At 39.9% G+C, this 72,089-nt stretch overlaps 2 protein-coding genes across 2 annotated transcripts; one reads left to right on the forward strand and one right to left on the reverse strand.

The window, feature by feature from the left end:
• Positions 1-8,192: 8,192 nt before the first annotated feature.
• On the reverse strand, positions 8,193-11,956 carry RPL6 (ribosomal protein L6). Its single transcript, XM_075178497.1, has 6 exons — positions 11,784-11,956; positions 11,588-11,683; positions 10,645-10,788; positions 9,412-9,460; positions 8,957-9,141; positions 8,193-8,385 (listed from the first exon to the last, which is right to left on the reverse strand). The coding sequence occupies exons 1-6, from the start codon at positions 11,931-11,933 to the stop codon at positions 8,233-8,235; spliced, it is 777 nt and encodes a 258-aa protein (XP_075034598.1). The 5' UTR covers positions 11,934-11,956; the 3' UTR covers positions 8,193-8,232.
• A 957-nt stretch (positions 11,957-12,913) lies between these two features.
• PTPN11 (protein tyrosine phosphatase non-receptor type 11) lies at positions 12,914-53,478 on the forward strand. Its single transcript, XM_075178496.1, has 16 exons — positions 12,914-13,450; positions 24,693-24,815; positions 25,792-25,986; positions 26,414-26,606; positions 27,827-27,943; positions 28,032-28,145; positions 34,181-34,277; positions 34,948-35,027; positions 35,132-35,290; positions 35,988-36,119; positions 36,610-36,764; positions 37,188-37,255; positions 40,278-40,429; positions 41,530-41,654; positions 45,674-45,775; positions 46,295-53,478. The coding sequence occupies exons 1-15, from the start codon at positions 13,437-13,439 to the stop codon at positions 45,741-45,743; spliced, it is 1,794 nt and encodes a 597-aa protein (XP_075034597.1). The 5' UTR covers positions 12,914-13,436; the 3' UTR covers positions 45,744-45,775; positions 46,295-53,478.
• Positions 53,479-72,089: the final 18,611 nt, after the last annotated feature.

The raw sequence follows: 72,089 nt of genomic DNA on the forward strand, positions 1-72,089 counted from the left end.
CCCCAATGGAGTAAGAGAAATCGATTTTACAGTGAGTAAAAATCTTCTTTTCTCTTTGCTACCATTGGAGGACATTGCGAGACATTGAGACATACCAAAGCTGTCCTCTAAGGGAGGGATTGCTCCGCAAGATCCTGCGCCCAAAGCACGCATCAGCTGATGCTAAACCATGTAACCAAGAAACTCTGCAGTAGATGTGGGCATTGCCACCCTGCACAACTGCTTTACTGAAACACTTAGACGTGCCGTCCAAGAAACGCCAATCGACCTGGGAAGTGAGCTCTAAGGTCCACAGAACCAGAGAAGGGGCGCAAACATCCCACCAAATAGTAGAAGGAATGTAAAGGACATGAGACTGTCGAAAAAACAAAGTCTCACAAATAGAGACCCCACTGTCAATCTGGCCCCGAATATCATGTACCACATCCAGCTAAGGAAGAGTGTCACACGAAAAGGAAGAACAGAATGGTTGACCACAAGATCCTGAGTTAAGTGTAATGTAGATACTATCCTCTGAGCCAATATTGGCTGGAGCGACGTACCTCTCTATCCTGCTGGAAAGGTAAAATGTGGGAGTGCAATCCACACTACTGCCTGTGAACAGGGGAGATATGCAAGGGAACAGCACTACCCTGGAATTAATATTTTACCAGGGTCAGCAAGTCAAAAGTGGCCAAAGCAAGCGCTCTGATTACCCAACTAGAATTCATGGCTTTACCTGCCCAACCAAGCGGAAGGGACCCCTCGAAGAAAAGACTGAAAATGCAGTGATCCTATAAACAGACACTGAAATTGATGTAGAGCACCGGGAGCTGCACCTTAGCGGAATTCTATCTCAGAGCCAGCTTGCGAAAGAAAGCGACTTAAGGAGCCAGCACTGGGACGTGTAAAAGCCCTGGGACTCACATAAAGCGCTGTACTGTTACAGACAAAGGAGGCCCTAAGGATAGGGCCTCCAAAGCCACAGCGGTGTTGCCACCAGCCGCCAATGTTTGAGAACCGTGCTCTGCGTGGTAAATGAAGGCCCCCAGGATAGCTGCAAGCCACACTCCTAGAAAACTCTTTACCCGTGAGAACATGGGACGTGGAAGCAACATGTACAGCAGACTGAAGTTCCAGGGAACATCCTGGCATTGGAAAATTCCACTTATGGGTCTCTAGATTATGAGCGATAAAGGGGGGACCTGAGAAAGTATGGACGCCCTGGGGACTAAGTCCAGAATTCCCCCAAGACTCCACGAGGAGGACGTTCCCGTAGAGAGACTATTCCCCCTGGTTAATTGACTGCCTGCTGAGACTCTTATCCTCAGTCTTATTCCTGTTGGTATAATGGTCAAAAGTAAGGAATATGACACGCTCCTCAGGCCATAACATGGACGTCTCACACTGCTCTCAGGTCACATGTTCCCCCGTGATGCTATACAAATGCAACAGGAGTGGCACTATCTGACTGTCTAGAGGTTTCCTGATCAGGCCCGACGCCAGATCCTGTGCACCTTTAACACCAGATTTGAAAGTACAGTCTATTTCGGCATGACCCAAAAGACTCCGAAACGCTAAGGATCCTATTAATTCGCCTATATCCGACAGACTGTAGCCTGTCCAGACCAGGGTCCAAGACCTGGAGAACGACTGACCTAACTCCTAACTGTCTGGCTAACAACTGAGTGGGATTGACGTGTGGTTTTAGACAGAGTGATTATCTGCAAGTCCGATAACCTGGGAACCATCCCCCTTCTGGGGAATTTCCCTCTGGAGATAGAGAGAGGAGCATGGAACATTATTGCCTTGAATATTGGTAGTTTTCCAGAAGCCTTGAGCAACCAAGAACAGAAAATTTCTTTCTGCACTAGGGGCATCCCTTTTCCTACGGTGGGAAGACCCTGTGGGACCCAGCAAAGATGAGGTCTAAGAAACGTATTTGCTGTGGCAGTGAGTGTATGTAGTTTCTGCACACAGATGTGCGCTTACAAGAACCGAATGGAGATTAGCTTGTGAGAGAAATATGACGGAGCCCTCGGAAGGAGGTCGTCCGGACAGAGTGCCATCGTGAATCGCCGGGTGCGCCGTAGCCGTCATTACTGCCATAACCTTCGGAAACCCACAAGGCGCAATGTGCCGAATAAAAACAGCAGGATCCTGATCCGGAACTGAAGTCTCTGTACCGCCAAAGTGAAAGACACCGATGCCCCCTTTCCGACTGATCCATGTAAGACGACCTCCATAATGTATATTGAGGCCAGGAACTGTTTCTGTTCACTGCCTGCAATGACCATGCATAGTAACTACATTCGAAATAAGAGGATGCAGGCCTGCCTCTTGAACTACCAGCTTAAATAGAACAAAAGGATTAGTTTCTGAGCCAGGAAGAGGTTGGAATAAAATACCAACTCTTTGGAATAACACCAGGTATATAGGTTTCTCACTTAACTGCACCTGTGCAGGCACTTTATGTGCTTATTGGAGCCAAGTGAGTACGCGATAGGGTGCTTCACCCTCAGAGAAAAAATAAAAATAAAAGAAAGAATTAAGTCCGCCCTTGACGAGGCCTAATGGATCTGGCGGGAAGAAATGTACTCTTGCCTCCAGTGGTCCCTGGAGACTACACTAACTCTGCAAAAATGAGAACGTCCAATCTTGGAACGTACTCCAGAATCCCACTGGCTAACTGCTCCGACCATGGCTGAATGGGCTTTTTCAAAACCCAGCTATGACCCTGTTGGGTGTAAACATACTGCCAGTCACTTGAGCTGAGTGGAGGCTAGATTACTTTCTGTCAGAGTAAAACCGTCACTGGGCACCTGCCCTGTGTAGAATAGCAAAATAAGTGAATAGACTAGTCACAGGGTTGTCAACCCCAGGGGTACCTTTCCCATATAACCATTTTCTCTGCCAGGAGAGGTAAAAGATGAGAATCTGCCCAGTCTAACAATTGCTTTTGGCACATGTGCACGACAGCACAGATGTACCTGAGGATCCCCCATTTCTGGACATTTCCTCTTTTGAACATATTTTGGATTGTACATGAAACAAGAATCACAATAGAAAAAAAATACACTAATTTTATTTATTTTATAGAAGTCTGAATATAAATATCCATGTATATATCTATACAATCTCAGTATAGTAGGCGTTTACAAAGTCTATATAGTAGGTAATCCTAACATTAGCCATCAGTCCCCAGACTTAGATAAAATAGCTGTAGTCCTGTGTATCTAACAGAACAGGCTACCATTCATTGCAAATAGAGAAGTATTGAAAACACAATATCAGGCTAATAGCTGAGGAGACAGAGCAGGGAAACAGCATTCACTCAATGTGTATGTGTCCCAGTTCCAAAGATGGCCACCGTTTACGTCAGGAAGCTGATCACTTCTATATCCCCCTTTACACTCTCGGACCACCATCTCCTCTCATTCTCTCTCTCCTCCTGCACCCCTCCCCCCACCCAAATCTACCCGGTCCAGGCGTGATCTCGACACCCTTGATCCTGCTATTCTATCCTCTTCTCTCGAAACTCTCCTCTCTCCCCTTTCCACCCTGTCCTGCCCTAATCAGGCGGCCTCCCTCAATAACCAAACCCTCTCCTCCGCCCTTGATGCGGTTGCCCCTGCCCAGCCCATCCACCTTCGCTGCTCCAATCCCCAACCCTGGCACTCCAAACTTACCCGTTTCCTCCAAAAATGCTCTCGTACTGCCGAACGCCACTGGAGAAAATCTCGCTCCCTGGCTGATTTCCTCCACTTCAAGTTTATCCTCTCCTCCTACAGCTCTGCCCTCTCACTAAGCAATCCTTCTTTAAATTCCTCAACTCCTACCAGTCCTCCAACCCCCGCCGCCTCTTCGCTACCTTTAACACTCTCCTGTCTACCCCCCCTCCTTATCTGCCACTGACTTCACCTCCTTTTTCTCCTCTAAAATCACGGCCATCAGACTTGAAATCTCCTCCTCCACCCACTCTTCCACCACCCCCCCTTTTGCCCTTCCTCCCCCCCAGCCACCAACTCCTTCTCTCCTTCCGCCCCACCTCGGGCGAGGAAGTCCACTCTCTCATTTCTTCTTCCCCCCCCCTTCTACCTGCCCCCAGGACCCCATCCCTTCTCACCTTCTTCGCTCCCTTTCCGCCTCCACCTGCTCCCACCTCGCTCACCTCTTTAATCTGTCCCTCTCCACCGGCATCTTCCCCTCCGCCTTTAAACATGCTCTCGTCTCACCCATTCTCAAGAAACCCAACCTTGACCCCACCTCACTCTCTAATTACCGCCCCATTTCCCTTCTCCCATTTGCCTCCAAAATACTCGAGAGACTTGTCTGCAACCGTCTCTCCACCTACCTCTCTGAACACTCCCTCCTTGACCCTCTCCAATCAGGCTTCCGCCCCCTCCATTCCACTGAAGCTGCCCTGGCTCAAGTTATGAACGATCTCCTCTTGGCTAAAGCCATGGGCCACTACTCCCTCCTGATTCTCCTCGACCTCTCAGCGGCCTTTGACACCGTTGACCACCCCCTTCAGTCCATTGGCCTCTCCGGTACCGTCCTCTCCTGGTTCACCTCTTACCTTGCCGACCGTTCCTTCTGTTTCCACCTGATTCTCTCTCCCCCTCTTCCTCCCTTCCAGTCGGGGTCCCTCAGGGCTCTGTCCTTGGACCCTTACTATTCTCACTATACACCTCTTCTCTGGGTGCACTCATCAGCTCCTTCGGCCTCAAGTACCACCTTTATGCTGATGACACTCAACTCTACCTTTCCTCTCCTGATCTCTCTCCCTCCCTTCTCTCCAGGGTATCCGCATGTCTCTCTGCCATCTCCTCCTGGATGTCCTCTAGATTTCTTAAACTCAATCTTACTAAAACTGAACTCATTGTCTTTCCTCCCTCTCGTACCTCCTTCCCCTCTGACCTCTCCATCACTGTTGACAACTCATCTATCTCCCTTGTTCCCCAACTCCGCTGCCTAGGTATCATCCTCGACTCCTCTCTCTCCTTTGCCCCTCACATTCACTCTCTCGCCAAATCCTGCCATTTCCAGCTTCGCAACATTGCCCGCATTCGGCCCTTCCTCTCCTAGGATGCCACCAAATCTCTCGTCCACTCTGATTATCTCCCGCTTGGACTACTGCAACCTTCTCCTTATCGGCCTCCCCCTCTCTCATCTCGCTCCCCTTAGATCTGTACTTAACGCTGCTGCTAGGCTTATTTTCCTCTCTCGCCGTTCCACCTCTGTATCCCCACTCTACCAAGCCCTTCACTGGCTCCCCTTCCCCTACAGAATCCTTTAAGCTCCTCACTCTGACTTACAAGGCCCTCGCCAACTCCACTGCTCCCTACATCTCTATTCACACTCCCTCCCGCTCACTGCGATTGTCGCCTCTCTTCCCATCTGATTACCTCCTCTCATGCACGTATCCAAGACTTCTCCCGCGCCGCTCCCCTTCATTGGAACAAGCTCCCCAGCTCCATCAGAACTTCCCCTAATCTGTCCTCTTTCAAACGAACATTAAAAACCCACCTTTTCCTTAAAGAATTCCAGTCTCATGCCTAAACTCCCACCGGTCGGCTACCTTTCTCATCCCTTCTCCCCCTTCCTCGACTCAGTTTCTCCCGTCTCATCCATGTGTCTGTCTGTCTTCCCCTCCCTTTAGATTGTACGCTCCTTTGAGCAGGGCTCTCCTACCTTCTGTTTCCATCACTTTTAACTGCGCTCTCCAGCTACTCAGCTCACCTCCTCTCAGTCCCTCTGCCCTGTCTCCTCTCGCTTCTCTCCGCTCCCCTCAGTGACTCTCAACCTGTCATCCGTGCCCACCCTCTTGGGCCATAGTTACCTGCCTGTATTCACTTTTCCCCTCCCTCCCTTTCATGCTGTGCCTGAGCCCCCAGAGTTATAGTGCTTACTGTTACTTGTACTGTGCTGTGCTGTTTCACCTGTACTGTGTCATTGTTTGTCCTTGTACGGCGCTACGGATACTTTGTGGCGCCCTATAAATAAAAATTAATAATAATAATAATAATAGGTGAAGAAATGACCCTTGCAGATCCTCCCCTATTATAGCTGTCTCCATGTATCGCCGATCAGCTCATTAACATATGGCTGTCTGCTCTGAGTCCCCACGCATGTGTTAGCTGCCCCGGCTGCGTGCACTCTTCTCAACGGCATTGCCTCCTACTGAGAGGCAATCGTCGTCTCCGTTCCCTCGCTGCTCGTGTCTAGGGGCGGGGTTAATTTACAGGCATGTCGGGCAGGAGAGACTGTTACAGCTTCAGTCCCGGCCGCCCTTAAAGTAATGTGGCCACGGCCGTCTATCTGGCGGATGTAATATAAATAATTTGGTGCCCATAATATCTGCTGCCTAATGGCAGACTTAAAAGTATGGCCCCTCTGCTCGTTTCCAGGGGAGACTGCCGGCAGAAGTGCATGGAAGGAGAGACAAGGCTGCTGCTTACCTGCGCTGGGACCCAGAGTGAACAGAGCTGCAGTCTTATTAACTCCTCTGGGTCTTCGGATCGAGTCCCGCACTGCACCTGAAAGGGAATTAAAATAAAAACTAATACAATTATAGGCAGGAGCCTATACCGAAGTGACCAATCTCCTAGGTACTTAGAAAAAACTGATGTTTGAGCTGGAGAGGAGGGGCATAGTAGGGGACTGTGAGGAACAAACAAGTTTAGAAATGCCTAAACTGCTTGTACCACCTACTATACCCAATGTCTTGCAGTGTCCCCCAATGGTAGGAAAAAGAAAGCATCCAATTGTCAAATTTAAAAAACAATTTGAAAATAAAGATTGGTGAGAATTTTGTATCATTTGGTACGAATCTGCACTCCCAGTACATCTTTATTTAAACTTTGCAGCAAGGGGTTCTTAGCAATGTTTAGGTTGGTAAAGGACAACCTTGTATAATGCCACTTCCCAACAGGTACACAGACTAGCTCAGACAATATTTAAAAGTACAGATGAGATCACAATATAGAATTTAGACTAAAAAATTGCCATGAAATCCACATATCTTGAGTGTAGAACACAGGAAAATCAAGCTTTTTCTGCATCTAGCACCAACAGTAACTTAATTTTGTAGAAAATATAAATATATATATAGTTAGTCCTGGTATTATCCAAGGCTTGCCCAATGGGGTACATGGCCTACAGTTCATTTCTATAGCGCCACTGATTCTGCAGCGCTGTACAGAGAACTCACTCACATCAGTCCTTGTCCCATTGCAGCTTAAAGTCTAAATTCCCTAACACACACAAACAGATACTAGGGTCAATTTTTGATAGCAGCCAGTTAATCTACTAGTATGTTTTTGGAGTGTGGGAGGAAACCCACAAACACGGGGAGAACATACAAACTTTACACAGATAAGGCCATGGTCGGGAATTGAACTCATGACCCCAGCACTGTGAGGCAAAAGTTCTAGCCACTTACTCTATATGTAGTATTTGTTAGGTTAAAGGATCACAATAGTCAAACAGGTCATATCAGAATTAAATTTACCTGCAGTAATTTTATCATAAATAGCATAGTACTATCCTGGTCTTTATACTCATGGAGGCCGTCACGTTGACAATACACTTTTTTATTTATATAGTATGAACTTTCTTAAACCCATAAACTATCATAAGTACTTCTTAGCCTTTCAGAAGCATCGCACTATAGTGTATGGGCTACAATTGTTCTGTTTGCTGGACCCAGTTATCTGTATCTTGAATTGTTCTACATTTTAACTACTAGTCTCTGCACAGCATCTTTAATAGAACTGGTGCTATATAAATGACATGTACACATCATTCTACATGAGAAGTCAGTGTCCAATACTAGATCTGTCCTTTACTTGTTTCTCCCAAAAAGTCTGCTTGCATTAACCTCAGTCCTGTTGAAAAAATAAACGTGTTTTGCAAGTTTTACCCAATTATCATGTGTTAAAGTGTATATATTGATACACACTAAAACATCTTTAATTAACAGATCACGTCTTAAGAGGTGGAGCGTTAGATGAAAAAATTGCAATGCTATAAAAATGTAACATGACTGGGCTGTAGTTTAAAGTTTGAACCTTGCAGTGTCACTGGCTTATCAATAAATAAAAATTAAAGCTCTTTAGACTGTTCAAAGACCACAAAACCAGAACATTTCTTAGCATTCTAATAAATTACACCAGAATAAGAACTTTCTTAAATACCACAACACTCTGCAGTAAATTTACGTAATCTTTTAATAACTCTTTGTGAAACGTCTTAGAAAACCAATTTGTGTGGATACATTCCATTTGACAATGAAAATGTTGAGTGCAGGTATCCACGAAGCTGGGGCTCTTTTTTGAGGAGAGGCAGGAGCTGCGAGTCGACAAACTTCTGATCTGCTTTGCGCTGCTGAGTGACTGCATATTTCTAGGAAACAATATAATCATGAGTTATTTTGAAAGCAATATTCCCATTAATTTAAAATTAACAAAAACAAACATTGAAATATATTTGTAAAAGTTCCTATACTGGGAGATGTAACATTTTGAACTGTATGGATAATTGCTATGTAGCAGCAAGCAATATAACTTGTTCATTTTTCCAGGCACTGACATACATGGGCGATCTAGAGGTTGGGAAACATCTACCTATGCAATTCAGTTCTAATCACAAGCTGTTAGTGTGTTACTAGATCTTCTATTGAATGACAGATCTTACTCAGCACTGTACAAGTTTGTTCAAGAAATGTGAACTACATGACAAACATGTCAGTGGTACAAATAACAAGAACAAATTATTTCAGTAAAGTCAGCAGCTTATACAACTAGAAGTTTAGAAAATGTCCAGGCCATTCCAAATAAAAGAATATTTTTAAAGCATCTACATCTGAAAGCTGCTTTTATGTGTGCCAGTCAGTAACATTCATAATAACAGCAAGCAGAACAACTGTGTTCCAGAGAAGTCATAGTAACTGAACTACCCATAGGCAATTACTTACTTCCTTCTCGGTGTCAAAGATTTCCCCCTCCTGGTGCTTGGGTTTACGCAGCTTCTTCTTCTTGAAGTAAGAATCAGTTAAGTGTTTTGGGATCTTGACAGTGGATATATCAATTTTAGTAGATGTGGCAATGACAAATTTCTGGTGAGCTCTCCTCAGGGGAATTCTATTGACAGCCAGAGGACCTAGTTCATAAAGGGGGAAAAAAAAAACGTATCAAAAAGGCCACCACAAAGTAAGCCAGCCATAATATACAATGCAACGATGAGTTTTCTTTAAACGTCGTTCTTTGGATAACAAAAGGTGATAAAGGTAAGCTGAAGCAGAGAATGTTTTACAGGTCTTAAAGCAAAACCCAAACAATTTTAAAAAATAACTTATATTTTTTTTTAAGGAAAGCAATGCTTTTGCAGGGAAAGAAAACAAATCTGGTACATGCATATTCTGAAGTTTACCTGTTACTAACAGGAGACCAGTTTGCAGTTGCTTCAGGAAAACAACACGCTGTAAAACAAACAAATTTATTTAGTATGAAGTTAGAATATAGTTAAGTATAGCTATTCAAAAACCATAAAGGCTAGTAGGTAACCTGCAGTATCAACACCCACATTTCAGAGACCTTTGAAATAGCCAAATGCACATCAATGAAATCAGACCTATATCAAAACAGATTCTCAAACGATCTACATTTTATAGAAACGACAGCTTTACATAAACACTCCAATTAGTAATTTTATGCTGTGGAAGTTCCTGCCCAACTGTTCCTTTAAATTTGGATTCTGGCAACTTCAGAAGGAATTATCCTCTGGCAACCAGAGAATGCCATAATCAGATGTGTCACAATCACATTTTAAGCAAGTCATTCCGTTAGATAGTTTAACATCTAAGGTTTTCCCTAATTTTACTTAAATGTATACATCTTTGAAATTTACACAACTGTTATGATATTTAACTACCAATTAAAATGCACATACTTGAAGTGTATAACAGACAATGGTAAACGGAGAATTCATTATCCTATATTTTAGTACAAGACTTCCTTTAGGAAGTCTTTTAGGAAATGCTATTTGCTGATAATAAATTGACATTAAAAACTTAAACTCTTGATGAAAACACCAATTGCACAGGTGACCCTGTTTGAACAAATTACAATTAAAGACTGTCCAATTTTGGATAAACTTTTGGTTTCAGCAATAATGTTGCAGAAATCTTTAAAACGTTGTTTTGCTACCTTTTCCAACTTGCTCCTGTACACCAGAAAAAGTCAGTGGACAACGCCTAACACAACAGTGTGACCCTCTATCCAACATTTGTAGATGTTTAGTTAATTTAAAGGCAGACATGTTCAATGGAGAGTGCCACATATACACACACTACAGTTTCACACGCAGCTTTCAAATTACGCTTAGCTGAATTCAGAGATTTCAGCAGAATAGTATTACTACAGCAAAGGCTGTCAGAAGCATGCATTAAATTTTCTTCACTATCATACCATGTTGGCGAGTAACTGAGATACTTATATAGACCAATTCAAAGAGCCTGGCTTTTGTGGCCACCAAGGCCTAAACTTAAAAAACCTTAGTAACATCTTATACTGGGGGTTAGTAGGCCAAAGACCATTTATATTTAGCATTTCTTAAAAACTCTAGGATGTAACCGGAAGCGATAAGGCCAAGAAGTGCATTTACCTTCCCCCTGTGACGCCCGTTAAGGAGGATCAGCACAGTCCCAGGAGTGATACTGGCACGGAGATTACGCTTGTGTTTGCTGAAAGGCTTCTTGCCGTGACTCAAAAGCTTGCGGGGAACATCTTCAGTGGGATAATAACGTGGCTGGAGTGAGAAAACAAGATAAAGTCTTAATTGCAAAAATGTGTTTCTTACAATTCTTAAATTGTAGAAAACCCATCCATAGCTTATCCAGGTTACAGTGGAGTTCTGATTGATAGATATTGTATATAGTCCAAAATACATAAAGCACAATGCCATCATTCAAAACCAAAAATGCTGCAGGTCTAATCTTAAAGCTACAGTACTAAAGAAAATACATTAATTCCACTGTATAATACCTTTGCAAACCACCAGGAACATACATGAAATGTATTGGTTCCATTTAATTTCATCTCCTTTTTACTCCAGTTAACATCAGTTTCAACCTGTGTCTTAATCCGGCAATAAACACAGTATTTTAACACAATTAAGAGACATCCATTTATAATCAAAGAAGCAATCAATTTACTACAAGGTGTTTTCTCTGCAGGAAAGTATATGCATTACCTCTCTTAGTTAGCATCTGCTTTATACAGCAATTCTTACTACAATTACATTTTTGGCTACCATTTTCTGATACAATTAAGTGGGGCAAAACCAAAGCAGTAAAGGCAAGCTAACATTTTATTAGATGAAGCCATAAATAATATCAGAACTGGAAATATACAAATTAAGCATCCAAACTCTGTACTGTTTTAAAGATAGTGATAAAGTTAAGTCATTTGCACACTTTACACTAAACATTTGTCTTTGGCGCATTGTGTTAAAATGTCTAGTGCAATAGCCAAATGAAGATAATTACATACTGACCACGGGTTTAGAAATCAGTTATATTTTTGTTGCATCTAAAACACACACTTACCATCTTACGGAGCTTAACCACACGTGTGCCACCATTCTTGTCTCCACCAACTGTCTTGGTCACTGTAGCCAAGGGCTTCGCTCTCTTCTTTTCAATCTACAGTAAACAATGTATAAGTTTTATAAAAAAAATTAACACAAAAACCCCATACATTTTAGGTAAATGAAAATGTAGTATGTACAGAATAATGTATTACCTTTGTCTCAGGGGCCTTATATTTGCGCTTGTATAATGCTTTCCTGGCAAACATTGCAGATCGGGAATATTTCCCAATCCCACGTGCCAACACTGGGTTGCGACTGGCATGATGCCTCTTAACCTTCTTCACAGGTTGCTCTCCTGCCATCTGCAATAACAAATATATGAGTAACAGCAAACTACAGCAGAAGTCACAACTTTAAAGACGCACAACAGAATTGGCAGCTACACTTAAATGCATTCTTAAAGTTACAATTAACCAGCATACCACTGGTAACATAAATATCTGTTTTAATAAAACGTGTACCTACACTTAAAACCAGGTGACAATGTACACACACTGGCATGATTTAAAGTCCCACTTTTAAAGTACACAGCATAAACACGTCAGGGATGAATACAAGGCTAAAACACTAAACAGTGCTTCCACCTACACATTGTGCACACTAGACATACTGACTTGCCTGTACACAACGAGGCAGACATCACATAACTGGTGTACAGCATAGGTCTAGCGCTGATAATTGAGTAGTGTGTTTATAATGGAGTTCGTATCCATTACTATTGCAGTATAAGTTAGAACTGTAGAACATGCACCCAACGTTATTTGAGGTCAGGCGCCGGTAACCCTGGAAGTTGCTAAAATAACTGCCGCAGCTTCATTAGTATCACAACATAAATACACAGCTACTGTGATATGTAATGAATTACACTATGTATAAACCCTTGGGACAGTAAACTATAGCTAAACAAATAGGGAATAATTTAATACAAGAACGTGTACGTCATGTAAGAGACACCAGCGCAGCGGCCCGGACATATCAAACACACACAAGAGATGGGCAGCAGTCTCCTCAATATCGATTGTGCAACACCATCCACATCGTCCCCAACAACCCGCCGTGCTCCCGGGGAGTACGGGCGACCCGCCGGGACAGGATTACATTGGATTAGACAATCATAGCAGTCGGCCTACTAGACGAGATCCGCCATTCCTACCTTGGCTGAAAGGAAAAAGGATCTATTTCCGGGCAAAGCTACTATAAGAACCCGATGTATTGCGTCACTTCCGCCGCATTGTCTTCTGGGAGATGTAGTTCCGACTGGTCGAGTTTAAGATAGGCAGATTGCCGCCCGTATTTGACGTCACGTCACCGCGACGGCGCCGGTACGGTTGTCTAATTCCATTGAGCTGTAAGTGTTCCGGTGGAACTAGAGCCGGCATCTCAATGCGGAAGTACCAAGTCAAGCGGATGTTCTCTTCTTGGTTTTACCGTTGCTGACGGTACACACCGATTGCACCCGTTGAAACGTTTAGAGCTACGGTAATTTCTCCACAAATTCCGCTGTCCTGTCAAGTGCTCACTATAATCCGATGAGATTATAAAAAAAAAAAAAAAAAAAAGCTTTGACCGTCGTGGCGTCGTCTGATGACGTCATTGGTGGCCGCCCGGGTGGTGCTGCTGATACTGCTGGAGGCCTTCATCTGGATTACACCCGAGCGATATCCCCGTAGGAGCAGAGACCCCGGGCGGAGAGCGGGCTGTGAGTGGTAGCTGGTGACTGCTAGAGGCCCCGGGGCTCAGTTGCAGGCGGCCGGGAGAGAGACAAGGAGAGGGGGTCAGGCAGATCCTGGAGCTGAGCTCATACAATGACATCCAGGAGGTGAGACTGTCACTGATGTAACCCTGCGCGTCCTGCACAGCTAACTTCACTCTTATTATGTTTCTTTCTGCATTGTCTGTTTGGGGTTGTGGAGTCCGACAAACTGCACCTTGTTCAACCAGTTACCCCGTATTTACAATCTAAGGCACTCTGTAATCGTCCAAACAATAACTCCCCATTCATCTGCATATAGTATTACTTTATTGGGTATTGGGATGTTTATTTCCAAGTGTTGAAGTGTATATTTATGCTATTTAGTTCCCAAAATGAGACTGTTAAGATGCAGCCTTTACTTGCATGACTAAATTTGAGGTCGCAAAGAATCTAGCAAATACTTATTTATGTGGAATTTTTTTATTACTACATAAGCTTGAACAGGCTTAACTATCAAAAGAATAATAGTGTGGATGAACTTACTAAATGATTATGCTGAAATCCATCAAGAAGTTAAAAATATAAATAGACTTTTTTAAACAGTATATTAACCAAACAGTTTAAAAATTCAAGCGTAAGCAAATAAATCCCATAATGTGATAGTCATATTGCATCCTTATAGTTTCATGGCAATTCGTGTGCTTTTTAACACCGTATAAGGTGCTTTTAAATATATGTATAAGCTTTTATAGTTTAGAAATGGGCATTTTGCCATAACATAGGAAATGGAATACATGGACATACTTTTTATACATTGACTACAGTATTCATGTCACGGCATCAATAGAGAGCAGGGGATAAATGTATCAAGCTGAGAGTTTTCAGGTGGGTTTGAAAAGTGGAGATGTTGCCTATAGCAACCTATCAGATTCTAGCTGTCATTTTGTAGAGTGTACTAAATAAATGATAGGTAGAATCTGATTGGTTTTTCAAACCCGCTGAAAAAAAACTCTCAGCTTGATGCATTTACCCCCAGATGTGCAAATGCAGTTTGTACTTTATTTACAGTATAGTCGCGTTCCTGTGTCTGAATATAAATCAAATTGTGTTTTTAGCTGGGGATCACTGAAAGCATTTTAAACAATTTACGTACTAAATATCAAAGTTTGGTATGTGTGTGTATGTATATATATATGTGTGTGTGTGTGTGTGTATATATATATATATATATATATATATATATATATATATATATATATATATATATATATATATATATATATATATAATGCTTGTATACCCGCCTGACGTTACAGTATTTGACAGTGAGTAGACATGTCCACACAGTCACATTTCACCATGTTCATTTACTTGCCAGTCTCTCAACCCACTATTGATCCCTTTGAAACTTAGGGGTGTATTTATTAAGCTGTGGGTTTAAAAAAGTGGATGTTGCCTATAGCATCCATCAAGTTCTAGCTGTCATTTTGTAGTATGTGCTAATTAAATGATAGCTAGAATCTGATTGGTTGCTATTGGCAACATCTCCACTTTTTCAAACCTGCAGTTTAGGAAATTTACCCGCTAGAGTCTGGCTGTTAATGGTACCTGGGTGTACACCCATTTTAAGCACAACAGCAGGTGAAGCACACAAAATAGAACATGTGTGAAAAAAATACAGCAAAATAGTTTGTTTTTTTTGTACTTTTAAAAGCTGATTTAAGGAATAAATAAACTTGTGTCCTTGCTCTTACTAGGGTTTTTGTTTATAGGAGGACAGGAGTGTTAAGAAGTGACTGAGTCCCCACTTTTTTTAAAGAGATGTACAAATTGATCCATGCGATTGCCAGTGTGTACTCTTAATCATTTTATTTGGTTGACTAATGTAGATATTGACTTTAGCCTGGCATGTGTAAGAGTAGAATTTTTGATAAATCTGTATAAAATAAAGTTTTAGAGGAGGTCGTATACACATCTATCAGAAACATTTCAACAGGGAGACAATTGTCTAGTACAATATTTATCATTTTTTGACTGGCTTAATCTTAGCTCAATGAATAATAGGCATATATTTATATAATTTGAGTTTGATTCCCGACCATGGTCTTATCTGTGTGGAGTTTGTATGTTCTCCCCGTGTTTGCGTGGGTTTCCGCTGGGTGCTTCGGTTTCCTTCCACTCTCTAAAAACATACTAGTAGGTTAATTAGCTATCAAATTGACCCGTGTGTGTATATATTAGGGAATTTAGACTGTAATCTATTGGGGCAGGGACTGATGTGAATAAGTTCTCTGTACAGCGCTGCGGAATTAGTGGCGCTATCTAAATAAATGATGATGAATGATGACATCTATGAAGACATGGCAGAGAGTCATTCTGTAACATGGGCCAACACAGATGATGAGAGAGACAGGGAAGATAGATAGATTTTGGTATCATTCACATAGAGATCATATTGAAACCCAAAAGTGCTTATTTGTTTTCCAAGAGAAATGGTATAGATAGAGAATAGTAGAGAGCCGATCACCAAACCTCATGGTACTCCAACTGATAGAGGAAGTAGAGATAAGGTGGATCCAGAGAAATGAACACTAGTATGTATGATGAGAACCAGGATAATATAGAGTATTAGAGACTAATGGATTTATGAGAAGAGTGGTCAACAAGGTAGCAGAGAGATCCAGGAGTATTAGAATCGAGTTATGACCTTTAGATTTAGCAGTGATCCAATCATTGACCCCATTTGTTAGTCTCTCGAGTGTTGGGATTAAAAATCTGCCTGAAGAGGGTCCAATAGGTTGTGTAAGGGAGGATGCATGTGAGGTGAGTGTATGCAAGAAGCTTGGAGGGGCATGAGAGATGGCATGGTAAGTCTTGAGAGGTTTAGTCAGAATCATTTTTTTTATTATCATTATTTTTCAGAATAAGCGTAATTACCACATGCTTGAATAATGAGGGAAGGATACAAGTGGAAAGAGAGAGATTACTGATGTTGATTAAGGCTGGGAGGCGTACAGAAGACCACAAAAAAAGATTTGTGAGAGGAACGGGTCAAGTAAAATGGTAGTATAGTGTGCGCGGAGCTGAAGAGAAATAGATACTTGGGGGTATATTTACTAAGCTGCGGGTTTGAAAAAGTGAGGATGTTGCCTATAGCATCCAATCATATTCTAGGTGTCATTTATTTAGTACCTTCTACAAAATGACAGCTAGAATCTGATTGGTTGCTATAGGCAACATCACCACTTTTTCAAACCCGCAGCTTAGTAAATCCAGCCCTTAGTCTTCATTTTCATACTTCTAAACAAACATTGAAGGTACTGTCCAAAATAATTGCAATCTTCATTGTAGACCTTTTGTGAGTGCAATTCTATTGTTATATAGGCTAAAGGAGTAGCATTAACGTTTTTCCCCCCAATTACCTCTTGTATAACAACGCCTAAATATCAACAACCAATGGTTAGCTCCATCTTTCTGTAGATGGTCTATTCCAAACACTGTAGTCTAATGCTTTAGATCTTTTGGTGCATTTCGAGAAAAAGGGAAACTACAAATCATTCAAATCTGGCGCATTGCTTTATAAAGACACAGTTTTCAGTTCTAAAATATCACACTAACATAGATAAAAAAAAATCCAATAACCATAAAATAAATTCCCCCCTCGTAGTTTTGCAAGTTTTCCTACCAGACATACTGAGGATACACGTGGTTAAAAAGCTCTTATACTAGTCTTGGGATGCCCCGACCACCAGTAATGGTGCACTGCTCTGAAATTTCGGAAAGAAGTTTGAAATCCTTGCTTTATTCCCCAGAAGTGCCTCCAATGCGTTTTTACTTCTTAGGGGTAGATTTATCAAACCTCCTAAAAAGGAAAAGTTTTACACATGGCAATCAAACAGATTCAAGCTATAATTTGGCTAGTACATTCTGGAAAATGATATCTAGAATCTGGTTGGTTGCTATAGGCAACACCACCACTTTTTCTGTTTAAAATGTTTAATAAATCTACCCCCTGGTCTTTTTCAAGGAGGTCTTGGCTAGTTAACTATTTACTCATTATTACTTACTAGTTATTATTAGAGCCATAGGGCATATTCAGTTGTTAGCGTTACTGGCAAAAGTAACGTGGCGCACGCACTATTACAGTCATTACGGTAATAGTGCGCGTAAATACCGTTATATGGTACCTTTCATGCTGAATTTCAGCTTGCGGCTCAGGGAGCTGCGAGCTGAAATCCGGCTTAGTATCGCCGTAATAACGGTAATACTTTTAACGCCGCGGGGAAATACAATAATTAAATATGCCCCATAGTGCTGCCACTATTGCAACTGCTTTTTTTTTTTTTTTTGAATGTAATAAAAATCATCCAGTTTCTCCCCTTTTATAACAATGCCAAAAATGGAATAAAGTTATGCATATTTGGTATCTCTTTACTCAGACTAAAATAGCTTATTAATGTTTTCTGGCCTATTTTAGCATAACTTTTTGTGGAATCCCAAAAAGGATTTTTGAGGGGGAGGGAGCAGTGGGGGCTTGCCTATTGCGCATTAAATATTACAATAAAATATATATTTATTCAGATATGCTACCAAAAAAAGCCACATTAGTCTGAAAAAAAATATAAAATTAGCTTGGATAGAATAAAAAAAAAAAGTAAAACATTATTACTAATCAACTTAACACTTTGCAAATATGTGAATACGGATCTGGTCTTTGCGGTATATAATGTGGTTGACTCTCGTTAAGAAGTTAAAGAAATCCTGCCGAACTTAAAATAACTAGCCACAAACTAGTAAAACAGTGGATTGTCTGATACTAGCTAAAATTGCCAGTTCTCCTGCTAGAAAATTCAGAAGACTTTTAAGTGCATGGCACCTTTAGTGCTCTCCTGAGTTTATGCTCGGCTGCAGTCCATCCATTGCCTTTGGTACAAGTGGTGTTAGAGTGCTACCTTCTTTGGCAGGAGAATTTTCCCTTAGAGAAGTGTCTGTGGGTTCACTATCAAGTGGACGTCAGGTTCGGGAGGGGAAGTTTTACTAATATAAGTAGAGTCGATGTAATGTTATCCAATCATCATCATCATCTATTTATATAGCGCCACTAATTCCGCAGCGCTGTACTCATTCACATCAGTCCCTGCCCAATTGGAGCTTACAGTCTAAATTCCTTAATATAGACACACACTCAGACACAGACAGACAGAGAGGTAGAGACTAGGGTCAATTTTTGATAGCAGCCAATTAACCTACCAGTATGTTTTTGGAGTGTGGGAGGAAACCGGAGGAAACCCACGCAAACACAGGGAGAACATACAAACTCCACACAGATAAGGCCATGGTCGGGAATCGAACTCATGACCCCAGTGCTGCGAAGCACAAGTGCTAACCACTAGGCCACTGTGCTGCCCACTCAGGAGGAAGCATTTTATTCAGCATGCTTTGCGTTATTCCAGTCCTTACCGTAAGAGCTGTGACATGTACTGTGTAGTGAAGCAAAACAATAATGTTGGATTACCTGTTGAAAGTATTTTTTCCACTTAATAGATTGTGCTATTTCATGAACAGTGAATGGGCAAGATCAATGTACAGAGAATGTCTCAGAATAATGGACATTAAACTCCTACATTTAAATTTTCAGATATGAACCATGAAGGAAAAATACATTGTTCAATGTTAACTTTACCTTTTAACAAAGTTAAAATGAAATATAAAGTATTACTTCCCCACTTCTTTAAATACAGTTAAATACCTCCCAAATTATTAGTATAGTGTCTTGATGGGATCAAGTGCATGTCAAAAAGCTGAGATTGAGTTGCTGAGATATCTCTGCCTCTGTGTATGTTTTTTTTTGCCACCAAGTACCCCTATGTGTCACTGATTAGTTAGAGAAGCTTCTCCCTGCTAACATGACAACCTGCTGCAGAGGGGTGAAAGAACACAGTGGGCATATTTAGTTGAGTATATGTAGTCCAGTTATTTCATATATATTTTTTAGCTCAATATAACACAGTCTTTGATTTCTTGTTCTTGTGATATAAAATGATTATCTGACAATATGTTGTTTTGTAATGTGGATTTTGCTATGTTTTTGACAGCAAGGCATGCTGGACATAGAAATATGATAAATTACATCAATAATATTTATTCTTTTTATTATGCCAATATAATATGATTTGTCAGTAGTAATAAAACCTGTTGCAAATCATGTTTCTAATATTATTATGCACATTACTATGATCAGTGAGTGTCACCAACAGATTTTTCTTCTAGTAAACTGTAAAACCAGACAGTGAGGTGGTATTCCTGACCTTTGGAACCCATTTCTGTACTATGGAATGAGAGTTCCACATTTTAGCCACAAGAGGGAACAAAACGTCTATACTGGTAGTTTTCAGCATGTTCCTTCTGTATCAAATGAGCAAACAGGTTTTACCAACCAAGAAGTGCATTGTTTTGCACCAGATGACAAAATTATAATTAAGTAATAGATTATTTTGCACAAAAAAAGTATATATTGAAAGTAAAGCTGTTGTTTGACATTATTTCATACACAGGGGTAAGGACGGTGATGTCACAGCTGTTCAAATTCATTTGATAAATCAATGTCTGCTGATAATTCCCTCTATGGGGTGCAAGGCAAAATCTGCAATGTTATATTTTCATTGAGTGTGATCTGGAGACACTGCTTGGCACACTGCACTGAATTAAATTGGCCCCTTATAATTAAGTCTGTTCTGAGTTTTAAGATATTGTTTGTTTTCTGATGTTCTTTAACTGAAAAATAGGAGATACAGTTGTACGCTGCTGTTTTACAAAAACAAAAGAATATGAACAGTGAGCATAAGGAGTCACTGTATGCGACACTCCCAGTCCCAGTAGATTATTTAGTGTCCGCAAGAGAAGTTAAAGGCGCATGGTCCTGTATTTAGTAGCTTTCACTACTTGATGCATCAGTCACATAGGGTCAAATGTGTATTTTATTTTCTTAGGTTTATCTGAAATCATGCAGGGGCGCTGTGTCAGCCTCCCACAGATTTTATAGGGTGATATCTCCTGATTTGTTCAGTCATCAAGGCGGGTTCTCTGAATCATACAGAGTATTTAATGTGCAGCTGAATCCACGAACATAGAAATGCTTATACCAAGAGCAAAGAAAACTGCAAAGACTGTTTTGAAGCTTAAACATCAGTTTATTGTTTGGTGATTTGGGATACTGGGGACACTTTATAATTGCTAGCAGTGGTGACTTGGGTGTTGTCCTTGTGGAAGTTATTAGAATAATAAGTCTTTATAATGTTCTCAGGTCTTGTATAGTTGACTCGTGTTAACAGCAGAGAGACTGTTATTGGGAAGGAGGGTTGGTATTTGTCAACTGCCCGGGTTCTCTTGAAGTCTGTGAATTGATCTGGGATTGTCTGTCTTGTGTTAGGATAGTTGTGTAATCTGTTGCATTACAGCCTTGTTTCTGTTTAGAACTGTAAATGGGTTTCTTCACTATTTTTATTTATTTTTAAATCTGCAAGCAGGGATGGTCCTCCATACTATGTGTTTTGTCTGTCCTTACCTTTCATCTTCTGGAAATCAGCACGTGAAATAAATGGTTTTGACAGGTTGCTTTGCACTGTCCATCAAAACAACATCTGAGCTGGCTCCATTTGATGGATCACTTATTAATCATAGTCTGATAGTCTTATTATATAGTCTTCAGAACATGCTGGGTCCTGTAGCATGTTCTGAACACCATAGATGGCCCATTCATTGCAGCTTCATGCCACAGCTCTCAGAGTGTATTCTTCTGCTGAACAATCTATTGTGTTGATTCCTTGGCACATATCAAGGTTTGCATTAGTTGTGCTCAATGGGCTTCCTGTAGTGTTGAGAACATGCTGGGGCTGAAAGTGCCAGTATCTTAAATAATAGTATCTTCTCCTATGTCATTGGTTAAAAATGATCTGTCATATGTAACATGCTGTTATTGGTCATTATGCAGGACAGTGTATAGCAGCTGTGAAACTGCTTTGCTTACATACCGTACTTTTTATCACCTATGTGCTGCTAAAGCGCTTTTCTTTCGCTAGCTAACTATTGAATTGTGCCTTAAAAATAGGATGATTGGTTTCTTGTAGGCGTACTCCCATCATTGTGATCTAAAATGTTAGTGCTGTGCTTAATGCAGAACACTCTATTTCTTATGCAGTAGAAGGGCAACACCTGGAAAATGTGTTTCAATAAGCATCACTTAAAATTGTATCCATTTTCCCAGTGCATATGTGTGAACAAGTCCTGAAAGTTCCACTCTATATAAAAAAGCTGCAGATAAAATTGAGCTATGTTGCAGGATTGATATTCAGTAACGTATATAGGTACTTGGAGTTTTGTGAAGGATGGGGAGCTGAGTGTCTTCTCCCTTTACACACACCTCCTATGACTCTCTAGTACCTACATGGTAGATTAGAGCTAAATGCAGCCCTCTGTCCTGCTCACATAAAATATAAAATGGCCTTTTTTCCATTTTTATATAGTCCAGCATATAATTGCTGGGATCTGTCAGAAGTCTGACAACTGAAGTTGTTACCTTTCATCATCTACTGAATCAATACCTCTCAATTCATTCCCTCTGATCGTTCAGGTGATCAGTCATGAAGAGGGTTGCTCCATTCTGTCTGCGGTATTGACTTCATGCAACTGGAAAACCTGCATTCATGTGTAAAACTAGGTCAATAGCCATGCTGCTTAATCTTGGTTTGAGAACATTCATTGTACTTTTGCAGTTTTCACTTTGAAGGACTCATAAGACTTAAATAAATTAACGTACATTAAAAAACAAAGCAAGATGCATAAACTAATAATTTAGGCTTAATTACATTTGAAATATACAGTATGCTTTTCTATTTGTTGTAAATATTAAAGGTATACTTGCAAAATCACCAAAATATTGCAGCAATTGGATTACCGGGTTTAGGGTCTTTGTTTGTTTTGAATTCTAATAAATGGGAACTAAATTCAAAATGAAAAGCACTGTAATAATAATGCAGTACTGTCACTGACCTTTTGCAAAATGTTACTAGTATCTGTGTCATTTTCTGTTTGGTTTTGTTAGCCTCCCCACAATCACTGTCAATTGTTCCCCTAGCCCACTAGAGTCAGTGACCATAGTGAGGTCTCAGAGGCAGACTTACTTAGATCTGCCTCTGATGTGTGGTGGTTTGCCTCTGATCTGGCACATGTAATTAGGTGTAGGAAAGGGGGACTGTCGCACCAGATTGTATAGATTAACTATGTTTATTGAACTAGAGGCTCCTATTCAAAATTATATGTTATACGTATTATTCATCATGTGTTCATAGAAGGTGCAACCATTCTACATAAATAAGCATGTGTCAAAAAGCAAAGAGAAAAGTATGTATACTATAAGGTGCACATATCTGGATTACCTTTTGGAAAAAAGTATGTATACTATAAGGTGCACATATCTGGATTACCTTTTGCCAAAAGGTATTCCAGATACGTGCACCTTATACATACTTTTCTCTTTGTTTTTTGACACATGTAATTAGGTGTAAGCACCTAAAAATCCCAGTAAGGCCTTGTTTACACTTCAGAGTCATGTGTTCACCTAACTAAGCACAGCATGGAAAGCCTTAGGTATAAATGGAGTTTTAAGAACATGAATGTATTTTAAGCCAGATAATAACCACAGGATTAAATGGGTCTAAGTAAAAGGAAACTTAACAGGTGAACAATGTGAGTTCTTTCATTGGCATGCAGGTTATTATAGTTTATTAGTATAGTGCCACCTTATCATGCAGCGCTCTGCAGGTAATAGTCACATCAGTCCCTGCACCTGGAACCCCACACAAACACTGGGAGATCGTACAGATTCAACACAGATAGTACCCTGGGCAGACTCAAACACATGGCTCCAGACTGTGCGGTAGGAAAACACAAGTCCAAATCCAAATGGTCTGTAATAGTTGAGACCAGTCCCAGGCTCCAGCTATTGTTATAAAGATAAGTTGACAGTTTTGTTAAGTTCCATCTCCTTATGTATGCAAGTTATTCCAATCAATTTCTCATGGATGCCAGTTTTCTGTTCAAATATATTTTTAATAACTTTTTTATGGAGATTTCTCTGTAGAAATCCTAGGGGACACGGTTATAAATAGGTAGGTAGATAAGTAAAGTAGCAGGGCTTACTATAATCCTATTACAGGTTCCTGGGTTCAGCTGTGTGTCTGGACACATAAGAATTACACAGGCTTTATGACTGCACTGCATTAAATGCACAGGCAACAATACATAATAGTAGCTTAATAAGTATGTGTGCTTTAAGCAATTTAGACTGTTAGCTCCTATGGGGCAGGGGTCAATGTGAATGATTTTCTGTACAGCACTATGTAATATGGTGGCGCTATATAAATAAGCAATTATAATAATTGAAGTGAAACTAATGCAGCATATGTGAGTTATGTGTCTGGATTTATTTGGCTAATTTGTTAACCCTAATAAGTCCCTGCTTTTCGCTTGGTAGATTGCATTGACATCTATAGCAAACCATGTGGCATAGTAAAGACCACTGAAAGGTCAGGAGGAGATCCGCACATGTCAGGACATTTAAAGAACATTTGCAAATTTCACTCCCTGGCAACAAGTTAAAACCACCACTTATTATTATTATTGTTGTTGTTGTTATTGTTATTATTATCATTAATTATTATTATGAAATAAAAGGCTAAGCTCATAAATATATGGACTATTTGTACATCACTAAATATGTCCACTATGCTTGTTTTCATCCCTCTGCAGCACGTTGCATGTTAAGAGGGATGTGCTTCTCCAACTAAATCGTCAGACAGCGACTAACCGCTTTTCAGACTTGCTGTGCTAAAATGTACTGTGGGGATTGGTGGAATTATACAAATGGGAGGAGATTCAAGTACATTAAGAGCTGCACTGGAATGTGAAGTGAACAGTGTATTCTACACTTATGGTTCTTATCTGACCATTTTAGTTTTGGAGTGTAGTGGTCCCCTAAGTAATATTCTTATAGAATTTTTAGGATCATAGTATATTTACGCTAGACATATTCTGTTAATTGCAGAAAGTGTTGCAAAACTACTACTTTGAACGTGGCCCACAGCAGAATAGTACACTTTAGAGTATTTTACATTATAAGATGATATATTTTGTTGTATTGTTAGGGCATCTCCCGAGGTTTGTCTGCTTATTTAATTTTGGAAAATTAGGAAATCGGTCATCAATTTTAATTTGTCACCAACTATGTTTTTTTTCCTCAGGCTATATTTTACACTGATTTGCTAAAAATAAACATTATGATCTCATGCTGTTAAATTCCCATTTGGTACAGATGGTTCCACCCGAATATCACAGGTGTTGAGGCAGAAAATCTTCTGTTGACCCGTGGTGTGGATGGTAGTTTCTTGGCTCGTCCCAGCAAGAGTAATCCAGGCGATTTCACGCTCTCCGTAAGGTAAGGAGGTTCATTTGTCCTTTTTTTACTGTGTTTCTTGTCTGACTGTGGAATCCTTAAAATAATGGTCTTATTACACACTTTCATCTGATCCAGCCTGATTGCTCACTTGCGTAATACAGGGCCGTCTCTTCCATAGGGCACGATGGGCAGGTGCCCAGGGGCCCTGCAGCCCAAGGGGCCCCGGTGCACTGCTTTGCCCGGGGGCCCCAAATGTTGTTAAGAGGGCCCTGGCGTAATAAGGAGCTGTTTTCTTCCCTTAATATTTTCTTTTTCATTCAACATTTGCATAAGTAACATTGTTAGTGAATAAGCAATATGCTTTCAAAACTGTATGACTGGTCACTTTTAATTTTTTAAGATTGTTCTGTAATTGGACACGATTATTAAAGCCTGTGAACTATGTAGAGGGCTCTTTGTTTCTATACTCTTACACAGCAGCTATTTCTTACTTGAGGATATCTCTTGCAACTCTGCTATGCAGGTAATGGTACTGCAACACTGTGAAAAGAGACAAGCCATAGAAACCGAAACCATGGACTTTTTCAAGTCTACAGTATAGACACATTTATTTCAGTATTAAAAATCAGGACATTTAGGCATGTTTTCCATGAACAAAATAGAGGACTTTTTTTCTCCTTTTAGGTTTACTTTTTACATAAGGAATGCAATTTTAATGACCGTATCTATTTAATATTGGTATGTTCCCAAATATGTCTTGTTTTGTATGTGTCACTAAACTGTTACCAAGGAACATTTACTTAAGCAGAAGCTAACATATATATGTGTTGGTAGTTGAATATCAAGTCATAATTTAATTGTTACTAATTGCTTTTTTTTTTTTTTTATAAATGTTTTTGTGACTTTCTTGTCTTTCATTTTTGTTATTTTAATAATTTCTAAAGTTTATTCATCTTTCATAAAAGTACAACTGTAGTTAAATTCCGATACATTGAAGGTTTTTTTCTCTGTTCAGGAGGAATGGGGCAGTAACACACATCAAGATCCAGAACACTGGAGATTACTATGATTTGTATGGAGGGGAGAAATTTGCTACACTGGCTGAACTGGTTCAGTATTACATGGAACATCATGGACAACTTAAGGAAAAAAATGGGGATGTTATTGAGCTGAAATACCCATTGAACTGTGCTGACCCCACTTCAGAAAGGTGAGCGGACCCTGTTTTGTTGTTTTAAATGAGCACATGATAAAGAGTTGTATTGCATTTTTTGGGCTGGCTTGTGTCGTATATATCATAATATACCATATGTATAATGTTTTACTAGTGTACATCACATTTTACTCTTTTGGCCAATCACTGGTTTCATATAAAAAATACCAGATACAATATAAAATATATTGAACAGATAGCTTTTTCTGAGCAGCTGGGTCCTACTTGCAGTGAAGTTCCCCTTAGCTTGTGTAAAATTACGCAGAGAGCAAAAAAAAATCTAAATTTTTAGGACTAATTATATTTTTTGGAAAGATATATGTATTTCTCCTAGACAGAAATAAGAATGTGTTTTGATTCATTCGTAAATAGTCATGCTGAATATAATTTCTTGAAAAGAAGTATATTTTATGTTTGGGTTTAGGTGGTTCCACGGTCATCTCTCTGGTAAAGAAGCTGAGAAGTTGCTAACCGAGAAAGGCAAACATGGAAGCTTTCTGGTGCGGGAGAGCCAAAGTCATCCTGGAGATTTTGTCCTGTCTGTCCGCACTGGTGATGACAAAGTAGAGAGCAATGATGGCAAGTCCAAAGTGACACATGTCATGATACGGTGCCAGGTAATCTGTCTTGAAAAAGCTTTCATTTATTTTATTGTATTGCCTTTCAAGCTCTTCTTTAATATTGAGTTGTGAAGAAATGCAAAATATATCTTTATAGCATAAACAGTGCTTTTAATAGCTAATCTCTTAGCTGTTCTATAGACATTTTGTAAGCAGAATCACACAGCTTTCAGGAAAAAACTGTAGCGATCCATCAATCTCAATAGTTTTTGCGCCACCTGCCACCCAAACATTTTATATCTGCGCGCCAAAAAGGATGTGCATTTCCATCTGTGACAGATCAGTGGCCCTCATTCTGTATAGAACAGGGAGAAATAGATTATGGAAAAAATGTTTTTTGCTCTAAACTTCTGTTTTCCATTACCAGTTTTACACAGCTTTGTGAATAGTTTTAGCTATGTGTGCCTCCCATCTTCCACACTGCTATATTTCACTGTTGTAGAATGAGGTCTGGCAATGGGGAGAGCAACTTTACTCTCTGGAAGGTCCCCACAGCTTTAAAAATAAATAAATTGTGTATGTGTGTGGGTAGGATGGATATATATATATATATATATATATATATATATATATATATATATATATATATATATATATATATATATATATATTTGGGGAATATTGCTGTGTTCTAATTTGTATGCATGTTGTTAATTAACAACTTATTTCCCTCCTACATTATAATTTAAATATTTATTGCACTTTATGTTCCTTCCCCCAAAAATATCAGGAAAAAATTTTGATTGGCTAGGATAAAAAGTGCAAAGTCCTATGAATCCGTCACAACTCAAGGATATGAACGTTGAACAGGTCATTTAATCACCAGATACCTCTAGCCAGTACACTTGAAAACCAGAGGAAAATGTCAGTTTTTGGAATTGTTTTGAATAATTACCCCTTACCCCGTGAAATAATTGGATAGTAGCAATCAACCAAGGGATTAAATCACACGTTCAACAATAGCTGGAGAGCCGCAAGTTGTCTGTCTGTTGTCAAGACAAATGTTAATATTCAGCTTCTATAATGAGAATCCTCTTATGCCGATTATATTCCAATGACCTTGTCTCTGAATGTAGAACTCTACCAAAGAAATACATGAAATTTATGCGTGAACAGTTACACAGGGAAACAAACATGAACACATCACCCTGCAACTACCAAAAAGTCATAACACACTAAAATCTTTTTGTCATCTCTGCTTTTTTTTTATTCCCTAGGAATTGAAATATGATGTTGGAGGTGGAGAGAAGTTTGACTCCCTGACTGATCTGGTGGAACATTATAAAAAGAACCCAATGGTAGAGACGCTAGGGACAGTGCTACAACTCAAACAGGTACATAAGGCGAAAGCACGGTCTATTCATTGAGATGCAGATATAACCAGTAGCGTATATGTAACTAATCTTTTGGTTTCGTTTTTAGCCTCTGAATACGACACGTATAAATGCAGCAGAAATTGAAAGTAGAGTAAAGGAGTTGAGTAAACCTGCAGAAACGGCTGATAAATTTAAGCAGGGCTTTTGGGAAGAATTTGAGGTATGTATGCACAGTTATACCTTTTTGTGCCTAATGCTTTTCAGGTTTATACAGATTGCTCCTCTATGCATATCTACTAACATTTACAAAGTCAAAATAAGCCTGACCCAGTCAAACTCTCCCCCAATCTGCCCAAACACTCACACACCCACTTTTTTGCAAAGCTTCACTCCATGAATTGTCTGTCCTTTATGAGACTAACGACCACTTGGATGAAGTGAAGCCACAATGTATACAGTAAAAGTGATCTTTGAATGCTTCACTAAAATAGCAAGTTGGACAGGGGGAAATGTAATTTGAATATCAATTAACTATTTCCACTCTTTGGCAGTAGCTAACCTGTGGTCAGCTAGTTGCTGTGCAATGCAAAAAATTCCTGGCAATGAAGAAAAAACTATCACTGGAGTACAGTGGGTTATAGATATGGGTGTGATGCGTTGTGGAACTTGAAATAATTATTCATTAGTTTCTTCCCCTTTAGTGGCTAAACCTATTTAGTTTAGATTAAGTTCCTGCATCAACTGGCACATTTTCTGGGACAGCTTCTGCGGTAGGCGCTCACCTGCTCCTCTAGCAGGACAGGTGGGGTGGTTCAATTCAACATTGCACGTGGGTTTCAATGACATTTTCTCAAAGGGAATCCTTCTTAGATCTCGGGGTCTCCCAAATGGAGATTTGTCAATATGGGTCTACCGGCAGATCACACAAAAACACTAGTCCTCTGAGAGGCCATTCAGACTCTCCCGTCTTCCAGGGTTTTCACTCTGGTCCCAGAAAAGGAAAGAGGAAGGGATTTTTCCTCCAATCTTATCTCAATCCAGAAACCGGATGCGTTCTTCAGACCAATCCTAAATTTAAAGTCTATGAACATTCATCTATGAGTGGACAACTTAAAAATGGAAATGCTGAGATCTGTAATCAGCAATATGGAACAGGGGATGTTCATGGTGCGTATTGACATTAAGGTCACCTTCACCATGGTCATGTTGGCCTTGCTGCAGACTTGGGTGATAACTGTGATTCCATATCTGGATGAACTGCTGATAATGGCGAGTTCCCCGATTTTTACTTCACAGCCATATAAGAGAGATGGCTAGCCCTCTGGAGTCACATGGGTCGATTTTGAACTTCAAAAAATCCAATTTGGTTCGTTTGCAAAGGATGGGTTTTTTTCGGGTCACCTTTTGACACCCATCTACAATGGGTGTTTCTTCCAGAGGACAAAATTGTTTCCTTTCAAGACATGGAGAAGACCCTTCTGACCAAGAAGCGGGTGTTCGTTCCCTTTTGCATGAGTGTCTTGGACAGAATGGTCTCCACCTTCGAGGCAGTCCTATTCACGCAGTTTCAATCAAGGGCGTTCCAGAACAAAGTTATCTTGAAGTGTAGCAGGTCTCACTTACAGCTGACCTCTAAATGCATTGCTCTGTAACCCAGAGCGCCCAGTCCCTGTTGTGGTGGCTAAAGAGAACAAACTTACCCTCGGACGTCCCTTCAACATCTGTAACTGTATTCTTCTCATCACGGATGACAGCCTCCATGGTTGGGGAGGCAGTCATCCTTCAATTTATTTTTTGGCTTGGTGCACTGGAGTAGTCCAAGTTCCCAATCAACGTACTGGAGCTGATGGCAGTACTGAAAGCACTAGTTGAGGTTAGAAAAAAAACAACGCACCTTTTTATAAAAGCCTACCAGTCCGCCACTTATCCCTTTCACCATATAGTATACCTCCCCCTCTTTCATCCTCCATCACTCCTGCTCTTGCTTCTTTCACTCAGATCCCTTTACATTGGCTCATCCCCATGTGTCAACTATTTGTTTTCCCTTTCCCTTTAGATTGTCAATTCTAGAGAGCAGGGCCCTCTTTCCCTCCTGTTCTCATTACCTTTAACTTTTGCTCACAGCTACACTGCGCACCTCCTTCTTGGGCTGTCTGCCCATTGGCTCCACTCCTTCATTGTTTTTGCACCTCTGTCAGTGGTTCTAAACCTGTTAGCTGCGACCATGCTAATGGGCACAGATTCCAGCCTGAGCAAAATATACCCCTTGCACCCAAATAGTGGTGTGGAGAGTTGTAGTGTTATTTGTTTATTGTTATACCAAGTACTGTCCTGGTGTTTGCCCTCTGTACGGCGCTGCAGACCTCTTGTGGCAGCCTATAAATAAAGGTTAATAGTAATGGTGACGCCCTTTCTTCAAGGTAGGGCCACAAAAGTACAGTCTGACAACGCCACTGCAGTGGCCTATCTCAACCACCAGGAAGGTGCCGGGAGCCCCCAGACTAGCATCATGAGATGGACCAAAAGGAACATTTTGGCCAAAATGGCCTTGTTCATCTCCGGAGTAGACTACTGGGAGGCATACTACCTCTGCTGCCAGGACGTTCATCCAAGGGAATGGTTACTTCACCAGGGGGTGTTTCAACAGCTTGTGGATCGGTGGCCATAGCTGGACTTCAACCTGATGGCGTCTCTGTAGAACCACAAGGTGAAGAAATACCGGGCTAGGTCTGTGGGTCTCAGGTGTTGTTGTAGATGGCATGGTAGTTCCTTAGAACTTGCCTCTCATCTACCTTTTTTCCAGTTGTTTTCCTTAAGATCCTGAAGAAGATTAAACGAGAAGGAGTCCACGCTATTTTCCTGGTCCTGGACTGACCCAGGAGGTCGTACCTGATCAGCATGCTGGGAGTGCCTCCGTGGAGACTTCAGTTGCAACCAGAGCTTCTCTCTCAGGGGTCGTTCCTGCACCAACATATAGTAGGGCTATCTTGAACAGGGCGCTATTGAAGCAGGTATCCTAAAAGCAAAAGGCCTCTCGGACAGCGTGTGCCGACCATGATGAGGGTCAGAAAGCCAGGATCTACCATAGGATTTGGAATGCATACATAAGCTGGCACAAGCAGAATAAAGGCTTCCCTACATCTGCCCTTTAGACAGTTCTGCCTTCTATCCTTTATACAAGGAAGTTTGTATCAGGGCCTCCAGCTTAGTTTCTTCAAGATCCAGGTGTCAGCCTTGTTCTGTGTTCTTTCAGAGGATGCTGGCATTCTTACCAGTGGTTCAAACATTTCTCCAGGGAATGCTGCATGGACAGCCTCCCTATGTCCCTCCAGTGGTCCCTCAATTTTGTACTTGGGCGTTACGACATCCATCATTTGAACCCTATCTGTCTTGAAACACTGCTTTCCTCTTGCAATCTCTATGGCTCGCAGGGTTTCTGAATTGGGGAACTTGATCTTCTACCTTTCAGCCGAACTTTGTTTCTGGGTGTTTCCACGGAACAGTTATGCAGGGCAATCACCTGGTTGGTTGTCTGTGCACACCTTTGTAAAATTGTATTTGTTTGACCTATTTGTGTCTAGAGATTCTTATTTTGGGCACAAGGTTCTCCTCACTGTTAAGTAGCGTTCTCTCCCTTAGGGACAGCTTTGGGCGATCCCCATTGTACTCCAGTGTCCCCCCATAGATGTCAGAGAAAATGGGATTTTTGATACTTGCGTAATATCCTTTTCTCCTAATCCATGGGGGCACACTGGACGTCCTCCCAGTTTTGTTCTGTTTTCCTGTCCTGATGTTTGGTTTCAAGTTGTGTTCTAGAACTTTTAATCTCTCTCTCGATCTCTCCCTGCCTCGAGATATAGAAGGGGAGGAGCTTGCCAGAGCTCCTCACTCCCATATCTATGCCCCCATTGTACACCAGTGTCCCCCATGGATTTGGAGAAAGGGATTTTATGTAAGGAAAAATGGGATTTGTTACTATCAATTATCCATACAAAGATTTACATTTATACGTTGTAAATAGTTTGTGACATTACATAAGGTTGTTGGGATTTGCACAGTTTGTTTTTAATTTTTTATGCTTTCCTCCTTTTGTGGCATTGCAGTATTCTGTCCAAGAAAGCACTGCACTGCCTGTGCTGTAGTGTCTAATGCTGCAGTGTCTGAGACAGAGTAAAGTGCTGCATAATGAGTACCTTTGGAAGTAGAGAGACCAGACCTTAGTGGCCATGCCAAAGTTCTATACAGTATTAATCACTGCTACCAAATAGCCTGGTGATCAGACGGATTTGCTTAGATTTTAAACTCTATTAACTCCTATTAATTGTACATTCCACTCATGCGGTGACAGTGGTTGCAGCTTGGATGTAAAAGATTTTATTTTAGCAGGTAGCTGAAGCCAGGTGTTGAGAAAAGGGAACACAATTGTAATTATCATTAAATACTCTAGAAACAAACACTAATATTTAATGAACAATGAGTTGAGTGAGAGAGGTTTTTATTAGGATCTTAAATCGGGTGTTACTGTCATCAGCAGTAACATATGACAGGGCAACCAATCAGAAATTATTCAGAATCGTTCAATTAAATTTCAGGCTTGAATTGCTGTCTCTTATAGTGTAGGTGGTGTTATGAAGACGATGAAATCTAATGGTAGGAATACATTGCGATGTAATTTTGTTAAAAAAATTATAATTGCAAATTAATGAGCGTGGTTTTATGAAGTGGATAAGTATAAAGACAAAACATTAAATTGTTCTACAAGCTGCTAGATATTTGCTGTGATATTGAGACATCTATTCTGATGTGTACTGTCATTCCTCTGCCAGACATACCCACACCCCATACTGCTGTATGCATTGCGACTGCTGCATATGATTCCCATGTAGTCATAGGCACACCATTTCATATAGGTTGTATTGGAGCGCTTAAGTTGAGAAGCATAGATGCATTATAGGGCTTGATGCATGAATCGATCTGGGTTTGTCCCTTCCTAAGTATGGATGATGGCTTGGAAAAGCACTGGCGCAAAAATAATTGTCTCTCTCTTGTTGTCTGACATTGGGATGCACCTTGGGTAATCTTGTATGTTTAGTGTTGATCCAGGACATACTTTTACTAACATGATCTCTAGTGCAGCCCGTGCATCGAACAAACGTACTCGTGTAAAATTTCGCCACGTATAGATGCCTTGGCCGAGTGACCAAGTCACTTGAGACCCAGCTAGTTTGCTCAGATATAGTTGCACACACTGGCAGACAGCGGTTATTAACCAACAGAACTGTGTAAAAATGCAGGTCGATGTTTGATCCTTGTCAGATTGTGATATGAATTGCAGGCCATTTTGGGTCCATCTTTGCATGTGTGGGCATAACACGTTTTTATTAAAGGAACTTGTGATATCACATGTGATATTCTAGCTGTCTTTTGTAACTATTGTGCTATATTCTTTGAAGAGTAAAATGGTTATTGATTGTAGCTCTACAGAGGTCCCTATATAACCTTTTCTTCCAATGTAAAGTACGAGTTTAGGAGCTGAAGGACCCTAACTTCTGTTCAGCTGCAGGATTAATAAGCCTGTTAAAATGGCATCTAGTATATTGCCATGAGCACACCATGCACAGTTTCCCTATTCTGATTGCCTGGTCCCTTGAGAAATACAATCTGAAGGTTATTCCATGCTGTGTGCAATCTTTCAGCACTTAATGGATGGAAGACACTAAAAATATCCTGTATGCAAACAGGTACTTGTCTATTGCTTTGAGGAGACCTCATACTGTCAGAAATCCTGCATTTTCATAACTACTTATGTTGCTTAGTAACGCTAGAAAGTTTGTTTGGAAACCTTTTTAAAAGTTATTTCAGTGTCTATTAGTTAACTTTGCAGTATGACAGCTGTGTTTTTACTTTAATTAAACTTAGCTTCTCTTCTTGGATGCTATCTTAGTTTCTTAGTGTGGTACACTTGGCTACAAATAAAAACAATATATTTTAGTGGATGAGCTAATGAGGTACTGCAGCTATTTTCACCTCTGCATCTCCATGTATAAGGCAATGCAGTACCATCGACAAGAGGGATGTATATTTTAAGAACGCGTTGACAGCAGACCTCATTGTGGCTCTGACTGACAGGTAATTGCTCAGTCTGGGAGATGTAGCTGCAGCAGGTGGAGCGAAAGCAGAAAACATCTGCTTTAAATGACAAAGATAAATGTTTTTTGTGAAACGGGTTCTATTAATTTATTTATTTTTCTCTAGACGTTGCAACAGCAGGAATGCAAACTACTGTACAGTCGCAAAGAAGGGCAGAGAGCTGAAAACAAGAACAAAAACCGTTATAAGAATATTTTACCTTGTGAGTATAGTGTGACAGTGTTTTTCTCTTTGGGCTTCAGTGAATTTCATGTGTACTACATCTGTAAAGAAACCCCAATATTGACTTGACTTGTGACTGTAAAGGATTGTTACACTGAAAGATTTAACCTGTATTTATTCCAGCTACTTAATTTAAATCATTTGTTTACTGTACATTTTTTACATGAATATTTAAAGATACTTTCTTCATCTATCAACATCAATTTGCCTTGCTCTTCAAGGGTTACAAGAACACCTGCTGCTTACTGCCTTTTTTGATTAGAGGGCTTTCTTGTAGTGTTGCAGCGAGAGCCTTTGTGCACATACCATGAGCACTGAAAATGCCAGGGATAGCAAGAGGCTATTTCAGAGCCTCGATCTCCTATGCCTGTCTCAGAACAACTTTGGATCACCTTTGTTTGGAAAGGGAAAGTCCATTTTTTAGAAAGGGGTGCCCCTGTTTAATTATTTCTTGTTTGTTGTTGGCTTGTGATTACTTTTATAATATTTGTGTCTCTAAAATGGGAAGTTCTGTTAGATGTCATTTATCCTTGAGCAAGCCTTCAACATGGATCATGTTAAATCTTTAGGCTTCCTACTAACCTATCGTATATGTAGTCCTCAGAATATCTACAACATTACACCTGGTAACTGTTTTTCTTTCATAATAGTTGATCACACAAGGGTTGTTCTTCATGATGGTGATCCTAACGAGCAGGTCTCTGATTACATCAATGCCAATACCATAATGGTGAGATCAGGCCCTCTATTTAAATCTATATCTGTCTTTCTAATTAAAAGCATGGACGGAATAATTTTGTAATATATATTTTCCCTTTCAAACACTATTTTCAGCCTGAATTTGAAACAAAATGCAACAATTTGAAACCCAAGAAACGTTATATTGCTACTCAGGGCTGCCTGCAAAATACAGTGAATGATTTCTGGAGAATGGTATTCCAAGAGAACTCCAGAGTTATCGTCATGACGACTAAGGAAGTAGAACGAGGCAAGGTGCGTGCCATTATCCTATGCAGTGGCGGCTGGCTGCTGACTCAAAACCGTGCGTTCATCAACTGCCCATTATATTTGGGGTTTTTAGGTGGGATCTGTTTAAGGGCTCTTTTAAACCTCAGCAATTTGCTTTCAGTGTGTTTTATTACAGGTAAACCACTTAAAAACTGGATGAACAATGCTGCCATTAGGGATTATTGATCTCTGTGTCAACCACTTCTGCTCAACCACATCTGAACTTAGACTAGATGTATTCGCATGTGTACAGGGAGGAGAGACTGCTATGGGAATGGTAAACCTTAGGAGAAAAGCATTATTCATCCAGTTAAGAAGTTTATTGACTGCAGTGTATGCACTATGGCAAACTCTAGGTATCCCTCTATTTCTAGGCATAGCGCAAGCAACTTCAGTTACGCAGTCTATAAATAGAAGTAGTAGGTATTGTACTGCACTCATAAAAGAAGTAGTCCACTTTCATTTATTGCCAGAACAAGAAATTGTTTTGGAAAAATAGCCAAACGTGTGTTAAACAGCTTCCCCTGTGCACTCCTATGTTGTCCTTGCTTTGCAGTTTCAGTTTAGTCTTGTTGGCTGAGGGTTGCTGTGTATAATTACAGTGCTTAACCGATTGCACTATGATTTTATTTTATAAGCTGTTGGCGATGAAATTTTACAACCAGTTTTATTTATGTTGCAGAGTAAATGTGTAAAATACTGGCCAGAGGAGTTTGCCCTAAAGGAATATGGAGTTATGCGTGTGAGAAATGTCAAAGAAACGCCAGCACATGACTATATATTACGGGAGCTTAAACTTTCACAAGTAGGACAAGTAAGTCGTTTTTTGGGGGAGTTTTGTGCTTCCACTTCCTTTCTATTTTTCTTATTTCTTTATCTTTATTGCTTGAAATAGGTTGGTTTGTTTAACTGCCCAAGTCAGGGACTTCTTTTTGGAATAAAGGGAAACCAAACAAACATCACCCTTCATAAAATAGATTCAAGTGTACATATACTGATTGAAGACAAATTGTGACAGACGCCTTAAAAGACAGGAAGCGTAAACAATGGCTGAGTCTGAAGAAACCTCATTGTAGTATTAATCCCAAAATGGACAGGTACAAAAGAAAAACATGTAAGGAAAGAGGAACAAATTCCATAGACAGAACTGCCAAATAAGAAGAATGACTGGGCGTTTTTAGATTTGAGCTGTTACTCTATCATCTTCCTGATATTACTAGTTTACCAAGGCCAAGATAAATTCATTTTACTTCGGTTCTAATGATGAGCATTCCAAAATGTTTATTTGTATTTTTATTGATTAGGGGAACACTGAAAGAACTGTATGGCAATACCATTTCAAAACTTGGCCAGATCATGGTGTTCCTACCGATCCTGGTGGTGTCCTGGACTTTTTAGAAGAGGTTCATCACAAGCAGGATAATATAACTGAACCTGGGCCTGTTGTTGTTCACTGCAGGTAAGTTACAGATAATACAATGAGAATATTAAATGTTGAGTAATCCTCTGATTTCGGAAATGTGCATTCATGTCCTCTCTGTGGCTGTATTATAAAGGGTAAAGTTATTTTCTTTTACTATATCGAGGGGGTTGCAAACATTTCTATACATAGACTTACCAGTTGTATAAATGTGGTACAGCAGAACATCCAAGTCTACAACTGTTTCTTTCTTTGCTGGAAGTGATTAGGAGAGAGTTCTCAGCTGGTGGCGTACCTGACATTTATTTCCTAGTTCATTAGTGGCAGAAATTCATTTTGGCATTTTTGTATTTATGTGTTTCCAGCTGGAATTTGGTTCTGTTCAGTCTAAACAATAAAGTCTATTTGTGATGCTCTAGGACAGTGTTTTGCTCATTATGCCGCTGTTTTCTTTATTAACAGTGCGGGGATAGGACGTACAGGCACTTTTATTGTGATTGATATTCTCATCGATGTTATCCGAGAAAAAGGTGAGAATGGAATTTGCTGCTACCAGGGGCTTGGGAAAGGAAACTTGAGATCTGAAAATTTTGCAAATTGTATATTCTTTGCTGTCTTGCAGAGCTGATTTAAATCCGTTATTTAACCCTCTAACAGGGAAGAGACTTACAAAGTGCATTGTCTGTTTTGAATAGCTGGCAAATACAGGAGATTAAGAGCACTACTTTAAAGGCACATAAAGTTATTAAAACATTGATTATTGCAGTTGTATTACATCGCTCTTTCCCCATTTTTGTTTGGTCAGCATAGAACCCTGCGGCATTTGAACCTTCTACAACTATCTAAAGTGCTTATTGAAAGGTTCCTGCTACAGAAGTGAATATACCTAAAACCGTTTAGTAATTAGATTGGAAAAGGCTGCAGTTTTCATTTTGCACAGTACTATGTTTGGAGGCTGATATGTCCCCTCCTGTCATTCTCTATTTTGTCAAACTCCGTTTAACACTGCTGGAAACATCGTCTTCCAATGTTTGTTATTTTTTTTTTAATGTTGTTGTTATTAATATCTTTTTATTCAACTCATCAAATTTATTTCCTTTTTGATTTGAACAAATTGTCTGAAATAAGAGGTGGTCCTAAAACAATTCTGTATATGTAAAACTACGTATAGGTAAGGCTGTCCCTAATGTTACGTAAATTATTACTAGAAAAAGGAAACTAAAAAGGAGGTATTACCTGTGCATACTTTACTGAAAGCTATTTCTGTAATACCAGATGCCCCAATAGTTGCTCTTAATACAGCAGTCAAGAGTAATGAGGAGGAATTCACCCTCCTCTCCTGTAAGGCCATCACTCCAGTGATGTTCATGACACCGTTCTTTCTTGATTCACTTGCTGTTCTCCAACCTGCTCCTTTAATATCTACTTCTGGCACATACCTCCACTCTTTTCTGTTGAGGTCCCACAGAGCTCTGTTTTCCATCTTTTCTCAATGTACACTTTTTCTCTTGGTGAAATAATTTGATCACTTAGCACCTCTTCCCTCAATTCTCCCTCACTGTCACCAACACCACAAGTTGCTCAGTCTCCCAAACCCACTGCCTTGGTGTCACCCTTCACTTTACCGTCTGCTTTAGTCCTCTAATCTGATCTCTTTCACAGTTCTGTTGCTCTCACCTTTGAAGTATTAGTGAAATATGCCCTTTTCTTACCCAAGATGGAAGGAAAGCTTTTATCAATTCTCTCATCTTATATGCAACCTCCTCCTATGACAATTCCCCTTACCTAGTTGTCTCTGTTTGTTTGTTTTTTGTTTTTTTATTCCTTATAAATGCTGTAGTATGACTCCTCATCCTCTTTTCGACTCTCCAAATCTGCCGCACTATTCTGCAAAACACTACACTGGCCCCTCACATCTCCATAACCCAGTGCAAATTGCTACTCACCACCTACAAAGCCCTCAACAACACCACCTCTTCTTACATTTCACACTTAATCTCGAAATATGGTCACCCCCTCTTAGATCTGCCTCTGACCTGCACCTTGCACCCTCTCTAAACACCTATTACCCCTGTTTTTCCCTACCTATGGGGTACCTTTCCACACCTGATCACATTACACCCCAACATTTAAGTCTTTACACTCTCTGAAAACCCATCTCTATACCAAGGTCTACCCTATTCATTGCTACACTCTCACAACTGTCCCAATATCCACTTTGAGTTGCACTTGCTCCGCTTGTCTCAGAATTTGCCTTTTTCCCACTATATTGTAAACTCTCACAAGCCTCCCTACACTCTGTTTTCACATGTGCATTTATTTTGTCCACCATTTTTGTCTGTTGTATGTATGCTTTGGTTTCCCACCCATCTGGCATTTTGAAGTACTGTAAAGCCTTACAAACCAGCGGTAATAATTAGAACAAATGCCTTTATTGGGTATTATGTGGGTCTGAGAGGTCTTTGTAAATGTTTTTTATATACCATCTCTGGGGGGAAAAAAAAACATTAGAAATGAGTTATGTAATCTTGGAGATTTTTTTTTTTTGTTTGCTGACCTTATTCTCACAAAATTTGACAATTGGTCTAATATTGCAGCTTGTGTGGACTGAAAAGCACCATGATACTTCGTTCTAAATCCATCAGATTATTATTTGGCATTGTTCTTAAATGTACTTATAAAATGGCCACAAATGATGGCTATTGGCCTGTGTGTGTGTGTGATCATCTTCTGATCTCGCTAACAAGCCGAGCGTTTGGATAATTTTTTGACCACCTACTTGTGTGACCAAATTAGACCCTGAACCTTCTCACAACATTTGCAGGATTGAACTGTGTGTGACCAGCTTCAGGTACAAAACAAAAGAGTTGGTTAGAAAAACATACCATGCAGCTATAACGTATAACTAGTTGCCATTATAGCCATACTAATCTCAGAGAGAAGAGCGCTTCGTCAGTGTAGCAGGGTGACTAGCTTTGCTTTATTGTACTCGAGGGGGGAGATTTAATGGCAGTCAGCGTGGTGCACGGACATCCCTAATGTTTCCTGTGCACATATTAGACCATCACAGTTGCAATCTCTGCTTATTTTTCTGTGCACCTCTATGGGATGCGTAAAAAGATGAGCAGAGATTTCTGTAAAATCTGCGATACAAGGTGTTTCCATCTACGTTCTGGAGATGCCTCAAGCCAAATTAAATCCCCCTATGTGTTTAGTCTATACAGCATTGGTATGGAGCTGCAGCCGTTCCAGCCAGGTGTCACATGTATTGTACACACTGTGTCCCAGGTGCTTAAATATCGAGGCTAAATGAGGTGCACCAGGACTTCTATGCAGATAATTGTGTGGGACCTCACCAGTAGCTCACATTGTCTGCAGGGATTTGTAACCATTAGCTTGTATACAGTATAACTAAATTAATTATAGTTTATTATTTTATTAATTAAAATGGAATATAATATGTATACTACTTGCTATCGTGTTTAGGATGGAATGTTAATGGATTTGGGTTGCACAGAATTTATCTCCCTGCAATTTCTGGTATTCTTTTAGGTGTTGACTGTGATATTGATGTACCCAAGACTATTCAGATGGTAAGGTCTCAGAGATCAGGAATGGTTCAGACAGAAGCACAATACAGGTTTATATACATGGCTGTACAACATTACATAGAAACCTTGCAACGCAGAATTGAAGAAGAGCAGGTATGTATGTGATTTTAATGATTCTGGGTTTTGTGTGTAGTTTTAATGTGAATGTTCACTTAATACAGAGTAAATGTAAAGTACATATATAACCAGTTGTTTGGGGGTTTGTTTTTTTGGGGGTTTTTTGCCTGATCAGCCTGAGTCATTCTCCTTGGGGGAAACTGCTACCATGGGGTTGTAGTTGGGGAGTGTGGGAGTTGACACTTAACTAGTTAACTTGTTACTTGCAACCTGCTGACAGACCCCTTCCCTCTGCAACCCCTCCTGTAGCTCCACAGTGTACATCTAAAGCCCCAAGGAAGGGGAGGGAAAAAACAATCTAAGACCAAACAGCAGAAGAGCAGGATAGAAAATTCATTTTTTTTAAACCCATATATCAAATCAACTGGGAAAAATTGGATTTTTGTTATACTCCCGATAAGTCCTTTTCTATGATTCCATCTGGGGGACACTGCTACCGGTTCATACCCTCTTCTGTGGGCGGTGAGGCTCTAGAGTTTTCAAAGTAGAAATTTGAAAACTCAATAGCGTTTTCTTGCATAGTTAAGTTATGTCTGTCACCTACACATGCTACAGGCAGCCTTAATGTGGTCCGAAACAGTATTTGTGAGAATGCAATCTACTTTTCATTGGGAGCTAGTGACCAGTAAATAGAATAGTAGTGTAACCTACATATTGCCTGCCCCCACTTTAGGTGACAGAAACAGACCATTAGGTGATATAAAAGTAAGTCATTATATTACAGGGTTTGTCAGGTGTCACTGACATCACTTTACTGAGTGCACTTGCTGGGAACTAATGAACAGACAGGTATATGGGTCTAGAAAGAATGTGCATTTTTTTATTCACAAGGCTTTGTAGATGAGGGGATGTCTGTACATCTAATGTAAAAAAGCAAGTATAATTCTAATCCTGTTTTCCTTACAAATTAGGCACTGTGGAGAAAGGTTATACTGTTTTTTTAAGGCAACATGTACATGAATCTATGATAACATCTAGTTTCTAAGATGTGTACAATGCTGTTTCAAACAGTTAAATCCAGAAAGTATTGTTGATCACTTTAAATTTGTAGTCATTCATTATTCTTATGTTTTTAGAAAAGTAAGCGGAAAGGACACGAGTACACAAATATCAAATATGCTCTCTCTGAGCAGACAGCAGGGGATCAAAGCCCCCTTCCCCCTTGTACCCCTACACCATTGCCAACGCCCACACTTCCAGAGTAAGTACTGTAATCTTGTATTTTCTACCTCCTAGTGTATTGTTCCTATGCTGCTAGTGTTGTTTTGGTTATATAAGACCTGTCAGGCTTCTAGTTTGTGCAGCAAGGAAATATGGCCCTTTACTATGTATTATTGTTTGATATTTTTTTTCAGTTAATTAATTTTGTGCTCAAAATACCTTTTTTAATTTTATACGACTGTCTAAGCCAATAGCTCCGGCAGAAAGCAGATGGCTGGTTGGAAACGTGTTAGCTCTATTTCCAGTGATTTCAAACAAAGGTGTTAATATGTCCACAGTTCCAGCACTGACATATGCCTGTAAGGAATATGAGGATACTGCATTCCATTAACGAATTACACTGAAAAGCAGCAAACACTGTGTGTGTGTACAAAAAGAACCATCCATTTTTCCTAATAAAATAAAAGCTGAATTATTTTTAATGTTACACATGCTTGTAAAGTATTGCATGCTAATAATATCACATTTTACTGATGTCAGGGTATCTAGCATGTGAATGTAAAAATAAATAAAGTACATATTTTTTTTTTTATTACTAATTTGATGAAATAGAATCGCACAATAGTAAACTTATCACTTTTTCTGTCTGTCCACTGTTTTACGCATGGTAAATGAGGCCCGTCTATGTAACACACATACATTAGTTTACTTTGCCTTCCAAGTTTTACTTGGAAACAGAATCCTTTTAAATCACTGTTAGGAGCGATTATGTGAGAGTTGCTTGTTATTGATTGCAACAGAGACGTGCATTGCAGTAAAATGATTACCCCGAGTCATCGAGGGAATCTTACACCACTAACCACCAGCAGCATTCTCTGTGTTTCCTTTTGGGAGTTGGGGAATCGACTAAATCCAATTCCAGGCAAATGATGCAGCTTGCTGGAGATTAACTCTTCCACTTTCAGTGATATTAGCAATAATCAGTTTCAACTGTATAAATCAAATTAATAATAATTTATGTTTACCTCCTCACTACCTTTTAGATGTCTGATTTTTTTTTTTTTTTTTTATAAAATCAATTAAACAAATTACAAGAATTGTGGTATCTTCTAAGAGATGGGATCTTGATATCTAGTATTGTCATTACTTAAGGAATGTAATAAGTCTAGTTTATATATTCCTCAGGCTCCTTGGCAGCACTAGTGAATGGATTAACCATTAGTCAGCTGAGTAGAGACAGGACACCCCTGAGAGAAGGTATAAAGAGTGACTCCTTTATTCCTTCCAAGTCATTTTTCTGTCTCTTCAAAGCTGAATAAGGCAGTGGTTAGTGTAGTGAAGTGCTGTGCTTTTACTATTTTCATGTATGTGGGCTTACCTATGGGTCCTGGTGTCGCTCCATATGCTTATGCCTACTGGGACACCAGTGGCTCCCTGGGCTGCTCTTTACTATCGATAGGTAGTAATTGCAGGCAGATGCAGTTCTCCATGGGACAGAAGAATTTCATAAAACGCGGACATGTGAGATGTCATCAAGTATCATGATCTGAGTGCTAACATGCATTCTTGGTTAGTATTTGCATGCAGAAGCAGTTAGCCGGACGCAAATGGAGGTACTGGCAACCTGCATTGTTGAGCCCTGGTACACAGCCTGCAGCATGCATCTGAAACCCACCCTGAAAAGGTGGAAAGACACCCGTTATAGATAAACCCCTAGCTAGAGTGTCTTTTACATGGATGTCTAATACCTACCGCTCAGAGAGTCGCCAGCTTCTGCTCCAAACTCTTTCTAGTAGAAAAGCAGTCTGGAAGCTTTTGAACAGTTCTAAATCTCATAAAAACTAACTAGAGTCGAGGTGAAGTTGCAGCAAAATTTTGCCTGAATCCAACAGGTAATTTTGTAGAGGTGCAATGTCCTGGTGATACAGTCTTTAAGATGAAACCTTTGCGACGCCTATCTGCAACTTTGCAATTTTACACTGCGTTTCACAGAATTTATAGTCTCTGTTGAGAGCTGTCCCAACAATGGTCCATTCATTCTGCTGTGCGGTGGGGTGGTGGCTGTATTGTGTACACGGAAGATAAAATTCCACTTGTAAAATGTGCACGTTTTTTTGGTAAAATGCTGCATACTTTGTGAAACAGTAAAATTTTGCTCATTTATAACACTAACAAAATGTTGGGTCTTTCACAGACAGGTGTATTTATTTTTAAATCAATTGACCTCTGTCTCTGTGAAGACAACTGATTGCATCAGGCTTTTTAGGTGTATGTTAGCAAAGGGGGTGCATACTCATATACTCAATTATTGGGTTTTTTTTCCATTTGTAATTTAATTAAGAAACATATATTTACGTTGTGTCTTTCTGTCTGTTTTTTTACATTTTTAGGGAGATTCCATTTTGCAGGAAATGCCTGGTTCATCTATTATATGTGCTGCATGCTGAGGGAGCAATAGTAATAGTCTTATCTCCAGGGGCACGATGAGCAACTCTGGTCCTGAAATCGAATTGCACCCTGGCATTTGCTGTGTATAATAGAAAAGGGAGGCACATCACTCAGAATGGAATCTCCCCCTTGTGTTGATCAGTGGTTAAGAATTTCTGAATACATTTATCTTGATTGTATGATGTGAAAAAATGCCAATGGGGTGAATACTTTTATAATATGCTTTTTGGGGGTTTTTTTTGTTGTGTTTTTTTATAGACTTAAACAAATTATTTTTTAGATTCCCCCCCCTCACCAAAATAATGTAGAATGCAGGAGCCAATCGGTGAAACCTAGGAAACAAACTAAAACTCAAAGTAGTGTTATGCAGCTACCATGACCAGTTGATATGAATATACTAGAATATATATAAATATATTGTAGATGCTGGTTTCTATGAGCCAGCACCTTCGGAAGTTCCAAAATATTTGAGTTCTACTAGTTGTGTGATCATATAGCTACTTTATTTATTATTATTATTATTATTATTATTATTATTATTATTATTATTATTATTACACAGATGGTGTTCATTTTTTTTTCAGTGTACTCTCAAAAACCGCTTAATTGTTGGAGTTGTCATAACCTAGAGGGTGTCATGATGCGTATTTGGTGGCTCTGCCCTAAGCTACAAATGTTTTTGAACTTTGTGCATTATGCAGATTGGTCCAGAAATTGTCTTATTAATCTGATTTTGTTTTTATTACTCTTAGTTTAGACAAACTAATAAATAATTGATTAAAAAGCTCGATTTCTTGAGTACTAAAGCGGTATTTGAAGCAGTTTACATTACAAAGGAGATTATTAATACAGGCTGCAGGAGAGGCTTAGGTCAAGATACGTTTATACCCTATTCAGGTGGTTCCCTTGACATTTGGGATTAATCAGGGACTTAGTTTGTTTTGAAGTGCATTGACATTCCTATACCTTCAGCTCTGCAGCCTTCAGAGGTGATCTAAGTGACAGCTAAGGTTTTGTACTTTATCATAATGTTTGATTTTAATCAAAAGGGAGTGCTTAATTGATTGTTTTAAATCAGTATTTCATTTGTGTAGACATTATTCTGATCTATTAAGTGATACCTGAATGCCAGACTTGACAATTATTACCATATCTTCAGGGTGGTTTTCAGTGATATCTGCAGCAACCATAGTGTGCTGTAAATAGCATTTAGGCAAAGCTATCTAGCGTCAAGGACCAAAAGATGCATCTTTATTTTGGAGTGATGCATAATTTCAAACTTTCAGAGGTAGATTTATCAAGCTGCAGCTTTGAAAAAGTGGAGATGTTGCCTATAGCAACCAATCAAATTCTAATTATCATTTATTTAGTACATTCTACATAATGACATCTAGAATCTGATTGGCTGCTATAGACAACATCTCCACTTTTTCAAACACGCAGCTTGATAAATTTCCCACTCAGTCTCTGAAGACTTCCAGCAGGCATAGTGTCCTTTTATATAAGCAGTGGGGGGAAAAATAGCAATACATTGTTATCCTGCAGCACAATGCAGTTACTGTCTCTTTACTGTAGATAACGGTACCTGGATGCCTTTCTGTCTTATTACAGCATGAGAGAAGATGCTGGGAGAGTGTATGAAAATGTAGGGCTCATGCAGCAGCAGAAAAGCTTCAGATGAAGTGAATGACAACATGCCCACCACATAGACTGGTAATGTATTAAGGGATTATGTTGAATGGCAGAAATTTGGAAATCCGTTTTCAAAAGCATCATTGTGCAAAATAACAATATATTTGTTTACTTTTAAAAAATATAATCTGTTCAGTGCCCTGATTATGCCAGAAGCATATTTTCCACTAATTTTAAAGTATTATAAAGGTGATATATGGTCCGTGTGTGTGTGTGTGTGTGTGTGTGTGTGTGTGTGTTTTTGTGTATAAGTGTTTGTTATATCTATATTACACACACAATGTTACAAAAAATGAATGTTACATTCTTTAAGTGTGAGTTGGATTCAGGGGTAAATTTTTCTGCAAAAGTGAAGACAATGAAAGTAAGATCTCCAGTCCTGTCAACAAATAGGCAATATAAGAATTGCACAGATTTAACAGTAGCCTAAATCTGCATTCTGTCTTCTGAAACTAGGACTATTCATCTTTGTTATTTGCTGATAGAGACTTGTAGGGTTTTGGTATGTGGTATTAATTTTTATTTATTTTTTCTCTACAGAATCTAATCCTGATAAAAGGCAAAAGAATGTGAAGAAAAGATGGGACATACTAGACCTGGCTTTTAAACGCTTTGTACAATTAAACAATTGGTCTGAAATCCCTAAACAGTTTAAATTATTAAGAATCAAGAGCTTTTGGAAATCCTTAAAGTCCTCTCTGAATCACCCCATTTTTTGGCCTGGTTCTTTCTTCACAATGAAGCATCTTTAACTCTACATTTTTATTTGGTAGAGTCCATCAAACAGACTGTAACTAAGCTGACCTATTCTTTTTATTCCTCTCTTTATAGCGCCCCCTGTTGGTGGTGTTGGCACACTGAGTGCACCTTAGTTCATTGGCAACATAAAAGTATTAAGATGAAAGCTTACATTACAACGGGAACAATTTCTTTCTCCGCAGCACAGACCATATCTCAATAACAATCTCTGGTCTGTAATCTTTCTATTTGATCACATGCTAATGTGCAGATGTTTTAAAACGTGAATATCTGCACTCTTAGCATTAACACAATATAATGGTGCTTTCTTTTTCTTTCCCGATGTAAGAGAGACTTTCTCAGGAGACCAGGGAGCCAGATAAGAGTATTGTATGGACAAAATGTTTATGCCTAGTGCCAATTGTAATCAGTCAGTAAGATGTAACTGATGTTGTTCTAAGGATTATGTATTGATCACAACACGTTTGTGCCAGATGTAAAAATGAAACACAATGATAGCATTGAGATGCACTTTACAAATGGTTAAATTCTTCTTTTTTTTTTTTTTTTTGTTTAACTCGTTCTGCTCCTTGGGACTGGCAAGGCAGTCGTGTCTGTTTCTCTATTCAATTTGACTATCCCTTGGTGAAGAAGGCCTTACATCACACACTACTTAAATCTGCATTTTTCTGTAAAATACAGTACTTCTTTATTATTGCGCAAAAGTAGTGTTCTCTGTAGTTTGCGGTGCTTCTCATAAAGCGCCTGTTGTGCACCTTTCCCATAGCAGGACCTTCATTAACCATCTTCTTAAAGTGCCTTTACAGTCACAGCCTACCTTCAGTCAGAAAGTACTTGTTTAGGTGAGGCCTTTTCTCTTCCCATTGTACTCCGGGCCCCACATGATGAATATTGCACTCTTTTCAGTTACATTCTTCTACAGGTGCTTCATTGTGTTGTGTTCTTGTTTTTTTTTTAGTTTTTTGTTTTGTTTTGTTTTTTTGTGCGTGTTGTTTGTTTTTTCCAAAAGGTGTGATATTGCCAAAGGCGCCTATGCTCTCATGATCTGTTTCTTTGTCCATGTTTACTCAAGAAACAGGCAATTCTCATTGGGGTGATATCGCCTATTTTAAAACATGTTTTTAAGATGGAATGTCTAAGGGTCACTCATGTAACTAACTTGTTTTTAGAGTGCTGTTTCTCTTTCCAGTCATTGCTGCTTTTTTTTGCCATTTTGCCTTCACACTATGCTATTCTGATTAGTGATGCTTTCAGGAAACTTTGGACATAAGCCCAGATTCTTACAGCTCTTGCCCAAGCTCACACTCTGTTGTTTTGCCAACGGGAAAAATGGTGTTACACTAACTTAAGTATCAACCATATGTTGCCCAGTTTCACAAGTTTAGTCCGTTAAATTTGTGACTGCGTCTGTGATGATTGTGCAAATGATTGTTACTTAAATATAAAAACATAACTAATATTTACTATATGATATACACTTATGCGATCCTATTAATCATGTACCAGTGCAGGTTATAATGTAGACACAATGTAAGCCATAATCACTTAATTGAATGTTTAACATGTACCTGCTACCCACAGCGGTAGCAGCCATTTGTGGGCAGTACAAATATTCAGCTTTCCAGTTAGTTTGGAACTAGTGATATCACTGAAGCATAATGCCCAAAGTACCTTATATTCCAGTGATGTTACTAGTTCCCAGAACAATGATAGGCTGTATTCTTATGAATGTTGGTTTAGACCATAAACTGTTTGCCCCCACTGTAGACAACAGGTATACTATGAAGCGCAGCCTCTATGGGAAGTATAATCACAGTTAAATATAAAGTGTAAATGTACCCTTTCTCCTGTTGTTCAGCTGTTCTTATTACAGTATATGAAAATCCAAAGTGTTGGGTCAGAACTTTTGTACTCCCGGCAAAATCCAAATATTGGATTGAATGTTTTGCTTTTCAAACAAGTCCAAAATTATGTATGATCTCGAAATGCCAAATCGTTTTACTAAGACTGCTAGTGATTATGCAATGAAAAGCGCTATATTTTAATATCAAGTTTTAATATTCTTTCCAATGTGTAAAAGTCAGTGGTGGTTAGGATTATCATGTTTTACGTAGACTTTTCAGTGTTTATTGCGTCAAATTTCACAGCTAGCTAGCACATTATTACTCGGTTTATGTTTTGCCAAAAATGAATTCCTTTGCTTTACTTGCAGTGGAATGATTTGTCAAAAAAAACTATGCTCACTGTGAATAGCTCTCAGTTTTAAACCTTCATCAAACTCCTATAAGTATAGATTTGCAAAAAATATTAATAATACAATAATAAATGCAGAATGGGCAACCAATGAGTTATTAGCTGTTGTTAAACTACAGTTTTCAGCATGCTTTGCCCAAGTTCTTGGGTTTTTGGTGTTTTAACACCTAGGAATTTACATGCTGTTTAGCCATTTGTTTTATTTTACTAAAATAATCAGGATTCACATTACATCAATATGTTTGTTTACGGAGTGAGTTACTTGGCGTGCATCCTATGCACTGAATTGAATTTTAAGATTTTAGTGTAGCTGTAATCATTGCGACTTGTAAAAAGGCTATTCTTGATGTTCTTGTGATATTGGGGCTATGTTTAAATACCAATGTGTTTTGTTAGCAATTGGCATTCTTTAGCTGTTTTATTTATGTGATTACAGCAGCTTTTTATAGAGGTACTGCCTTTCATTCTTTGTTTTACGACCAAAACATAGAAAAGCCCTTTGTAACATTACCAGTGGTCTAAATTAAAGGGACATTATAATAAGTACTTATTTTAATAAATGTTTTGTATGACTTTTGTTAGTATGTTATATAAGGGTACAACCATGTTTTTGTTCAAAAGTATCCTGCCATTTTCACAAACACTTGGCTTTGGGGGCTCTGAAACATAGGGTCTGTAGGTGATCATAAGTGCACTGCCAAGGTCAAAAGAAACGGCATCTCTATCAATACACAAAATGCAGAGGAAATATATCCTTTGCACAGAATTGCCTATTGCCATATGTTTTCCTAAATATTTATAGGAAAGTACAGTGAATGTATGCTACTATAAATGGGATAGCATTTCCCTTTAACACCACATGCTAATAATGTCTTCAGATAATGATATGGGGTAACTTTATTAAATAGTTAAATCATATAATTGATGACCTTTACACAAACTAGTGGCAACCAGTCAGATGTCTGCTTGTATTTTCTAAACCGCACTAAAAAAATAATAATAAAAAAAAATAATTCTGATTGGTTGCTATGGACAACATCACCTTTTTCCTTTGCGTTATATTTCATAAATGTCCGCTGTTGTTTGAATTAATGTACGTGATATATTGAATTTGCAAAAAAATAAAACAAAATCAAACTTGTTTTGACAAATTTCTTTTTTTCTTATTGAGCACACAGTTTTGCTCAATTAAATGCATTACTTCTTAACTTACTCACTTAAACTGGCATTATTTATTCTAAATGAACATCACATAACACAGGACTTTTAGTCAACCCACATACAGAAATAAAAATACAGGCCCTTTTTTTTTTTTAAATTATTATTATTTTATTTGACTTCTGTTCTATGCGGATTAAAACTTTAAGGGCTAGATTTACTAAACTGCGGGTTTGGAAAAGTGCAGATGTTGCCTATAGCAACCAATCAGATTCTAGCTTTCATTTATTTAGTGCATTCTTCAAAATGACAGCTATAATCTGATTGGTTGCTGTAGGCAACATCTTCACTTTTTCAAACCCGCAGTTTAGTAAATATACCCCTAAATGTGCAGGTAGAAGTTTTTTCAGCCTGTAGCTTGGTATGCCATTAATTGTTTTTTATAGAACAGAGGGCAATTTTCACAGTGTTGAATGGTTAATGAAATTTATATATATTTATATCTAGGTAGGTTAATGACAAACACCAAAAGCAGTTCCAGACAGTGTTATGTATATGGTCTCCTCTCATAAAATAAGCACTTGCAAATCTAAATTTTGGCTTCATTTTTTTTATAGTCGTAAAATAAAACAGACCACTTAACTGAGAATCTGAATAATCTGTTTTTCTAAAGCAAAATGTGTGACGATGCTTTTTACAAGTCCGTGTTGCTAAAAAGTTACCTCAACAGAGGTTGCTTCCGTGCGATGTGTGAGCTCCCCGTGTTGCAGCTGTTAAAAATGTGAAATGTCTAGACACTAGCGCCTTGTGTTGTAACATCTGTATAGCCTAATGTCTAATATTATGTTATATTAGAGAAGCATGCAACATTCTCCAACTTTTTGTCATATTCTCCACTAAATAACAATTCAGGTTTATTCACATTCCCTAATTGTAATGACCAACCACTACACACAGGCTTTACAATTAATTAGCTACATACTTGAGCATTCATTTTATTCAGCAGGTTGCATTAAAATGAATCATGGCATCCCATTATTTGGCACTGCCATTTCTTCACATCAGGCCAGAAATATCTGTATCCGTTAACTGTATAGTGGTGATGTATGCAAAACATGATATACATTAGGAGTAAAACCAGTTTACAGTATAGTGGTCACTACAAATGCAAGTTGTATGCAAGTCCGTTGTGAGAAAGCTGACTGGCGAAATGCAAATCCATGGAAATGCTTACTTTGCTTTTATCTAATAATTTGAAGTACTGCTTTTGATTTTGTATTACAGAAAGGATTGCAAACAAATGAGAATCCCAGTACACTGGGCCAGTTTCATATTGTTTATCCTTCTAGAAAGAGGCACTTGTGTGCTGTGGTTACATACATATCCATGGTACTCTCACAGGACTTCGGATTTACAGTAGACGTTAACTAGCTTGCCTCTTAGTTGAAGCTTGAGGACATTGTTTTCATAGGAGCCTTGTGATCAGGGTCTATACTGTACCACTCCTCACATATAACCTAACGTAGGAGTGCGTTTAGTTCTCAGTGATTGTGTTCCTGTGACATCCTATCCCATCTAAAATGTGATAGAAAGAAACTGTGATGCTTTCTGATGACTCTTCCCCCACAATGAAGAGTGCCTAAAGAAAATCCCAGTTTACTAACAACAGTTCTATTTTGAGCAGTGTATGTGGTGACATTTATGCCAACTGGCAGCAATGTTCACAAAGGCAGTAATTTATTGTCAGGTGAAATCCTCTGATTTTACAAGCAGTGGGGGAAAAAATATTTTTGTTTTTATATAGTAGTCCCTGTAAAATAAAGACTAATTAGCTACAATTTGTTGCATTTTTACTTTGTATTTTATATTACATTTTAATTATAAAATATTAGTGGTATGATTGGACTTCAGCTCTTTTATAATTTGTGTAATCTTTACAAGCTATATTTTAGGCATCACTTTGCCAAATAAACGAGCCACCTATTGGATCTGTCGTTAGTCAGTATTCATGTAAATAAATATTTAAAGGGCAAGTACACCTTCAGGGATTTCTATTGTCCAATAAGATTTGATTACTCTTAACCTTTTATACGATAAGATAAACACAGGTCTGTGATACACTTGTATCAACCCAGCAGTTCTGTGTATGTAAGGACAATACAAATAAAGCTGGCTGGACAATAGAATTCTCTGGAATAGTAGAGCGTGCTCTTTAACAATTGAATCAACAAAGGTAAACCACCCAGATATGAAGAGCACCTCCATCAAGTTCAGTTTAAAGCACTCAAAAAGAATTCACAATTCATGTCCATATTCACATCCATTTTCTTTAGGCTACTCGATCTCCAGGTTTTAATTTGTGTGGCCTCCAATTTGAAAGTATAAAGAGGCAAAAATCACAGCAGATGCTGGCAGATCTTTACTTGAAACTATTTAGTGACTAATATATAAAGATAATGACTTGGTAGTTGAGACCAATGCTTCATTTATTGATAGATTATGTCCATCACTGTATTTGATGGCTTTACAATTCCTAGACACGTCTGCTAGCTCAACTAAATGTTCATCAACAACAGAATTGCTGAATATTCTCTATATTCTGTAATTTATCTCTTACTGGTATAACTTTCCACAAGGTAAGAGTCAAAATTCATGCAAATGATTTAGGGGCAGAACACTGCTTATCAAAATTTGATGACGGGGCCCAGTGATGCCAGTCCACCCTCCCAGGGCCCACGTTCTGCTCTTCTGAGCATGCACAGTGAAACCAAATGGGATTTTACTGTCCATGCACTGGCCCCCATACATGTTGAGAAGTGCATAGCAGGGACCTCCGAAGGGTAGACCAACTTTGGAAAGTCCCCCTCAACTCCAATCATACGTCCTGTGGTGGTAGTTACTTTCACTGTGCACGCTCAGTGCACAGAGCGGAAACCTTGGGTGGGTTGACCTAGCTCACCCCCAGGCTTTATAGTGGTAACACCCCCTGCAGAGGCACAAATTCTGCCACTGTGCAAACATTAATAGTTTCCAGTTTTCTGTTTTTACTAGTATTACTATTTTTTGTTTTTCTTATGTGTGAACTGAAATGCTACATATTGAGGTGTCTGTAGTATATGCCCAGTTGGCACATTCAGTTAGATAAAATAACATACACAAATACCACATCTATGTACCCGGTCTCAAGCTGCCAGTGAAATTGGTCTGTCACAGACCAATTGGTCTGTTGACAATTAACAGATGTATACCAACGTTTTAAGATTTATTTTTTTTCCAGACTTATGAAGTATTGTATTAGTTGACTTGTAATATTTTATTGATGATTGCTATCCTTTAAAAGGAATACATTTGAAATGTCATCAATCTGATGTGAATTGTGTAAATGTTAATAATGGCAAACTCTGTGGTTTTATTACATTTACTGTTAAAAGAAGATAAACAGATCAAAAATTGTATTGCATTTTTGACCACCTCTATTGCAAATTATGTAATCCTTGTACAATTGTCAGACAATGTGACATTAAAGAATAGTTTACTTATAGAAATAACAGCAATTCTTTTTGTTTGTCTGGTTGTCAAGCTCTATAAATGAACTCCATGCTGCTGAGAGATATTGTTGCATTCCATATCATACCTTCCTTCGGTCCTTTAGTAATATTGCTTGTTTCCATCACAACAAAAATAGTCAGGTGACTTGCTGTAACATTCCAAAATATTCAGTGCTTACAAACCTTTACAAGATATGCAAAAATGGAATAAAATACTTTAAATGGCTGTATGTATGTGTGTGTATATATGTATATATGTATGTGTGTGTGTGTGTGTGTGTGTATATATGTACGTACGTACGTACGTACGTACGTATGTATGTATGTATATATTTATCCCATGGAAATCTACAAGAACATGCTCCAAGCACACTTAACACATTTGTCTAAGCCAGCTGCTAGTTAATTTTCTTAGGGGGCTTGGCTTGACAGCTGAAGAGATGACAGTCTGCCTGTGAGCTCCTTACAGAAAACTACAAATTCATTCAAGATTGGAGTACTCCTTCCTCAAATTGTATAGTACACCACAGAAGTTTAAAGATTTTCCATCAAGCGCATGAAAAATCCATAAGAGCCATTTTGGAGCCTGCTACTCATGACACCCGTCGCCTGAGGCCTTTCTGTTGACTGCTATCTTGCACTGCTGAAGCTTTGGCATCTGTAACCAGATAACCGGATATACTGGAATGTGTATTCTACCCTGGCTGCTGTCCAGTCTGTACAGCATGGCCACAATGCCTGGAACCACAACCGGGTATCTACCCTACTTTTTCGGATGTCCTCGTTCCCATTGGGTCCTTGCCCAACGACGCAGCAGTTCCTTGGCTGTGGACCTATTGAGCAAATCCCTATACTCTGGTATATGGACCTTCCGATGCCAACATCACTCACTGTCCGTCTTCAGCAAAAACAGATATTCCCCTTACAGAGGTGCCAGCACAAACATACAGGATCTCGATTGCAGTTCGGCTGCTGAGAGATCTGCATTTACTCCTCGTTCAGATAGCCTGTCTTTCCAGCGGGACCCCCTGTCTTTCTAACCATTGTAGGCTGTGGCCCTGCGACTGCTTGCACTGCAGGTCGATGAACATAGTTCCTGTCAAGGCCATCAAAACAGGCATGTGTCTCCTCCCTGCCTCTCACTCTGCTAACACTGACAAAAGGGATATCACAAGTCACCTACAAATCTGTACATTAAGTACACGATCCGTACCCTCCTCTCTTCTCTTATTGCAGCCTTACTTCAGTATTCATACTTTGCTGATACTTCAGGTATATTACAGAGAATTGTATCTGTTGCTTGGATTTTCGTTTTCCAGTAGATGCTACTTCTGCGACTTATCCTTTTGAGATTTATGATTAGTTATGTAAAGGAGCTCTTAATTATCCACCTAGTAATGTTTCCTCTCTTGACTGATATGTAGCTGTTCTTGTGCTGAACACGCCCCCCAGTTATCCTATAAGCCAGTGGCTTTTTGATATCCCGCTGGTTGGTCTTCCCCAGAACCAGCTTATTCACTTTACTCCTCCCGCGGGTCCAGACGAGGCGCCCCCAACATCCTTAACAGCGAAGCCAAGTATACCAGCATAAGTCTCCACTGCCGCCAGCTCAGAACTAACCCCCTATGCACGTTACCCATCCTTTTTCTTTCCACAACATTAATGTGTGAAGGTCATTACAGCAGATGTGATACAAAGTCTAGAGCAGGCCTGTCCAACCTGCGGCCCTCCAGATGTTGTAAAACTACAAGTCCCAGCATGCCCTTCCAGCTATCAATAGGTTGTCTACTGGCAAAGCATGCTGGGGCTTGTAGTTTCCCAACACATGGAGGGCCGCAGGTTGGACAGGCCTGGTCTAGAGTTTCCTGTAATACTTTACCTTTTATGTACATTGTTCCATGGACATGTCTTTTTTGATTTTTCTTGCTTGACCGGAATCTAGCCATCCCTATACTTGATCTATAGTCTGACACCACTGAGGTCTTTCTATTTCAGTTATTGGCTTCCATGGGTAAGCTGCAGAGTACTCTTGATACGTCCAGCTTCTCTATAAAGAAATGGGACAAGCAACCTGCTCGCAAATCTCCAGCCACCATGGGCCCCAGGAGATCTTCAAGCCCAGAACTCTGAGAAAGTCTCTCCAGGGGTGAACAATCTCATTGCAAATTTAGTTTGAGACAACACCACTTTCCAAGCCAAGCTACGGCAAGTGGTGCGAGAGTTCCACCCCAAACTTTCTGAACTGGTAACAGGACAGATACCCTAGAAACTGAAAAGGATAATATTTATGAAGCGTTCACTAATGTAGAACAAGATGTAACCGCAACATGAAATAATATTAGCATTAAAGACATTTGATGTATCTGCGCTGCCTTGTTACCTTCATGGCTTCTTCAGCTCTATCCTTCCAGTAGCTACAAACTAAAATCAGATCAGTGACAGAGCTCACTGAGGTCTTTGCTCCAAGCCTGCAGCTGAACCACCTCCAAGAGATGCAATTCTTTGAATACATTACTATCATATCAAGGAAATATTGATATAAGCGTCTTGTGCCTTAACCTCTTTCAGGTGCGGAAGTTCGACTGTTCAACAACCTTGCACTGGTTACAATTCAAGAGGAAAGAACTTCAAACAGTTACAAGATTTATCAGCAGCCATATAAATACAATTGGTGTTTCCATTTACACTGCAGGTTTTCACTGAATCCAAGCCTCCTTTTTTTTTTCTCTTTACTTTTTGCTACGACACTATAGTATAGACCAGAGGTTGTGAATTGGAGACACTCCCACTTCTCAACATCTGGTTTGCACTATGCACGAGAAGAACTGCTCACCTTTTCCATACTGGCAGAAAGGTTACTGTTTCCTATTTCAGAACAGGCTACTGATACTCAAGATGTCTTTTCCTGATTGGCACTTACATACACTCTATAGTTTTCAATTGAGCCTAAAATAAAGTAGGCTTTGTGTCTCGTGTATATTCTTTGAATGTATCTTATTATGGGTAGACTTATTGTTATACTGTCCAATTATTTGTTTCCACATGCACTTTATAGAAATGTTATTGTTCTATAAGACTGTTAAAACTTATTTCCCCCACATTAGCTCACTACTCTGTCTTCATCCTCTAATGTTTTCAGTTTAGCAATATCTCTCCGTCAGGATATGACACACCTATACTTGGGCATTTGTATTCTCCTTTAGGACAACCACCTTTTATTTGTCAACTCAGTTTCATTTTGGACCTCATATCAGAGCCTGGACAACGGTCTCCCCTATTGCCCTTTCGCCACACGGTCAAAGGCCGAATCCCTCCACTAACCCCCAAACCACTACCTTCTTTTGTCTCTTTACCCAGTTTGGAGGTAATTCATTTCACCTGAAATACTTTACAGTGTTTGATATGTTGTTTTGGTTTTTTTGGCCCGTATTTGGTGCTTGCTCTGGTTTCTTCTTCCTCCCTTCTTTCTTTTCTCAAAATTTTCTTCTCGGGCGACATACCCTCTCATTGATGGCAGATTATATACTTTCATGTAGAAGATTTGTAAGGCTCAGTTTTCAACCACTTTGGTGGGAATAAACACAGTAATTAAAACAATATTGGGTAATACAGACAGGCAAAGTGGTAAGAAGGTCCTGCTCGTAAGCTTACAAACTATAAACTCTGACCTTCTTAATGCCAGACACAAAGGGGTTGCAGCAAAGTTCCCTTCATTGTTGATCACGCTTAATCTGACCCTGAAGGAAGATTCTTAATTGTAGTAGGTTCCCTAGGAAACAAGCAACTTAATCTTAAACTATGCCCTAAACATTGGTCAACTCTCCTATCTTTCCTTGCTGTTTAAACAAATTAACCTTTTATACAAGTAGGCATTTGATATTAAGGGAGTTTTTAACTTAATTTTAGATCCCCTGCTAGATAAATAAAGACAACCTGGCTCTCTATTAAAATTTAATCCGCGTACTGTTAAGAAATTTGCTTAATTTTTTTTTTTTTTTTTTTTAGTGAACACTTGTGGATCCCTGTTGGATTGCCATTGGTGAAGCCAGAGGCTACACCTTTTATTCAGCCACTCATCGAGTTCATTCCCATATAGATTTCCTCTTTATTAACGCAAAATTTGCTTCAAGTGCTTCCATTTTCATGAACCCTCTGGGACATGCACAAATCTACCATCAGAGGCAAACATATTAGTATTTCAGCAGGGATAAACACAAGTAAATTCAAACCTTGAAATCCCAAATCATAGCTACTTGAGCTCAACACCAGGCAACTTCCTCAGAGGTATCGTTCAGACTCCTGACCTCACTGCAAGGTAACCTCAATACAATATTCTCTAAGAAAAACAAAACACAAAAAAAGGCTAAGTTCCTCCAGTGGCTGAACCAGTGGTTCCATGATAAAAGCGTTAAAAGTCTGTCACTGTTGGCCACAAGAATTAGTCAACACTAGACTTGGGGCAATCATATCTCTTAAAACCCCGCAGGCCCACCTTACTTATGAACATATGGTATAGTGCAGCACTTCTGTTAAGGATGGAGCTGCCAGAGGAGAGTAGGGAACCCCTATCCCTATTTTGGGTTGATAGAATTGTAAAGATACCTCGGCGCTATGAACGTGGAATTTATAAAATGTGTAGTTTATTATAATACAACAGGCTGTTATGGTTCTAGCCAGAACAATGGAACACGGGTCCAATAAGGTGAATCACAATAAACAAAAGTATTACATTTGCATCACAGGTATACAGTCTCAGGATAAACCTCAAAGGTTGCAGGCAATACTCTGATAGTTCAGCTGCAGTGAGGTGAGGACTGTTACAATCAAGTGGGTTTAATTGGTATTTCAAAATTGTCCAACAATAGTTAAACCAGTTAATACTTGTGAATGATGTCCCAATTCCTAAGCGTGTAAGAGTCCTCCATACTTGTAGGATGAGAGTCAGTGTTTGTCCGCAACAGCGGGCGGTAAAGTGATTCAATCAGCCACAACAGGAAAAAGTCTTGTGGACTTACATTTGAGGAGAGATGGTCCGATTCCTTTCTCTGGATCAGAGCCCGCTCTGATGTGAGGGTAATCGCTAGAAGTCGTGCTGTTTCATTGGAGAGGAGGAGACCACATCAAAATTATATCGAGAGGAGGCTAGGTGGATTTATGATCTCCAGACTCTCCACCCCAAATATAGATTTTGACCTGGGTACCTTCATTTCTGATAAGTGAAAAATAACAGATTTATATTTATGCCACTTCTACCTGCCCTTTAGGAATCCTTATCCTCCCCAATTACAGACCCTTTTTCCTTTTGTTTTATCCAGTTGTTGTAAGCATTCTACATTTAACCATACGAATGCTATATAAGGGAATAATTATTGAATTGCATTTTACAAGTTAAATGTCTTTCTAAATTTTATGAATGGTAATAAACTTCTATTTTATAGGAATGAATGAAGAGACAGTGTCGCCTTCTCTTTCTATGCGGCTTTGGATATTAACTATAGTGAAAGCTCTGCCCCTTTATGCTAATGTCTTTGGTATATCGTTACATGCCCTGTAAATGTCACTTCAGTGTTTACGAAATTAAAATCATTGCTCACAACAACATGGCTGTAAAAAGTCGCTAACGGGACGGCTGCTCTTCCCTTTATCGTCCAAAACTAGGCTAGTGTGTATGCAGTCCATGGACCGAGCGATCGGACCATAGATCGAATGTAAAATAGATCTGCATAAAAAGTTGGAGGAAAATTATGTAGTGTGTACCCAGCTTTACCATTAATTATCCTCTGGACTTTGTGTTAATATTTTATTGAAGAGGATCATTTAAAAAGCAATAATATCTTATAATCAAAATCTGTGGCAGGGCCGTAACGAAGGTCAGGGAACCGGTGTGACCGCCCAGGCTGCAAGGCCAAGGCGGGGCCACGGCAGCCCGCTCTTTGCCCCTATCACATCCACCTGGAATTCATGCCATGCTGCCACAGAGCAGCACCTCCACCCCCCCTACACAGAGATTGCAACGAAGAAGAAAAGTGTCCGACTCCTGCAGTGTCGCATATGAAGAGGAGCCAGCAAGAAGGGAAACTAAGAAGAGACCCAAGATAAGTGCGGAAAAGAAGGGGAGCGGAGGAGTGAGGGATTGGAAGAGAAGGGGAAGCTAAAGAGTGGGGGAATAGACGAGAAGGGGAAGCCGAAGAGAGGGGGACCGGGGGAAGTGATCTGTCAGCTTGTTCGTTGCTCTCTCTCTCTATAAGCAACTCTGTCAGGTCAGACTAAAAACACAGCAATCTCCTAGGCAATAGAGTAATGTTGATATCCCTATAAACATATTTAAAATAAATTTAAAAAATGTGTAATAAATGGAAGAATTTTTTTTTCAAATGTCACTCCCCAAAAAAGGGAGTTCCATCTCCCTTGATATATTAACAAAATTATAGCAAACAATTAGGGGCGCAAAAGAAATAAAGAAAAAAAGCAAATTCAAAAATAAAAATCCAGCTTACAATGGATATGGCAGCATAAAACTCCAAACTCCTAGTTTGCAGAAAACATTATGAGATTTATTAAGAACAAACTTAATATAACATCACAATAAAAAAGAATAGCTTTAATTCCACACAGTACAAAAAATGTAGAAATACCTATAAAAATATAGGACTGATTGGTGGTAGAGTGGCCGCAAGTGTTCACTCACTCTTTAATAAATGTGGGTACTTTTAATTTAATATCAGGGCTGCAGTGAAATAGGATTTATTATTAAATGTAAATGTTATTAATTAAAATTTAGGACCGGTTGGGGGTACGGTGGGCTCAAGTGTTCACTGACACTCACTGCTCAGCTTTCCAGGAGTATGAAGAGCTGGGGATAAGAGGATAGGAGAGGGTTGATGATTTTGCAAGACAAGTATTGATTACTAAAGGCATGGCAAAGGGACACAATAAAAGCAGCATAGAGTTTCAGCAGAGTTATTGCTGTGTAGCTATAAAAATGGCAGTGATGTAATGCAACCATCCACTATAATCCGTGTCGGACTGGGCCATAAAGGGTCCACCTACTGACATTTAGCTCTACAAATCGGTGTAGATGCATGGCCAAAGGAAAAATCTATATTTACATAACACATTTAAAGGGAAATATATAAATATGTGTAAAAAAAGGAGAATGTATTCTTAAAACTACCTGCATTTGATGAATATCTGTGACCTCTTGGTTCTCAGTCTGTGCTACTGCTGGATTCAGGCTTGTCTTGTCCAGGGCCCCTGATGCAACTCAGCTCCTGCCATCTTGTACTCTCACCTCTCTCTGATCACCGACTTTTCCTATTTACCCAGTTCCTTCCTAAGTTTTCAGTTCTTACCTCCCCTAAATTTCATATCTTCCCCTCTATTGTCCGTGCTTCCTAGCCTTAATGTATTTTCCCATTGCCTCTTGTTGACTTTTCTGCCCTCTCTCCCCTTATTTCCTCCAACCCATACATACACATATTAGAAATGCTCAGGCTCGGTTCCCTGAGAACTGAACACGCCCGCACTTAGCATATCCGAGTACCGAGGCGAGCCGGCTTTTTCGGAATTGAAAACAAGGCAAAACGTCATTGTTACGTCATCGTATCTTGGATCTTGCGAGCTTTGAAATCTATAAGTACCGCCCTCCAGCGTTCTAGCGCCATTTCACAGAGGGACACAGAAGGGGCAGCACAGTCTGTAGAGCAGTTGGGCAGCAACATAGATAGAATAGAAAGAGGAGGGGGTAGCAGTGCTCAACAAACTCTACAGTGAAATTCAGGACAGCTCCATTGGTCCATTGCTAATTGTCATTGCTGAAATACAAATACTAGGCCTGGCAGGCTTTTCTTCTGACTTTGCAGTCAAATTGTATGTTGTTATACAGGTTACACACAAAGAGAAGAGCTCAGTTGCTCCATTGCTAATTGTCATTGCTGAAATATAAATACTAGGCCTGGCAGGCTTTTCTTCTGACTTTGCAGTCAAATGGTATGGTGTTATATAGGTTGCACACAAAGAGAAGAGCTCCATTGCTAATTGTAATTGCTAAAAATACAAATACTAGGCGTGCAGGCTTTTCTTCTGACTTTGCAATCAAATTGTACAGTGTTATATAGGTTACACACAAAGAGAAGAGCTCCATTGCTCCATTGCTAATTGTCATTGCTGAAATACTAAAACTAGGCTTGGCAGGCTTTTCTTCTGAATTTGCAGTCAAAGTGTATTGTGTTATCAAAATGGATTCACAGCAGTACACAGAAGAGCAGGAGCACAAAGCAGCTGCTGGCACCAGTCATGATGATAGTAATCCCTCTACGTCATCTGGTAAAGCCTATGTAAAAGTGCATAGTGTTTTTAAGTTAGGGAAACAAAAATGTACAAAAACACCTTTTACCTTGGCCAAGAAAAAAAGACCTGTAACCCAAGCAAAGTTATCTGCAGAAAAAAATAAAATTGCCAACATGCCATTCTACACACACACACAGTGGTAAAGAAAGAATGAGGCCTTCACCTTTCTGTATGAGTGCGAGTTCTGCAACTGTCACTGAGGCATATTATTGTAAGGTCAGTTGTGACCAAGTAAGACCTTGTCATTCGGACTCCAAAAGTGGTGACCAAATACTTTTACGTGTAAAAGCCAAGCTGGAAGAAAACAGTAAGGCATTAGAGGAAAATGTATGTTCAGATTCAGAAATTACATAAATCCTTGAGCAGAGTCCATCCACGAGTGCTATGTGTAATCATGAGCATTCTGATAGTGTACCCATAAAGAAAGCCCCTTTGAGCATTTCTGCAGATGTGTGTCTGAACAGCCCGAGTGTAATCGGTGATACACCAATTGAGGATGCCACTTTGGAATTGCAACAGGATGAGGGAGATATTTGTGTAGCCAACGAGGGCGCTAATGAGGATGTTGATGAGGATGATGTTGTTTGTGTACGTCCTGCCCCAGGGGATGCAGTTCTTGCACATAATAAGAAGAAGGCCATTGTCATGCCTGGACCTTGGACCAAAAAATCTACTTCTTATGTGTGAAATTAGTTTTACCCACATCCTGACAATAGTTGTCTAGCCATTTGTAGCGTATGTAAAGCCACAGTCAGTCGAGGTAGAGACATTAACCACCTAGAAACCCCATTCATGTTACACCATTTGAAGCGAGTTCATGGCAAGCTGTTGGGAAAAACAGAAACTTATGTTACAAAAATAACAACAAGCAGTCCATCATCAGCTAGGACCCTTCTCTCACCTACAGTCAAGTCCATAAATATTGGGACATCGACACAATTCTCATATTTTGGGCTCTATACATCACCACAATGGATTTGAAATGAAACTAACAAGATGTGCTTTAACTGCAGACTTTCATCTTTAATTTGAGGGTATTTACATCCAAATCAGGTGAACGGTGTAGGAATTACAATGGTTTCTATATGTGCCTCCCACTTTTTAAGGGACCAAAAGTAATGGGACAATCGACACAAAAGGTATTTCATGGACATGTGTGGGCTATTCCTTCGTTATTTCTAAGGATGAGCGCACTCGGATTCCTGGAATCCGAGCCCCCCCCTGAACATTGCGGATCCGAGCACTGTCCGGGTATTCCCGCCGATTCCGAAACTTAAAACGAGGCTCTGAGTCATAATCCCGCTGTCGGATCTCGCGATACTTGGAACCTTTAAATTCCCCGCTTGCCGTTGCCATCTTCACTCGGGCATTGATCAGGGAAGAGGGAGGGTGTGTTAGGTGGTCCTCTGTCCTGCTATTTCTCGTGCTGTGCTGTGCTGTGCTGTGCTGTGCTCTGTCCTGCTGAGTCCAGTGGTGCTTTTGGCAGTGCTCTGTCCTGCTGAGTCCAGTGGTGCATCAGTCCAGTGCTGTGTCCTTGCTGAGTCCAGTGGTGCATCAGTCCAGTGCTCTGTCCTTGCTGAGTCCAGTGGTGCATCAGTCCAGTGCTCTGTCCTTGCTGAGTCCAGTGGTGCATCAGTCCAGTGCTCTGTCCTTGCTGAGTCCAGTGGTGCATCAGTCCAGTGCTGTGTCCTTGCTGAGTCCAGTGGTGCATCAGTCCAGTGCTCTGTCCTTGCTGAGTCCAGCGGTGCATTTTGTCCTGTGCTTTGTTCTGCAAAGTGCATATTTCTTTCAAAAGTATTAAAAATACTTCCATAAAAAGAAAAAAAAAGAAAAATTCTACAAAAATCCTTTTAAATTAATATAAAAAAAAATCAAAAAAGTCCTTGCTGAGTCCAGTGGTGCATCAGTCCAGTGCTCTGTCCTTGCTGAGTCCAGCGGTGCATTTTGTCCTGTGCTTTGTTCTGCAAAGTGCATATTTCTTTCAAAAGTATTAAAAATACTTCCATAAAAAGAAAAAAAAAGAAAAATTCTACAAAAATCCTTTTAAATTAATATAAAAAAAATAATCAAAAAAGTCCTTGCTGAGTCCAGTGGTGCATCAGTCCAGTGCTGTGTCCTTGCTGAGTCCAGTGGTGCATCAGTCCAGTGCTCTGTCCTTGCTGAGTCCAGTGGTGCATCAGTCCAGTGCTCTGTCCTTGCTGAGTCCAGTGGTGCATCAGTCCAGTTCTCTGTCCTTGCTGAGTCCAGCGGTGCATTTTGTCCTGTGCTTTGTTCTGCAAAGTGCATATTTCTTTCAAAAGTATTAAAAATACTTCCATAAAAAGAAAAAAAAAGAAAAATTCTACAAAAATCCTTTTAAATTAATATATAAAAAAATAATCAAAAAAGTCCTTGTTGAGTCCAGTGGTGCATCAGTCCAGTGCTGTGTCCTTGCTGAGTCCAGTGGTGCATCAGTCCAGTGCTCTGTCCTTGCTGAGTCCAGTGGTGCATCAGTCCAGTGCTCTGTCCTTGCTGAGTCCAGTGGTGCATCAGTCCAGTGCTGTGTCCTTCCTGAGTCCAGTGGTGCATCAGTCCAGTGCTCTGTCCTTGCTGAGTCCAGTGGTGCATCAGTCCAGTGCTCTGTCCTTGCTGAGTCCAGCGGTGCTTTTGTCCTGTGCTTTGTTTTGCTAAGTGCATCTTTATTTTAAAAGTATTAAAAAATCTTCCCAAAAAATTATAATTCGACAAAAATCCTTTTAAAAAAATCTAAAAAAAATATTCTAAAAAGTCTAAAAAAAATTATTGTAGTCCATTAACATTAATACTGCAATCTATTAAAAATTGTTCACTGTTCTTGCAGTATTTAAAAAATAGTACTGTAATACAACGTGTGCTGCATATAATGGAGTACCAAAATTTGGGGGATAAAGTAGGGAAAGACCAAGACCCACTTCCTCCTAATGCTGAAGCTGCTACCACTAGTCATGACATAGACGATGAAATGCCATCAACGTCGTCTGCCAAGGTCGATGCCCAATCTCCTTGTAGAAGGCATGTAAAATCCAAAAAGCCCAAGTTAAGAAAAAGTAGCAAAAAGAGAAAATTGAAAACATCTGAGGAGAAACGTAAACTTGCCAATATGCCCTTTACGACACGGAGTGGCAAGGAACGGCTTAGGCCCTGGCCCATGTTCAGCACTAGTGGTTCAGCTTCACCCAAGGATCTAAGCCCTCCTCCTCCCCCGCCCTCCAAAAAATTTAAAAGAGTTATGCTGTCAGCAACAACACAGCAAACAACTCTGCCTTCTAAACAGATGACATCACAAATCCCCAAGGCGAGTCCAAGGGTGTTGGTGGTTGCGAAGCTTGACCTTCCCATCACTGTACGGGAAGAGGTGACTCCATCCACCATTTGCAGCACACCCTCTGCATATGCTGGAAGGATGACCCACAGTGTCGCTCCAGATTTGGATAATCAAGGTGTCAAGGAGGCTATTGATGTAGCTGGCGTTGTGAAGGAACTTGATGAGGAGGATGCTGATGAGGTTACTTTAAATGAGGCACCAGGGGGGGAAAAAGTGGGTGTCCATGGGATGAAAAAGCCCATCGTCATGCCTGGTCAGAAGACCAAGAAATGCACCTCTTCTGTCTGGAGTTATTTTTACCCCAATCCGGATAACAAATGTCTGGTCATATGCAGCTTATGTAAAGCTCAAATAAGCAGGGGTAAGGATCTTGGCCACCTAGGGACATCCTCCCTTATACGTCACCTGAATAACCTTCATAGTTCAGTGGTTAGTTCAGGAACTGGGGCTAGGACCGTCATCAGTCCAGGGACACCTAAATCCCTTGGTCCTGTTGGATACACACCACCAACACCCTCCTCGTCAATTTCCTCCACGATCTCCATCAGATTTAGTCCTGCAGGCCATGTCACCAGCCAGACTGAGTCCTCTTCAATACGGGATTCATCTGAGGAATCCTGCAGCGGTACGCCTACTACTGCCGCTGCTGCTGTTGCTGCTGGTAGTCGGTCATCTTCCCAGAGGGGAAGTCGCAAGAACGCTACGTCTTTCACCAAACACTTGAACATCCAACAATCGTTTGCCATGAGCACAAAGTACGACATCCGTTGGCAAAGCGGATAACTGCGTCAATAACAGCAATGTTGGTGTTAGACGTGCGTCCGGTGTCCACCATCAGTGGAGTTGGATTTAGACGGCTGATGGAGGTATTGTGTCCCCGGTACCAAATCCCGTCGAGATTCCACTTCACTAGGCAGGCGATACCAAAGATGTACAGAGAAGTACGAACAAGTGTCCTCAGTGCTCTTAAAAATGCGGTTGTACCCACTGTCCACTTAACCACAGACATGTGGACAAGTGGTTCAGGGCAAACGAAGGACTATATGACTGTGACAGCCCACTGGGTAGATGCATCGCCTTCCGCAGCAACAGCAGCAGCTGCATCAGTAACAGCATCTCCACAACGGCTGCTCGTGCCAAGGCAGGCAACATTGTGTATTACAGGCTTTAATAAGAGGCACAACGCTGACAACCTCTTAGAGAAACTGAGGGAAATCATCTCACAGTGGCTTACCCCACTTAGAATCTCCTGGGGATTTGTGGTGTCAGACAACGCCAGTAACATTGTGCGGGCATTACATATGGGCAATTTCCAGCACGTCCCATGTTTTGCCCACACCGTTAATTTGGTGGTGCAGCATCACCTGAAGAGTGACAGGGGTGTGCAGGAGATGCTTGTGGTTGCCCGCAAAATTGCTGGACACTTTAGGCATTCTGCCAGTGCCTACCGCAGACTCGAGATACATCCAAAAAGTCTGAACCTGCCCTGCCATCACCTCAAACAAGAGGTTGTGACGCGCTGGAACTCCACCCTCTATATGCTGCAGAGGATGGAGGAGCAGCAAAAGGCATTTCAAGCCTATACAGCCACCTACGACATAGGAAAAGGAGTGGGGATGCGCCTGAGTCAAGCGCACTTGAGACTGATTTCCGTGTTGTGCAAGGTTCTGCAGCCGTTTGAACTTGCCACACGAGAAGTCAGTTCCGACACTGCCAGCTTGAGTCAGGTGATTCCCCTGATCAGGCTGTTGCAGAAGCAGCTGGAGAAAGTGAGGGAGGAGCTGGTAAACCATTGTGATTCCATCAAGCATGTAGCTCTTGTGGATGAAGCCCTTCGTACACTTTGCCAGGATGCGAGGGTGGTCACTCTTTTAAAGTCAGAGGAATACATTCTGGCCACCGTTCTCGATCCTCGGTTTAAAGCGTATGTTGTATCTCTGTTTCCGGCGGACACAAGTCTACAGCGGTGCAAAGACCTGCTGGTCAGGAAATTGTCCTCTGAAGAAGACCGTGACATGCCACCAGCTCCTCCATCAGTTTCTTCCACACCTGTGGCTGCGAGGAAATAGCTCAGTTTTCCTCAAAGACCCCCTGGCGGGGATGCTGATAACATCTGGTCCGGACTGAAGGACCTGCCAACCATTGCAGACATGTCTACTCTCGCTGCATTTGATGCTGTCACAATTGAAAAAAATGGTGGAGGATTACTTTGCTGACACCATCAAAATAGACATGTCAGACAGTCCATATTGTTACTGGCAGGAAAAAAAGGCAGTTTGGAAGCCCCTGTACAAACTGGCTCTATTTTACCTGAGTTGTTCCCCCTCCAGTGTTTACTCCGAAAGAGTTTTTAGTGCAGCGGGGAACCTGGTCAGTGAGCGGCGAAGGAGGTTGCTACCTCAGAACATTGAAAAAATGATGTTCATAAAAATGAATTCTCAAGTCCTCACTTAAGCACAGCAGTGCCCTCAAGATAATACAGAGGGACCTGTGGTTGTGGAGTCCAGTGGGGACGAATTGATAATGTGTGAGGATGAGGAAGTACACACTGAAGGGGGCCAGGAATCAGAGGATGAGGATGAGGACGACATCTTGCCTCAGTAGAGCCACTTTAATTTTATTAGTAGTTCCCAAAAAGAGGAACTGCCACTTCTATTTAATACTTTAATTCTATATGTAGTTCCCAAAAAGAGGAACTGCCCCTTCTATTTAATACTTTAATTCTATTAGTAGTTCCCAAAAAGAGGAACTGACACTTCTATTTAATACTTTAATTCTATTAGTAGTTTCCAAAAAGAGGAACTGCCCCTTCTATTTAATACTTTAATTCTATTAGTAGTTCCCAAAAAGAGGAACTGCCCCTTCTATTTAATACTTTAATTCTATTAGTAGTTCCCAAAAAGAGGAACTGCCCCTTCTATTTAATACTTTAATTCTATTAGTAGTTCCCAAAAAGAGGAACTGACACTTCTATTTAATACTTTAATTCTATTAGTAGTTCCCAAAAAGAGGAACTGACACTTCTATTTAATACTTTAATTCTATTAGTAGTTCTCAAAAAGAGGAACTGCCATTTCTATTACTACTTTCTTTCTTTCTTTCTGTATTTCAAAAAAAGAGGAACTGCCATTTCTATTACTACTTTCTTTCTTTCTTTCTGTATTTCCCAAAAAATATAACTGCGGCCTTAACTGCTATGTTGGTGTTAGACGTACATCCGGTGTCCGCCATCTGTGCAGTGGTATTCAGACCAGTTGAGGGTTTTATATACTACACTACGCAGTCCAGATAGATGCGTATCAGATATTAAACTACATTCATCGTTGGGGCCAAATCCAAAATTAATTAAAATGACCTGTCATCGTCAAAAACAAGAGGTTTTGACCCGTTAGAACTACACCCTGTATATGCTGCAGAGGATGTAGGATCCGCCATCTGTAGAGTGAAATTCTGACCAGTTAAGGTTTTTTTTATTGTGGCCCCGGTACAAAATTGGGTACCGGGACCACTACACTAAGCAGTCCAAATAGCTGTGCAGTGAAATTGAGACCAGTTTATGTTTTTTTATTGTGGCCTCGGTACCAAATTGGGTACCGGGGCCACTACACTACGCAGTCCAGAAAGCTACCTCGGTCCAACGATTTGGACTAAAAACAATATTGTGAGGTGTGAGGTGTTCCAAATACACTAGAAATTAGTGGAAATGATTGTTATTGAATGTTATTGAGGTTAATAATAGCGTAGGAGTGAAAAACTAACAAAAAACTAGATTTTAGCACTTTTTATGCTTTTTTTAATAATAAATCAGAACCCAAAACCATAAATCAGAACCAAAACCTTTCGTCAGGTGTTTTGGCAAAACAAATCAGAACCCAAAACCTCAAGCTAATCAGAACCCAAAACCCAAAACCCTAAAAGTGCCCGGTGCACACCCTTATTTCATCATCAGTTAAGCAGGTAAAAGGTCTGGAGTTGATTCTAGGTGTGACATTTGCATTTGGAATCTGTTGCTGTCGACTCTCAATATGAGATCCAAAGAGCTATCAGTGAAGCAAGCCATCATTAGGCTGAAATATCAAAACAAACCCATCAGAGAGATAGCAAAAACATTAGGTGTGGCCAAGTCAACTGTTTGGAACATTCTTAAAAAGAAAGAAAGTACCGGAGAGCTCAGCAACACCAAAAGACCCGGAAGACCACAGAAAACAACTGTGGTGGGTGACAGAAGAATTTTTTCCCTGTTGAAGAAAAACCCCTTCACAACAGTTGGCCAAATCAAGAACACTCTCCAGGAGGTAGGTGTATATGTGTCAAAGTCAACAATCAAGAGAAGACTTCACAAGAGTGAATATAGAGGGTTCACCACAAGATGTAAACCATTTGTGAGCCACAAAAACCAGATTAGAGTTTGCCAAACAACATCTAAAAAAGCCATTACAGTTCTGGAACAACATCCTATGGACAGATGAGACAAAGATCAACTTGTACCAGAGTGATGGGAAGAGAAGAGTATGGAGAAGGAAAGGAACTGATCATGATCCAAAACATACCACCTCATCAGTGAAGCATGGTGGTGGTAGTGTCATGGCGTGGGCATGTATGGCTGCCAATGGAACTGGTTCCCTTGTATTTATTGATGATGTGACTGCTGACAAAAGCAGCAGGATGAATTCTGAAGTGTTTCGGGCAATATTATCTGCTCATATTCAGTCAAATGTTTCAGAACTCATTGGACGGCGCTTCACTGTGCATCTGGACAATGACCCGAAGCAAACCAAAGAGTTTTTAAGGCTAACAGTAGAATGTTATGCAATGGCCAAGTCAATCACCTGACCTGAATCCGATTGAGCATGCATTTCCCTTGATGAAGACAAAACTGAAGGGAAAATGCAAGAACAAGCAGGAATTGAAGACATTTGCAGTAGAGGTCTGGCAGAGTATCACCAGGGATGAAACCCAGCGTCTGGTGATGTCTATGCGTTCCAGACTTCAGGCTGTAATTGACTGCAAAGGATTTGCAACAAAGTATCAAAAAGTGAAAGTTTGATGTAGGATTGTTTGGTTTGTCCCATTACTTTTGGTCCCATAAAAAGTGGGAGGCACATATAGAAACCGTTGTAGAAACAAAAAAAAAGAGCAAAATTAGGTGATTTTAGCATATTTAAGCAATTTTTCTAAAAAATACAGATCCAAAACCAAAAACACACAAGGGCGGTTTTGCCAAAACCAAAACCAAAACACAAAGCTAATCCAGATCCAAAACCAAAAACCAGTTCACGGGGGTCAATGAGCATCTCTAATACATATATATACACACACTGTGGTTGAAATGGAAATTTAAAAGTGGTGGTATGGAAAATGTGAGTATATGGAATTTGATAGTAGAAGTGACCGTATGGCATACCAATGTATACCAGTGCACTTTGACCACTGTACGTATCTATGTATATGTATAAATTACATATATAATATATATATATTAGAGATAGGCGGCCTCAGTTTCCTGAAAACCGAACCCACCCCAACTTAGCGGTTCCGAGTACCGAGCCGAGTTGGCTCAGTACTCTCGCGCCTATTTGGGTTCCAAAGCAAGGCAAAACGTCATTGTGACGTTGTCGGATCTCGTGAGTTTTGGAATCTATAAATACCGCCCTCCATGGTGATCTAGCGCCATTTGAGAGAGGGACAGAGAAAGTATAGGACAGAGTATAGAGCAGTTTGGCAGGCAAAGTGATAGAAGAGAAAGAGGAGGGTGGTAGCAGTGTTAGAGAGAGCTCCATTGCTGAATTTCTCATTGCTGAAATCCTAATATACCAGTCATTGCACTCTTTTTTTCTGAATTTGCACTACTAAGTGTACTGTGTTATCAAAATGGATTCATAGCAGTACACAGATGAGCAGGAGGAGCAAGCAGCTGTCCTGATGATAGTTATCCCTGTGCGTCATCTGGTAAAGCCTATGTAAAAGTACATAGTCTTTTGAAGTCAGGGAAAAAAAAAACACCTTTTACCATGTCGAAGAGAAAAAAAGCTGTAATCCAGGAAAAGTAACTGCCGATAAAAAAAAAATGCCAACATGCCATTCTACACACGCAGTGGCAAAGAAAGAATGAGGCCTTCGCCTATGAATGCGAGATCTAAAATTGTTACTGCGGCATCTTCTTGTAAGACTCTTGTAATCCTCTGAAAATTGCACGTTGCCCACACAAGAGAATCCATGTTGTGGGTTGTACCAATATTCATGAGAATGCTGCCTATTAATGCACTTGAAGAGAATATTATTATTGAGGCAGTTTTCATCCCCAATTTTCATGAGTTACCTAACGAACTGGTATGTTGCATTGTCATGAATATTGGTTTAGGCAACAATATGTCTGCCTCCACTATGTATAGGTGACAGTTGTTTTTCTGCCACAAACTTTGAAAAATGTTTTAATAACAAGATTTCACGATGTTTCCAAGGTGATGTATGATGTAATGTTCTTCTAATTATTTTGTCAATGAAGTCTCTTAAAAAAATACAGAATAATGTGGAACCATATTGTTAAGGGAATGTTAATAGAAACTAAGGACCTGATTGAGTGAGATGTACGCCCATTTGTGTAGCGTATCTGCATTTTTCTTGTATTGTGCACGCTCAGAATGTGAAAGTAACTATGGTTATTCAGACCTGCAACTTTAGGACACTCCTTATGTCTGAAGACGCATGACGGGGAGGGAAGGAGTGTTCTAACGCAGGCAATGTACAGTAAAGGTATGTTCGAGCAATTGGTTATGGATTCAGACTTGGGATATAGTCGCAGATATGACTGATGGTATGGTATTAAGCATAAACTCTTCACCCCTCCCTCTCTCTTCAAAGCCTCTCGGTAAATGTAAGAAACAGAGAGGTATATCTTTAAGTTAATGACTAAAAACATTTATTG

This window comes from Mixophyes fleayi, chromosome 1, assembly GCF_038048845.1.
Source record: "Mixophyes fleayi isolate aMixFle1 chromosome 1, aMixFle1.hap1, whole genome shotgun sequence".
In the NCBI taxonomy this organism is placed as follows: Eukaryota; Metazoa; Chordata; class Amphibia; order Anura; family Limnodynastidae; genus Mixophyes; species Mixophyes fleayi.

What these genes read in the sequence shown, in the direction of transcription:
- RPL6 (XM_075178497.1), bottom strand. Translation starts at nt 11,933, where the DNA reads ATGGCAGGAGAGCAACCTGTGAAGAAGGTTAAGAGGCATCATGCCAGT. An exon ending in TGGTTAAGCTCCGTAAGATG is followed by an intron (nt 10,789 to 11,587) that starts GTAAGTGTGTGT and finishes TTCTCACTCCAG; the next exon opens with CCACGTTATTATCCCACTGA. An exon ending in TCTTTGACACCGAGAAGGAA is followed by an intron (nt 8,386 to 8,956) that starts GTAAGTAATTGC and finishes ATTGTTTCCTAG; the next exon opens with AAATATGCAGTCACTCAGCA.
- PTPN11 (XM_075178496.1), top strand. An exon ending in TCAATGCCAATACCATAATG is followed by an intron (nt 35,028 to 35,131) that starts GTGAGATCAGGC and finishes CACTATTTTCAG; the next exon opens with CCTGAATTTGAAACAAAATG. An exon ending in CCTGTTGTTGTTCACTGCAG is followed by an intron (nt 36,765 to 37,187) that starts GTAAGTTACAGA and finishes CTTTATTAACAG; the next exon opens with TGCGGGGATAGGACGTACAG.